At 42.1% G+C, this 72,089-nt stretch overlaps 1 long non-coding RNA gene across 7 annotated transcripts; it reads left to right on the top strand.

Annotated features, from left to right (window-relative positions):
* Positions 1–13,543: 13,543 nt before the first annotated feature.
* LOC140484532 (uncharacterized) lies at positions 13,544–69,386 on the top strand. 7 transcript variants are annotated; one of them, XR_011962230.1, is made up of 10 exons: positions 13,544–13,606; positions 14,245–14,351; positions 17,093–17,159; positions 20,281–20,367; positions 24,097–24,201; positions 29,131–29,284; positions 32,006–32,088; positions 41,550–41,656; positions 61,797–61,866; positions 64,071–69,386. It is a non-coding gene; the product is annotated as an uncharacterized lncRNA (long non-coding RNA). The 7 variants fall into 7 exon arrangements; XR_011962233.1 differs by lacking the exon at positions 32,006–32,088; XR_011962236.1 differs by lacking the exons at positions 29,131–29,284; positions 32,006–32,088.
* The last annotated feature ends 2,703 nt before the right edge of the window (positions 69,387–72,089 follow it).

The following is a 72,089-nucleotide window of genomic DNA, read 5'->3' as shown; positions in this document are numbered from 1 at the left end:
CATGTGGAACCTTGTCAAAGGCTTTACTTTTGTCCATGTGTACCACGTCAAATGCCCTACCCTCAACTACAAGCTTGGTTACCTTCTCAAAAAACTCAATGAGGTTTGTGAGACATGACCTGCCCTTGACAAAACCAAGTTGACTACCTGAAATCAAATTGATGTTTGCCAGGTGATTATAAATCTTATCTCTCATAATCCTTTCCTAAACCTTTCCTACAACAGACGTAAGGCTCACTGGTCTATAATTACCTGGGTCATCTCTACTGCCCTTCTTGAACAAGGACACAACATTTGCAATCTTCCAGTACTCTGGTACCAAATCTGCAGACAATGACAACTCAAATATCCAAGCCAAAGGCTATGCTACCTTCTCCCTAGCATCCCAGAGAATCCTTGGATAAATCTCATCCAGCCCAGGGGACTTGTCTATTTTCACTCCTTCCAGCATTGATAATACCTGTTCATAACTAACCTTGATAATTTCTGGTCTAATATCTCATACCTCAGTCTCCTCCTCTACAATATTCTTTTCCTGAGTGAAAACCGATGAGAAATGTTCATTTAGCATCTCTCTGATCTCCACAGTGTCAACACTCATCTTCCTATTCTGTCTGGGATTGGCCCTATTCCTACCCTAAGCATCTTTTTATTCCTCACATACCTATAGAAAGCTTTAGGGTTCTCCTTTATTCTATTTGTTAAATACTGCTCATGTCGTCTCTTTGCTCTTCCTAACTCTCTCTTTAAATCCTCTTTAGCTGATCTGTAATTCTCCATCGCCTCATCTGAACCATCTTGCCTCATCAACACCTAAGCCTCCTTCTTCTTCGTAACAAGAGATGCAGTTTCTGCAGTAAACCAAGGTTCCCTTACCTTATCACTTCCTCCTGCCTGACAGGGACATACCTATCAAGGACACGCAATATCTGTTCCTTAAACCAGCTCCACATTTCCATTGTCTGGATCCCCTGCATTTTGCTACCCCATTCTGTGCATCTAATTCTTGCCGAATAGCATTATAATTGCCTTGCACCATCAATAACTCTTGACCTGTGGCACGTACTAATTCCTTTCCATCACTAAACTAAACTTAACTGAATTATGGTCACTCTCTCCAAAGTGTTCACCCACAACTAAATCAAACACTTAGTCTGGTTCATTCCAAGGACCAGATCCAATGTGGCCTCCCCTCTTGTCGGCCCTTCGACATACTGTGTCAGGAAGCCCTCCTGTACACATTGGATAAAACTGATCCATCCAACTTATTAGTTATAGCATTTCCAGTCAATTTTGGGGAAGTTAAAGTCCCCCATAATGACCACCCTGTTACTTTCACTCCTATCCAGAATAGTTTTGCAAATCCTCTCTTCCACCTCCCTGGAACTCTGCGGAGGCCTATTTAAAAAAAAACTCCAAGCAGTGTGACCTCTCCTCTTCTGTTTCTAACCTCAGCCCACACTACCTCAGGAGACGAGCCGTCATCAAAAGCTCTCTCATCCACCGTTATACTCTCCTCGACTAACGTGACATGCATTGTCCCATTGCAGAGCTTCAGACTCCATGAGACAGCTATACTCTCTGACAGACAGACTCAGTCTGGTACCTTCTCTGCCCTTAAGACCTTATGCACTGCCTGTGATCCTCCATTTCCCCTTTGCACATTCCCTTTCCAACCCACCCCACCTGCATCACTCCACGAATGGTGCTGTCAAGGGCAGAAGTCTATGGAATACCCTCCCTAACCTTCTCTATCCTTCTTTAAGATGTATTTTAAAATCATTCTCTTTAGTCAATGTTTTCATCATCCATGAAGCACCTTCGGAGATTTGCCATTGTAAAAGATTCCATATAATGCAAGTAGTTGTTGGTATTGCTGTACATTAGGAGAAACAGGAATGATGCATTCAAAATTCTAACAAGAAAGTCACTGACAGGTTAGTGTGCACGCCACCAAATAGTAACATCACATTTGGGATGGGCAATAAACAAAGAAATAACTATTGCCTGTAAAAATGGTACAGTTATTATCATGGGTGATTTTAATCTACATGTAGATTAAATCGAACCAGCTCAGTCAGGGTAGCCTTGAGTTTATTAAGTTTATCCATGATAGTTTTCTTGAACAGTTTGAAATGGAACTCACAAGGGAGCAATCTATCCAGCATCTGGCCCTGTGAAATGAGACAGGAATAATGAATGACCTCAGAGTTAGGGAGCCTCTTGAAAGAAGTGATCACTGTATGGTTGAATTTAGAATACATATGGAGAATGTGAAGATAAAATCTAATACCTGGGTCCTGTGCTTCAACACAGGGAACTACAATAGAATAAGGGAGAACCTGGATACAGTAGACTGGAAACAAAGCTTTTATGGTGGGACATTTGATGAGCAGTGGAAGATTTTCAAAGGTACTTTACAAAGTGCTCAACAATGGCATATTCCAGTGAAAAGGAAGGACTGTAAGAAAAGGCATACTCTGCAATGGGTATCTAAGGAAAGCAATCAAATTGAAAGGGAAGGCATGCAAAGTGGCCAAAAACAGCCTGAAACTAGAACTGGGAAAACTTTAAAAGTCAACAGAAAGCCACAGAAGAGCTATAAAGAAACGTAAGATAGAACATGATAAAAATAAACTAGCACACACTATAAAGACAAATAGCAAAATTTTATATTGAATGAGAAAAGAGTGGCTGAAGTAAATGTTGGTCCCGTGGAAAATGAGAAGGAACATTTAATGATGGGATATCACAGTGGAGGAAATAATATCTTGCCAATAATTAGCAAAGAGACAAAGATAGGTGAGGATTTGGAAATTATCATTATTATGGAACAGCTAATTTTGGACTGTTGGAGTTAATTGAGCTAATGACAGAAAAGTCTTCTGAGCCTGATGGAATGCATCCCAGGGAACTAAAGGAGATGCCAGGAGAAATAGCAAATGCACTGGCAGTAATTTTCCAAAATTCGCTGGACTCTGTGGCAGTCCCAGCAGATTGGAAAGCAGCAAAAGTGATGCCACGTTTTTAAAAAGGAGGTGGACAAAAGGTGGGGAATTATACACAAGTTAGCTTATTCTCTGTAGTGGGAAAGCTGCTTGGATCTATTATCAAGGAAGAAATAGCAGGGAATCTTAATAGAAATTGTCCCATTGGACAACAGAGCATGGGTTCATGTAGGGCAGGTCATGCTTCACACATCTTTTGGAATTCTATGAAGACATTTCGAGCAATGTGGACAACGGGGACCCAGTGGATGTGGTGTACCCGGATTTCCAAAAGGCCTTCAACAAGGTGCTGTGCAAGAGGCTGTTGCATAATATAAAGGTGCATGGTGTTAGGAGTGGAGTATTAGCATGGATAGAAGATTGGTTGACTAACAGGAAGCAAAGTGTGGGGATAAATGAGTACTATTCCGGCTGGCAATCAGTGACTAATAGTGTGCCTCAGGGATCAGTGTTGGGACTGCAATTATTTAGAATGGATACAGATGATTTGGAGTTGGGGACCACATGTAGGGTGTCAAAGTTTGCATATGACACTAAGATGAGTAGCAGAACAAAGTGAGTGGAGGACTGTGAAACTTTGCAGAGGAACAGAGATACATTGAGTGAGTGGGCAATGGTCGGGCATTTGGAATAGAATGTTCATAAATGTAAAGTCCTACTGTTTTGATGGAGTAACATTAAAAAAGAGATTATTACTTGAATTTTAAAAAGTTGTATCATTTGCTATGCAGGGGCACCTGAGTAACCTTCTGCATGAAGGTTGGTCACCAGGTACAACAATCAACTCAGAAAGCAAATGGAATTTTGGCCTTCATTGCTGAAGGGATTGTGTTTAAAAGCAGAGGTTATGTCCCAGCTGTATTGGGTGCTGGTGAGGCCACACCTGGAGTACTGCATGCAGTTTTTGTCTCCTTACTTGCTCAAGGATGTACCGGCACTAGAGGGGGTGCAGAGGAGGTTAACTAGGTTGATTCCGGAGTTGAGGGGGTTAGCTTAACAGAGGCTGAGTAGATTGGGATTATATTCATTGGAAATCAGAAGAATGGGAAACATATAAAATAATGAATGGAATGGATAAAATAGAAGTAGAGGGAATGTTTCCACTGGCAGGTGAAGCTCGGACAAGAGAGCATCACTATAAGACTAGAGGCAGCAAATTTAGGACTGAATTGAGAAGAACTTCTTGACCTCTGTGGAATTCATTGCCCAGGGAAGTAGTTGATGCTAGTTCAGTAAACGTTTTTAAAGCTAAGGTAGCTTTTTAAAAAAGAATTAATTAATTAATTAAGGGATATGGTGAGAACGTTGGTAAATGGTTCTGCGTCCACAAAATGATCAGCCATGATCTTAATGAATGCCAGAGCAAGCTCAAAGGGCAGGACGGCCTTCTCCTGTTCCGAGTTCTTTTGTTGTTATATTTTGCATTCTTCCCACACTCTTGACTTTCAGGTGCTGGTGTTAGATTAGGATGGACAAAATTAAAATTCACAGAACACCAGGTTATAGTCCAACAGGTTTATTTGGAAGGACTAGCTTTGCAGCTTCTTCATCAGGTGGTTGTGTGATTTTTAACTTTGTGTCTCACTCTTGTAACTGATAAACAGCAACAAAAGCCGTGAAGCAGTGCGCATGCTCCAGGCAACAATGGGCCCCTGGTAGTTGATGTCAGCGGAAGACCAATGGAAAGGCAGGGGCACAGCTGGAGGACCTGGCGGGGCATTTGGTGCTCCGACCAATCAGAGTAAATGAGGGGAGGGACGGGACTAGACTATACCACGTGATCATCCTCACGGTGGGCGCGGATGTGCGGGACATGTGGATGGAGAGCTGTTGGTAAGGAAAGAAATAAACAGCAGGAAGCGGGAGGGAAATGGTATTGGTATGGGCTAAGAGGTTTTACAAACATTTGGTGCACATCGGAAAATACAAATTTGAAACTTACAGTCCTGTTTTTGCAGTAAACTGGAAAATAACCTCATTGTGTGATCACCGCCATCTTTATTCGGGGCAAAGATTCACTGGACACGTGCGCGGCTGCCAGCTTTGTTGGGGGCAAAGTTCAGAGTTATGTATGTGCAGCCCTCCCTGGTCGAGATTCATAGGGCAGGATTTACCCAGAGCACATTCAAACCCAGAGAAATTGATGTTTTTTTTTTCTTGGATTTGTTTCTTCATCCATTTAAATGATTTGATTGTGAATAGAGCCGGTACTGTTCGTAAGTTTGCAGATGACACCAAAATTGGAGGTATTGTGGACAGTGATAAAAGTTGTCTCAGAATACAATGGGATATTGATCAGATGGGCCAATGGGCTGCGGAGTGGCAGATAGGGTTTAATTTAGATAAATGTGAGGTGCTGCATTTTAGAAAAGCAAATCAGAGCAGGACTCACACTGAATTGTAAGGTCTTGGAGAGTCTTGCTGAACAAAGTGACCTTGGAATGCAGGTTCATAGTTCCTTGAAAGTAGAGTCACAGGTAGATAGGACAGTGAAGAAATTGTTTGGGATTCTTCCCTTCGTTGGTCAGAGCATTGAGTAAAGGAGCTGTACAGGACATTGGTTAGGCCACTTTTGGAATATTGTGTGGAATTCTGGTCTCCCTCTTATCAGAAAGAGGCACTGAAACATGGAAGGTTTGAGAATTGATTTTTTAAGGATGTTGCCAGGGTTAGAGGATTTGAGTTACAGGGAGAGGCATAATAGGCTGGGGCCATTTTCCCTGGAGTGTCATAGGCTGAGGTGTGATGTTGAAGAGGTGTATAAAATCGTGAGGGGCATGGATCGCATAAATAGACAAGGTGTTTACCCTGGGGAGGTGGAGCCCAGAACTCGAGGATATAGGTTTAGGGTGAGAGGGGAAAATTCAAAAGGAGCCTAAAGGTCAACCAAAATTGTAACATTTAAAAGGCATTTGAATAGGAAGGGTTCAGAAGGATGTCAGTCAAGTGCTGGCAAATGGGAATAGTTTAGGTTAGAATATCTGGTTTGCATAGATGGGTTGGACTGAAGAGTCTGTTTCGGTGCTAGACATCTCTGACTGTGGGATCATAAAAGTGAACACTGCTCTGATTCACCTCTGGGCTCCTTGATGACCACTTGTTCGTTATCTAGCTTCCTCAGTCTCACATGAGTGTATTTTTGCCATGTTTAGTATTTTACTACCACGTTCACAGACCTTTTTGTAAATGGATTGTCCACTGCTGCCCGACTCCTGACCGTATGCTGCTCCATGATCAGGTTATTTTTTCCACAATATCTTTGACCGTCAAGAATTCTTGTTTTCCAATAGTGAGTGGATTTTTCTTCCATTTCTGACAGTCAAATTCTGCACCATTTTCATTCCCTATAATTCATATTGCACTCCCTGAAACATCATGTGTATTTCTCCTTCCACAGATACCAGTGATCATTGGCAAAGCCCTGTTGCCTGTGGAGAGGGTGATGTTTGACTTCCTTGTACAGCTGCAGTTTGAATGGTGAAGGTGCTCCCACAATGTGGTTGGGTAAGAGACATTACAGACTAATCACTCAGCGATAGTGAAAAGTAGAATATACCTGTACAAATCAACATGTTTTTAATTTCACAAAAATATTGAGAACTTTTGACATAAGGCCACAGCTGGAGAATATTATGTCCAGTGACCAAACCCATTGCCAAATAGGCAATTTTTCAGGAATGCCTTAAAGGAAGAAAGCAGATCTTAGAGGGTGGGAATTCCAGACCGTGTTGCCTTGGAATCTATAGAAAGAGTCACACAGCTGAACTCACAAATAAACACATCATTGGGAGTCTAACTAAAATAAGTTATTGAGATATGAAAGGGTGTGTGGTGCAGGAAGATAGGAATGATTACAGCCAGGAATTAAATAAAGTGTGTGAAAGTAAATTGCTGTTGCTTATAAATGGGAGCCTTTTGATGGATCAGCAAGTTCTGGTACAAGTGAGCTTTTGGGCGGTAGAGTTTTCAATATTCTGGAGATTAAAGGGAGGATGATTGTGGGATGCTGGCCAGGACTGGGTTTAGATAATGAAATCTAGAGTTAACAAAATAAATGAATGAGAGTTTCAGTAAATGAGCTGAGACTGTGGTGAGGTCAGGTGATATCACTGAAGTCGAAATAGTGGCCTTGGAGTGGGACTGGGCTGTCATCCTCACCTCACCTCTGGAATTCAGCTGTTTGTCAGTTTGTGAACGGAGGAACGGAGTGGTCCTGGCAGAACCCAAACTGGGTGTCACAGAAGGTTATTGCTGAGCAGCTGCGTGACAGCACTGTTGATGACACCTTCCGTCACTTCACTGCTGAGCGAGTGTCGACTGATGGAGGGAAATTGGCTGGGTTGGCTCTGTCCTGCGTTTTTGTGTTGAACATCCCTGAGAAATGTTCCACAATGTCAGGAGGTGACAGTGCTGGACTTGTCTTGGTGAGCAGCAATTACTGGAGCACAGCCATCAGTATTATTGCCACAATGTTGGTAGGGCTGACAGCCTTTACACTACTTCTCCATTTCTTGATCTGATTTGAAATAAGTTTTCAACCAAGTTGATTCACGTGTGTGATGTCAGGGACCAATGTAGAAGGCTCATCCATTTGGCACTGCTGGCTGAAGATTGTTGCAAATCTGTTGTCTTGTCTGTTGCACGGATCTGTGAGACCCCTCCATCGGTAAGGGTGGGGATATCTGTGATGCTTCCTGCAGTGAGTTGTTTAATTGTCCATCACCATTCCTGTCTCGGTGTGGCAGAACTGCAGAGCTCAGAGCTGATCCATTGGTTGTTGGATCACATAGTTCTATTTGGTTTGCTTGCACTGTTTGGCATGCAGGTTGGGTAGCTTCACCAGGTTGGCACCACATTTTTCGGTATGCCTGGTATTGCTCCTGTGGAACTCTCCATTGAACTAGGGTTGATCCCCTGGCTTGATGTTAATGGTTGAATGGGGATATACCAGGCCATGAAATTTCAGATTGGGCTGGAGTACAGTTCTGCTGCTGCTGTTGGCCCACAGTGAGGCGGAAGTTGCAGGGTCAAGAGGGCTGATTGTGTTGTTGTATTTTCCAGTGCATTAGTAGATGTAATGTGGTCCATCCAGTTTCATTCCTTTGTTGAGACTGTGCAGTGATTAATACAATGAGTGATTTGATGGGCCACCGTCAGGAATGCAACTTTTGAAAAAAGGTTTTGTGATTTACACATGAAAGAAGTGAAACTATCATGGTATTCGAACAGATGAAAGACTCAACAGACAATCAAGGTATTTTTCAATGGATAATTTCAGTTACATCACACAAAATTTTTGCTATAAATTCTGTGCCTTAGAATTGTGCCCTCCACAATCACCTGATGGAGCGGTGCTCCGAAAGCTAGTGTGCTTCCAATTAAACCTGTTGGACTGTAACCTGGTGTTGTGTGATTATTAACTGAGAATATTACAGCACTACTAACAGGGCAGCATGTAAACAGGCTCAGTCCAGTTAATCAATACATTCGGAAGGATTTCCTCCAAGTTTGAAGATGCAATATTCGTCAAAACCGTCAACTTCAACCTGCAAGGTTGTTATTAACAAAAACTTCAGGCTGACACAAATCTCCTCACCCCACTGCAATGTGGTACCCTGGGCCCGGCCCAGGAATTGGAACTGGGACATTTGTGGACTGTGATCTCAAAGGAAGGGAGCAAACACAATTCTGACAGATTAGTCCTCAAAAATGAGTAGCAAGTTTGAGACAAGGCAGGTGGTATACCATCTTGCACTTAGCTTAATTGCATTTCTTATTTACAGTCATTGTTTGCAAAGTATAAAGAACTATGTGTTTGTTTTCCATGGTTGGGGAGTTTTATCCAAATTGATCACAGTTGCTGCCTCTCGCTCCCCAAGTCAAATCATAGGATTGATAACAAAACAATAAACTGCAGGTGCTGGAGATCTGAATCCCAGAAACAAAGTGCTGGAGAAACTCAGCAGTTCTGAAGGCATTGGTGAAGAGAAAAATAATGTTACATTTCAATTTCAGTGACTCTTTGTCTGAACGGACAAATGATCATGAGACTTGGAGCTTCCAATGTTTTATTCCCCTCAGAGATGCTGCTGGACCTGCAGTTCTCCAGCACTGTGCTTTCTATAGTGAACTTTATTTACAAAACCGATCGGAAAAATACTAATCTCTGAAAGTGAAAGGTTCATTGCAAACATGAGCATAGTTTCCACACTTGAGTTACACAAGCACATCTCAGTTTAAAAACAAGATTTAACTCAAAATAATATTCCATCTCAAAATTAGCAAAGTTACACCAGTAATAAAGCTCCTCCACCCAATGAGGCACTTCAGCACAACATCCTGCAGTGTTACACACAGCCACCTTTACCAAAGAATGATCACATGTCATAAAATTGAAGGCCAAGAGCATGTCTCTTCCAAGGAGCTGAAGTCAAACTCAATTTTTGGAAGGATTTTTATTAAACCTGATTTAAATCTCAGAGCATAATATTTGTTTAAAAAAGCAAAGTGTGTGGGAAATATCCCACATCTTGCTAAAGATTCAGTTCGGCCTGATACATAGAGCCAAAGGTCAAGCAAACATCACACTTTCCATTCACTTCTACAAAGGGCTGACATCACATTTCTTCAGGATTTAAAGTATTTTATAAATTGTTTGTGAAATCAATTGTCACATTAAAGAACTGGACAATAAATGCCATTGTATACAATCAGAGTGAAGCCTGTGACAGCAGATTTATCTTTGGAGGGCAGTGTGTGTGCTTTCTAAATTCTGGGAGCACTTTGGGAGACTGCTCCCAGATGGTGATCGTGAGCATATCTGGAATGCACTGTTTAGTTTTGGGGATCCATGGGAATCAATCTGTGGTTTCACTAATACTTGGCTTGTGTTGTTGGTGTACAGTAAGCAATTCATAAAGTTACTTATGTATTGTTGTTGACTACCCGAATGGTATTCAAATTGACCAGATTGCCTTCAACAGTGTGAATGCATCTATTGTAAATATTTGGAATATTCCAGAACTGCCCAGTGCTTGGCAAATTCAGGAGGGACAAAAAATCACATTGAGTAATTTGAAATTAAGAGTCCAAGAGGACGTAACCACTGAAGTATTCAATTCAAATAGTTAAATGGAGTGCTCACATTTAAAATACCTGTTATCCATAGGAATGGATGGACTGACAGAATTGGGATCAAATTCCTAGCTGGGGAGTGTGAAATGTGCTTTGATAAAGTCACCTGCATTTACCAACAATAATTTGGCAAGCTCGGAAATTTAAAAAACAATACGAGCTTCATTGCTGCTCCAGTCGGGTCACAAACTCTGTGAAAAAAATAACAATGTTCAGGTTTATTGCATACACTCTGAAACACGTGTTTCTTCGACAGATCCTGCAAGTTTCCCTAATGTGCATAATCCATCCAAATGATGTTGCTAACTTTGGCCAACTCATTTCTTTCTGAGCCTCTATAACCTGAAGACTGACCAGAAGCAATTACTCCACATACGTGGGAACATTACCGACGAGGATTTTTTCCTTCAGAATTGACTTCCATATAGTCTGTGCCCAGAACAGATAAAAAGCTTGTTACCTTTTATAGAGCAATGATTCAGTGGGAGTAAAACGCCAACCTTTTCTTGCTTAACAATCATGCTGCCTAAGTTTTAAACATGAACACTTCTTAATAGTCCACCAGATCCTAACAAAATATTTTGTGTGAAACAAATCACATGATACATAGTTATTCAGATAATAAAACAAGTTTGTTCATTGAAGAACTCAGAGGAAAAGGTCATGAAACAATGTGATATACCTCAATCATCATTTCAAGTGCATTCTCTGCATAAATCCTCCTTTTCCTCCTCGAAGCATTCAACTTCTTGAATAATTGAGAGAATGAAGTCACAGTTGTACAACACAAAATCAGACCCTTCAGTCCAACTTGCCCATGCTGACCAGATCTCCAAAATTAATCTAGTCCCATTTGCCAGCATTTGATCCATGTCCATCTTTAACCCTTTCTACTGATTATCAGTTTATTTTACTTTAACAGCAGTTGAAATACTGACTTTTTTTTCTCCCAACATTGGTTAAAGAAATCATAAGTTCATTCATCCAAGTTAATTTTGTAATCTTTCACAAAGAAACAAGTGAGAACAACATATAGCTGAGTGCAAAACAAAATACTGCAGCTGTGCGATATCTGGGAACACTGTAAAGGTGAGGCACTGATACTGCACAGGTTTGTCAGCACGGTTTCAATTACTGACAATAATTTACTCATGTCTTAGCCTTCAGACAGTTAACGTACATGTGAGATATCTGAATTTCATGAATTGGTTCGTATTGCACTTTGAGAAGATTAAACCAAGAATAATTTTTGTTGATCAAAGGAAAAAGTGATGACCAAAGAAGTGGACATCAGAGTCGAAAAGTGTCATGCTGGAAAAGCACAGCAACTCAGGCAGCATCCGAGAAGCAGGAGAGTTGATGTTTCGTGCATAAGCCCTTCATCAGGAATCACAGGCTTCAGAAAAATAACTGGCATAGACTTATGCCAATACATATGTAGAAGGGTCAGAGCATGTTACTATCAGATTAGAGACTAATTTCAGATTTGGTACCATTCAGTGCAACATTTCAGTATGATATTTACATATGTACCTAAAAGAGAAGTTGTCTAAACTTACAAGCTCTAGAATGAAGCTGGTGAACAAGAATGGCAAAGTGAAGTCCCATCAGTATCGCCTTGGGCAGTGTCAAGTAAGAATTTGACAACAGAGTTGCCACTTTGCTGCAATTTGGCCAGACTGCAGGTTACACCAAAGATCAGTTCAGTTTTATCTGCAACCTATTGAATGCAAAATCCTCCTTGCACAATAATGAGGCAGCATTTTGGCATGTCATTTTTAAAATATATTATTTTCAAAGTTACTCACAATTAAGAGTGATCGCTTGGTGCTGTCTGCATAACACAGTACGAAAAGGAATTAACAAAAAAAAACATTATAACCCAAATTCAGAGTCACTAATTTATTGATATTGCATGGGTCCAGCATTTATAAGTAATCAATTTTTAAAAATAAATACAGATACATTTATTACCTATATTGGAGTACAGTCAAGTTTCTTACTGAACAGTGACAGGATTGGACAGAGTCCGCATGGATTTAAGAGAGGGGAATTATACTTTGCAAATCTACTGAAAGAATCTACAGAGTCGAATATTAAAGATAGAAATTGCAGGACATTTGGAAAAGCTTATCATTAAACATGGTAGACTGGGTTTTGTGAAAGAGAAACTATATTTGACAAATTTAGCGACAGTTCATTGAGGAGATAACAAGCAGGGCTGATAAAGGGTAATCGAATGATGTTCTGGATTTGGATTTTAAAAGTGTAAATGATAAGGTGCTACATAAAAGTTAATTGCACAATTTAGGAGCTTGTGGTATCGGGGTAATGTATTAGCATGGACTGAGGATTGGTTAACCACACTGGCTGTTGCTGAGTCTTCACTTGGAGTACTGTATACAATGTTAGCTCCCATATTTAATAAAGGATAAACTAACATCGGACACCATTCAAAAAAGATTCACTTAGCTGCTTTGAGGACAAAAGGGTTGACCGATCAAGAATTGATAAGCAGGGGTGATCTAATGGAAACAAGATTCTGAGGAGCTTGACAGGGTAGATGTTGACTAGATCTTCTAGCACCAGTGAAGTCTCAAACCAGGGGACATTACATAAGGGAACATTCATTTTAGAAAAAGGAATGTATTTTTTCTCTCAGTGAATGGCTAGAATTTTCTCGCCCAAACAATTGTGAAAGTTAAATGTGGGAGGGGAATGGTTGGGTTACTCTTCGGAGGGTTGTTCTGGCTTGTTGGACTAAGAGCTTGTTTCCACATAGTAGGGAATCCGTGACTCTGTCTCAAATTATTTTAAAAGAGGGCAGATAGATTTTTGAAATATTGAGCAGTTGAGGGCTATGCGGATCAAGCATAAAAGAGGTGTTGAGGTCTGGGTTGGCCAAGCCATGATCTGATAGAATGGGGAACAAGCTGAAGGCGATGAATGCCCTACTCCTGCTCCGTTTCCTTGAGGCTCCGTTTCATGTGTTTTTGTTTCTAAAGAAGAGCGTGATACAATGTGCTAAAGATCTCAGATGTTGTGAAAAGCAGTGAAAATGGGGTGTTTATGTACTGATTCAGATGGCATTGATTCATCAATCACAGCTATACAGACATGAGTAGGAAGGCAATTCCCTCCATGAATAAAGGAAATCTACTGCAGAGCTCACACAAAGGGATCCTTACCCTCAGTGAACTCTCCCATCACATTACCCAACATATCTGCAAAAGCAGGACACACTGCGCATGCTCTAGCCAACAAAGTGACCCGCGGGTGATTGATGTCAGCACCGGACCAATGAAAGGACGGTGGGCGGATCTGGATGACCTAGCGGGATGTTGGTCCTCCAACCAATCAAAGTGAATGAAGGGCGGTGCTAAACTAAACCATGTGATCACCCTCGCGCGCGGCGCAGAGTCGCTGGAATGAATGCTCGGGAAGTTATGGAGAGAAAGGATACGGTAAGGAAAGAAATAAACAGGGAAATGGGATAAAAACTGTGCTGCTATGAGCGGAGAAGTTTTACAAACAAATTGTGCACGTCGGAAAACACAAATTTGAACGTCCCAGTCCCGTGTTTGCAGTAAATGAGGAATGGCCTCAGTGCGGCTGCAGACCTGAGTAAGCGCCGCCATCTTTATTCGGGACAACGATTCACTGGACACGTGCGGAGCCGCCATCTTTGTAGGGGGCAAGGTGCAGCAAGGCGCATGTGCAGCCTTTCTCGAGTATAGAGTCATTGGGGTCAGAGCAGCCAATACTGCTCTGATTCACCTCTGGGCTCCCTCATAACCACTTTGTCAATATCTAGTTTCCTCAGTCTCGAACCATGGGTGTATTTTTGGTCTGTTTACTCCTGTATTATTACTTTTATAGACCTTTTGTAAATGAGTTTTTCACTGCGGCCCAGCCCCTGACCATGTACTGCTCTATTATCAGATTACTTTTTTCTTGAATATTTTTGACAGTCAAGAATTCTTTTTTCCAACAAGCAAGTGTATTTTCCTTCCATTTCTGAATATCAAATTCTGCACCATTTTCATTCCCTGTAATCCATTTTGCATTCCCTGAAACATCAACTGTGTTTCTCCTTCCACAGAAACCAGTGATTAATGCCAAAGCCCTGTTGCTTGTGGAGAGGGTGATGTTTGACTTTCATGTACAGCTGCAGTTTGTGTGGTGAAGGTGCTCCTACAATGTGGTTGGGTAAGTGGCATTATAGATTATTCATTCAGTAACAGTGATGATTTGAAAATAATGTCCAAATCAACAACAGTTTGTATTTTTATTATCATGCTAATAATTTCACAAAAGTACGATTGAGAACTTTAGACATAAGGTCATAGATGGAGAAATTAGGTCAAGTGACCAAAAGCATTGCCAAAAAGCAGGTTTTGAGGGATGTCTTAAAGGTGGAAAGCAGACCTGTGAGGTTTTGGCTGCAAATTTCAGACCAAGCTGCTTCAGGAACTGTAGAAACAGCCACACAGGTGAAGTAATGAATTATCAAATGGTTGGGAGTCTCGAAGAAAATGGGTTGTCGAGGTCTCAAAGTGTGTGTGGTGCAGGGAGCTAGGGATTATCACAGCCAGGAATTAAATAAAGTGTGAGAATTTTAAATTGAGGGATATTGGCCAGGTGCTGACAGGTGAGACTAGATTGGGTTGGGGTATCTGGTCGGCATGGACGGGTTGGACCGAAGGGTCTGTTTCCTTGCTGTACATCTCTCTGGCTGTATGCTGTTGATTATAATTAGGAGCCTTTTGATGAATCAACAAGCAGAGATTTAGACTTTCTTGAGATTACAGGGAGATTGAATGTGGGAAGCTGGCCCTGAGTGTGTTGGGAAAATGAAATCTGGAGATAATACAAGGTGGATGAGAGTATATGAGCTGATACAAGGGTAGAATCAGCTAGAAATAGTGGTCTTGGAGTGGGACTGGGCTGTCACTCTCACCTCACCTCACCTCTGGGATTCAGCTCGTTGCCTGATTGTGAATCAGGGCAGTAACACAATCAGGAGCTGAGTGGCCCTGGTGGAGCCTAAAATGAGTGTCGCTGAGCTGACTGTTGCTGAGCAGTTGCTGCTTGGTAGCCCTGTCAATGACATCTTCCATCACTTTACTGCTGGTCGAGTGTGCACTGATAGATGGAACTTGCCTGGGTTGGATTGCCCAGTGTTTTTGTGTTGAACATCCCTGGACAATGTTCCACATTGTCGGTAGATGCCAGTGCTGGAACGGTACTTGGATTGGTGGGTGGCAAGTTCTGGAGCACAAGATATCAGTATTATTGCCAGAATATTGGCAGGGCCCGTAGCCTTTGCACTACTTAACCATTTCTTGATGTTATTCAAACTGCATCAAACTGGCTTAAAACTCGCATCTGTGATGTTGGAAACCACTGGAGAAGGCTGAGATGGATCATCCCGCTTTGCACTTCTGGCTGAAGATTGCTGCAAATGCTGTCGTCTTATCTGGTGCATGGGTGTGTGAGGCCCCTCCATCAGTAAGGGTGGGGATTTCTGTGATACTTCCTCCAGTGAGTTGTTTAATTGTCCATCACCGTTCACAACTGGGTGTAGCAGAACTGCAGAGCTCCGACCTGTTCCATTGGATGTAGGATCACTTAGCTCTGTTGCTTGCTGCTGATGTTGTTTGATATGCTGGTAGTTCTGTTTTATGGCTTCACCAGGTTGGCACTTCAGTTTTAAGTCTGCCTGGTGCTGCTCATGGCATGCCCTCCTTCCCTGTCCATTGTGATGGGTGCGAGCAGGATTTACAAACCCATGAGATTACAGATTGTGCTGGAGTACAGTTCTGCTGCTGTTGATGTCCCACAGTGCCTCAGAGAGATCCAGTTTGAGATCCTACATCTTTTCAAAGTCTGTCCCATTTAGAACGGTGATAGTGTCACTCAACACAATGGAGGTTTTTCTCAACTTTAAGGCAAGTCTTTGTCTCCAAAAGGAATGTGTGATGGTCGCTCTTACCGATACTGTCATGGCCAGATGGATCTGCATCTGGTCAATTCATAACAATGAGATCACTCTTGTTTTTCCCTCTTGTTGGTTCCCTCACCACCCGCTGTAGACTCAGTTGAGCAGCTATACCCTTTAGGACCTGACCACCTCAGTCAGTAATTCTATTACAGAGCTAGTCTCAATTGTGGACATTGAAATCCTGTACCCAGAGTACATTTGACACCATTTTATTGCCTCGATGCTTCCTCCAAATGTTATTCAACATGAAGGAGAAGTGATTCATCAGCCAAGCAAGGACAGGACGTGGTAATCAGCAGGAGCCATGAGACTTCCTGGTCTCCGGAGCCAATGCTGTGTACTCCCAGGGCAAATCTTCCCTATCTGTACGCCACTGTGCCACCACCTCTACCTGGTATGTCATATCCAGAGATTTCAGGAGAAAGTGAAGACTGCAGATGCTGGAGATCAGAGTCAAGAGTCTGGTGCTGGAAAAGCACAGCAGGTCACGCTGATGAAGGGCTTAGGCTCGAAACATCGATTCTCCTGCTCCTCGGATGCTGCCTGACCTGTTGTGCTTTTCCAGCACAACACTCTCGATATCTATTGGTGGTGATGGTGGTGTCTGGTCATTGTTTGTAAGGCAAGATTCCGTGAGTTTGACTATGTCAGGCTGTTCCTTGACTAGTCTGTGAGACAGCTCTGCACATTTTGGCACCAAAATCCATATGTTAGTCTGGAGGACGTTGCACCATCGAGAGGGCTGATTCTGTGGTTGTAATTTCTGGTGCCGTGTTAGTTGCCAACTGGTCCATCCAGTTTCATTCCTGTGTTGAGACTTTGCAGTGATTAGTACAGTGAGTAGCTGGCTGGGCTGCTATCAGGTTGGCAGGATTTTTTTCGCCATTGACAATGGTTTCATGGAGATCAGGAGATTCCTAATACGTTGTTTTTTTCTTGAATTCAGATTCCACCATCTGCCAAGGACTTCAGTCGTTTGTTTTAATATTCTGGATAAAAGCTAAATACATCAGGTTTGATCAGTCATTTTAAATATCACTAACCCTGGTTTTGTTTCTTTGTAAAACACTGTCCATCATCCTGTCTCCTCCATCCTCCCCTCCAACAACGAGTGAGGAGCACATGGAGTTTCTCTGTCACTAAGACTGAGATAATCCGATCAGCTGCTTCTCTCCCTCCCACTAGCCCACTGAGCCAAACTGCCTCACGTGGTGTTCCTGGTTTTTGTTCTAAACCTACATCTTTCTCCAGTCTCTTGTCAAGCCTTATCAGAGCTCACCTTGACCCTTTACCCTAATCTCACTAAACTCACTTTCCAACTCTCTTTCCTCCGCTGCCGCCTCATCACTCCCCCTCGCCAATTTATAGATATTGTTCCTTGTTCTGTCTGTTGGTCTTTTCTGGTTATGTCCTTCTCTCCCATTCTGTGAAAACTAATATTTGACCTCACCGTTGTTGGAAAATCCTGCTCCATCTCCACTCTCCCTTTCCTTTCTGAATTCCTTGCATTTGGTGTCCCTCAACGATCTATCCTTGGTCTCTCCTGTATCTCACGTACACAGTGCCAGGAGGTGATATCATCCAAAAACACTGTTAGGTTTGACATGTACACTGACGATGCCCAGCTCTCCCTCCCCATCATCCCTCTCCATTACTCCACTGTTACTCAGTTATCAAACTGCTTATCACATTCTCACTCGTCGATTAGCTGCAATTTCCTCCAATGAAACATTGTCAAGGTTAAACCCATTGCCTTACTGCTGAGCCCCTCCCTCCCACTGGGAACTCTGAGGCAGAACGACACTCAACAATATTGCTGTTATATCTGACCCCAAGGTGACCTTTTGATCAGACATCCACACAATCACAGCACCAGGAAATCCAATCTTTTAAAAGTTGCTTTTCTCCACCTCACCCCAGCTCCATTGCTACTGAAACCCCTTACCCACGTCGGTGTTCCCTTATACTTGAATCCAAAACAGAACTCTTGATTCCGTAACTCAGAATCTGGTTTCAGACTCCCCTCTCAGTATTTACCCTCGGACACATCCTCTCAGTATTTATCCTGTCAAACCCCTTAAGAATCCCATCTGTATCAATGAGATCACCTCTCTTTCTCCAAAATCCAGTGAGTAGAGTTCCAAACTTTTCAGCCTTTATTTAAAAGATAATCCCTCCAAACCAGGGATCATCTCATTGAATCTTCCCTGAAATGCCTCCAATAAAGTGACACATTTCCTTCTCTAAAGGGACCAAAACTGCTCTCATTACTGCAGATATGGTGGTCTCACCAGCACTTCCACACGTTACTCTCAGGTATATACTCCAAACTCTAATACTGAAAACTTTTGAAACAAACATTCGATTCCCCTTCCTGATTCCCTGGTGTAACTGTGTGGTAGCTTTCTGTGTTTACTGAACAATTACCCCAGGTCCCTTTGTGGTGCAGCTTTCTACAGTTTCCACCATTTAAATAGTACTTTGTTCTTTTATTATCTCCTCCAAAATGAGCAACTTCCCATTTTTCCCAAGTTACACCCCATCTGGCAACTTGTTGCCTCCTTCTCCTGTGCATCTCTCTCTTTTCATAATCCTCTTAGACATTTACAGTTATACCTTTTCTAGGAGATATCACCCCCCCCCCCCTCCCCCTTCCCATTCTTCCAAACATTTACTGGGAGCACTGGGCAGTGGGAAGCAGACAGAGTTGCTATCTTTTTAGGGATACGCTTTGGAGTGATTGGGAGGATCGTCCTACCCATTGGTCAGGATGGAGACAACGTGCCCATCGTTAGGCATTAGCCTTTCACACCCGTGTCTTATTGATGAGGCAGAGCGGCAGCACGGAATGAAAGAAAAGAAAGTCATTCTTGTTCCCCATAACTCACTGACCCTTGGATCATTTTCTCCAATGTGTCAAAGAACAGCTGTGTTCAGTCACATGAGATCTCAAGTTGGAATCTCCTAGAAACCCACAGATTTCCCTCTGAGTTGACTGCTGATGTCCTCAAGGGTAATATGTACAGTAATCCTGGGCCACAAGGAGGGGATGATGTGAGTTTCTAACTTGAACTGATAGTGACAGATTTTATAAACTTGTATTACGGGATATTACAGGTGGACATTCAGATGGTAATCTCAGTAAATATTCTGCTAAACTCTGATTGAATTACTCAGTATATCAGGATCTGGATATTCGCATTGTGTGTGTGAGTATTGTGCTCCAGATCAATCCCATTTGCTGCTTAAAAATTCTCCTTTGAATCATCGCATTCTCTCAAAAGGTCTCCCCAAACCTTCAATGTGTCCTGTAATCCTTTTATGATGACCTGATGAGTGTATGGTTTATTATTCGAATGTGTAATCTTTGTATAAGGATGTCTCAGAGAGGGAGCAGAATATTCTTAAAGGGGAGAATAACCATTTTGAGGGGAGGCTGTTGTTTATTGGTATCAATGACATAGGAATAGAAGAGTTCACATTATCGGATCATTGGAATCTCTTGTGGGGTAGAATTGACCTCCATCAGAAGGATGGATTGTACTGGCACTGGAAGGGAACAATTGCTAGTGCTATTAAGGAGGCATTAAACCAGTGAAGGAATGTGGGTAAACCCAGAGAGAGAGTGAGCGAAGAGCTAAGTCTGATGCTTGTACAGTTCAGACATCAAACAGTCAAGGCAGACAAGGGCAAGGAACAGAATGAGCAGTTACACTGCATATGTTTCAATGCAGGGGGCAGAGGAGCTCAGGGTATGGTTTTGAACATCGCACTGGAATATTATAGCAATTACAGAGGCATAACTTAATGATGGATAGGACCAGCAGCTTAATGTTCCAGTGTATAGATGCTATAGCAAAGATAGAAAGGGGGCAACAGAGCAGGGGAAGAGGTATTTTTGATTAGGGATAACATTACAGCTGGGCTTCAAGAGGGTATTCCTGGGAGTACATCCAGGCAGAACTGAGAAATAAGAAAGGGATGATCTCCTTATTGGGATGGTACTATTGACCGCCCTCCCACTTCCCCGATAGTCAGCAGGGAGTTGAGAAGCAAATTTACTGAGAGATCACTTATCTGTAAGAACAGTATGGTTGTGTACAAGACTTGACCTTCTTTGTTATTCATTCACAGGATGAGGGTGTCACTGGCTGGGCCCAAAGGGCAGTAAAGAGTCAACTACATTGCTGTGGGTCTGGAGTCACATGTAGGCCAGACCAGGTAAGGATGGCAGATTCCTTCCCTGAAGGATATTAGCGAATCTGATGGGGTTTTTTTCGCAATAATCAACAATGGATTCATGGTCTTTAATAGATTCTTAATTCCAAATTTTTATTGAACTCACATTCCACTGTCTGCCGTGACGGGATCCAAACCCTGGGCCCCAGAACGTTACCTGGGTGTCTGGATTATCCATCTAATGATAATCTCACTAGGCCATTTGGTAGGGCGAGTGACTGAAGTATCTGTGGGGCAGCACATCAGCACCAAAGATCCCATGGTCTCTGCAGAAGATAGAAAGGGCTGGGGAGGGAGATATATCCCTGGTGGTGGGGTCTGACTGTAGGTAGCAGACATAGCAGAGGTTAATGGAGATTAGTGGGTGGCAGGTGAGGACCGGGGGATTATATTCTTATTGTGGTTGGAGGGGTGGGGGGAAGGCGGAGGTACAAGAAGTGGAGGATATGCGTTGGAGTGCATTGTTGATCAAGTGGGAGGGAAATGCGGTCCTTGAAAGAGGAAACCTTTCTGGGATGTCCTGGAGTGGAATTGCTTCTTCTGGGAGCAGATATGGCAGAGGCGGAGGAATTGGGAGTACAGGATCACGTTTTTACAGGAATGTACTCGAGGGTAATCAGGAGAGCAAAAAGGGGACTTGAAATATCTCCAGGACATAGTTTAAGGAGAATCCAAAGAGATTCTACAAATACTTTAAGCATAAAATAATAACCAGACAGAGAATAGGACCCCTTAAAGATCAACAAGGCCATTTATGGAACAACAGGATGTGGGAGAAATACTATGCTATTCTATTCTAGAGAGTTTGGAGAAATAAATAGTGATAACTTGAAAAGTGTCTATGTTACAGAGGAGGAAGTACTGGATGTCTTAAACAGTAGCAAGGTGGATAAATCCCTGGGACCTGATCAGGTGTATTCCAGAAATTTGTGGAAAGCTAGGAAGGTGTTGGCAGTGCCCCTCCCTAAGGTATTTATATCATTGTTTGTGACAGGTGAGGTGCTGGAAGATGGGTGCCATTATTTTAAAAAGGTGGGAAGGAAAGGCCAGGGAACAAGAGAACAGTCAACCTAACGTCAGTGGTAGGTAAGTTGTTGGAAGGGATTCTGAGGGACAGGATTTACATGTATTTGGAAAGACGAGGATTGATTAGGGATAGTCAACATGGCTTTGTGTGTGGGAAATTCTCTCTCTCTAACTTAATTGAGTTTTTTTGAAGATGTGACAAAGATGATTAATGAAGGCAGACTGTGGACGTTGTCTATATGGACACTGAACGATGTTCCACATAGCAGACTCGTTAGCAAGGTTAGATAACATGGAATGTTGGGAGAACTAGCCATTTGGATACAAAACTGGCTTGAAGGTAGGAGGCAGAGGGTGGTGATGGAGGCTTGCTTTGCGGACTGGAGGCCTGTGAGCGGCATTGTCCTGCAGGAATGGGTATTAGGTCCTTAAATAAATGACTTGGATGTGAATGTATGAGATATGATCAGTGGGTTTACAGAAGACACCAAAATTGGAGGTGTAGTGGACAATGAAGCAGGTTCGTTCAGAATGCAACAGGCTCTTGACCAGATGGGACATTGGAGTGAGGAATGGCAAACTGGGTTCAATTTAGACAAATGTAAGCTGTTGGATTTTGGAAAGGCAAATCAGAGCAGGTCTTGTACACTTCATGGTAAAGTACTTGGGAATGTTGCTGAACATAGAGACCATGGAGTGCAGGTTCATTGTTCCTTGAAAGTAGAGTCGAAGGTAGGCAGACTAGTGAAGGTGGTGTTTGTTATGCTTATATTTATTGGTCAATGCATTGAGTTCAGAAGCTGGGACGTCAAATTCTGGTTGGACAGGACATTGATTAAGCCATTTCAGGAATTATGTTTTAAGTTCGAAATTCCCTGTTCTGGAAAGGATGTTGTGAATCTTGAAAGAGTTCAGACAAGATTTTCAAAGACTTTGCTCGGGTTGGAGGATTTGGGCTACAGGGAGAGGGTGAATAGGCCAGGGTTAATTTCCCTGGAGAGGCAAAGACTGAGAGGTGACTTCATGGAGATCGATAAAGTCATGAAGGGCATGGATAAGGTGAACAGCCAGGGTCATTTCCCCCCAGTTAGTTGGGTTCAAAACAAGATCACATGGACTAAAGTTGAGAGGGCAAGGACTTAAAATGGATCTAAGGGGCAAAGTTTTCAAGCTGTGTGTGGTGTATGTGTGGAATGAGCTGCCGGATGAAGTAGTGGAGGCTGATACAATTACAACATTTGAAAGGCATCCGATTGGGTACGTGAATAGGAAGAGTTTCCAATGATACGGACCAATAGCTGGCAAATGGGACTCCGTTTGTTGAGGATTCCTCGTTGTCATGGACAAATTGGACCAAAGGTCTGTTTCTGTGCTGTACATCTCTATGACACTAATAAATGAAAATAAGATGTGTTCCTCTTTTGTGGAGAGCTAGCAGAAGCACAGATAATTGTCCTTGGAGCTGAGAAGGTTAAGCAGTGATTTTGACCAGGTGCAAATTTGTTTCTAGGATATCTAATCTGCAGAGTGAGGGGAATTGTTAACAATGTCACAATTTTAGTAACTGTTTTCAGGTAATTGGCAAATAATGTGAATATGTGAACATTATTTTATTCAGTAAGTTCTGAGTATCTGGAACAGTCTGAATGGCAGCTGGACACAGACTCAGCAGTTATTCATAAACAGATTTGGAATTTTACTTTTTAAGGGAAGATTTGGGGGTCTATGGGCAAAGGGGAAGGGAATTGGGACAGATTTGCAGCATCTCCAGAGGAAGAGGGTACATCCCAAATGGGCTGAATAGCCCCAGCCCCTGTGCTCTGTGATACTGCCCCCATTGACTGTGAATGTTGAAGCTCATCCCAGGGCAGAGAGAGGGAGGATCCCACCACTCACCTCACAATGGGCCCCGAATGATTGATATCAGCGCAGGCCAATAGGGGGCAGAGGGCAGTACTGGAGGACCAGGTTGTACCAGTTTGTCCTCCAACCAATTGGAGTGAATGAGGGCATCCTCAAGGCTGGAGCTAAAGAAAGGCACATATCGCAGAGATCTGAGAAACTGGAGGACATGAGATAGGGAGCGTTCTGTGGCTGGTGAGGAATTATATAAATCAGGAAGAGTTGTGAGGCTGGATGAAGTGACAGTGATCGGGAGAGTTGTGAGGATGGAGGAATTTAGAGTTAGTGAGGATTAGAGTCCTAACGTTATACAGCAAGGAAACAGGCCCTGTGGGCCAACCAGTCCATGCCAACCATAATTCCAAACTGAACTAATTGTACCTGCCTCCGCTTGGTCCACATCCATCCAAATATTTCCTAGTTATGTACTTATCTGAATGTCTTTTAAATATTGTAATTGTATTCACAGCTACCACTTCCTCTGGAAGTTCATTTCACATGTATAATTTTTTTAAAAACCCTAATGTCTTTTCTGAAATCTTTCTAATTTCTTCTCAAAATGAATGCAGCACAGTTTTGAATCCCCCCCCCTCCCCCCCCAGCAAAACACTTTCTGATTTTGTAAACCTGTAATAAGGTGACCCCTCAACCTCGTGCACGCCAGTGAAAAAAATTCCCAGCCTATCCAGCCTCTCCTTAGAACACAATCCCTCCATTCATGGAAACATGCTGGTAAATCTCTTCTGAACCTGCTCCAATTTAATGATATCCTTCCTATAACAGCACCACCTGAACTGGACAGAGTATTCCAGAAGAGGCCTCCCCAACGTCCTGTACATCCTCAACATAACGTCCCAACTCCTGGACTCAAAGGTCTGAACAATGAAGGTAAGTGTGCTAAGCACTTTCTTAACCACCCTGTCTACATGTAACACAAATTTCAAAGACCTGAAGCCCTCGGTCGCTTTGTTCCCATATCACTACTCAAGGCTCTACTTTTATTGAGTGTAAGTCCTGCCCTCGTTTGTTTTGTCAAGATGTTATATTTTGCATTTATTCCAATCAAAAAAATTTTTTGAGTATAAAGGCAGTAGGAGTATAATTAAAACAGAAATCAGGAGTCAAAAAAGGGCCGTGAGATAGCTTTGGCAAATAGGGTTAAGGATAATCCGAAGGGCTTTTGTAAATACATGGAAAAAAAAAGGCTAACTAGGGAGAAAATAGAGACCCTCAAAGATCAGCAAGGCAGCCATTGTGTGGAGCTGCAGGCGATGGGTGAGATAGGAAACAAGTATTTTGCATTAGTGTTTACTGTGAAGAAGTACATGGGAGATATAGAATGTGGGGAAATAAATGGTGTCATCTTGAAAAATGTCCATATTACAGAGGAGGAGGTGGTGCTGGATCGGTGGCTAAGGAGCTGGTGCAGGGGAAAAGGATTCACGTTTTTTGGATCATTATGATCTCCTCTGGAGTAGAGTTGACCTGCATAAGAAGGATGGATTGTACCTGAATTGGAAGGTGTCTAATATCTAGGCAGGGAGACTGGCTGGTGATACTCGGGAGGCATTAAACCAGTGAGGGAGTGGGTATAAACCCAAGAAGGTAGTGAGAATAGAGGTATGTCTGAGGCTGGTACAGTTCAGAAGTCAAATAGTCAAGGCAGGCAAGGGCAAGGAACAGAATGAAGACGGACTGAGCAGTTGCACTGCATTTACTTCAATAGAAGATGCCTGACAGGGAAAGCAGATGAGCTCAGGGTGTGGTTTTGAACATGGCACTGGGATATTATAGCAATTACAGAGGCATCACTCAGGGATGGATAGGCCTGGCAGCTTAATGTTCCAAGGTATAGATGCTATAGCAAGGATAGGAAGGGGGACAAGAGAGGAGGGGGAGTGGCATTTTTGATTCGAAATAGCATTATGTTTTTGCTTAGGGAGGATATTCCTGGGAGTATGGTCAGTGAAGTTATTTAGGTGGAACTGGGAAATGAGAATGGGATGATCACCTTATTGGGGTTTTCTGCATGGATTTCGTCTGGGCCCTCTGGGTTCCTCCCACAGTCCAAAGATGTGCAGGTTGGGTGGATTATCCAGGCTGAATTGCCCGTAATGTTCAGGGATGTGCAGGCTCTGGGAAATGCAATGTTACAGGGGCAGGTTAAGAGGCTTTCAGGGTCAGTATCAATGTGATGGACTGAATGACCTGTTTCCACACTGTTGGGATTCTCTGATAATTCTATTTTTAAAATATTTACAGAAAATAATAGACCAGATCGAAAAGTTAAGGTTCTGAATTGGACAAAGGCCAATTTTGATGGCACAAGGCAAGAACGTTCATCTGGCCCCTCAAGCCTGCTCTACCATTCAATAAGATCAGGGCTGAGCTTTTCATGGCCTCAGCTCCACATTCCTGCTCTCTCACCATAACCCTTAATTCCTTTCCTGTTCACAAATCTACATTTTGCCTTAAAAGCATTCAAGTTGATAACGTCAAATGCTGCACTCGGCAGGGAATTCCACAGATTCACAACCCTTTAGCTGAAGAAGCTCCTCCTGAACTCAGTCCTAAATCTGCTCCCCCTTATTTTGAGGTAATGCTCTGTAGTTTGAACCGACCCCAGTGGAAATAGCCTCCCTGCTTCTATCTTATCTACTCTCTTCATAATTTTATTTTTTCCTATCCAACCTCCCATTCATCTAAATTACAATGACTATAGAACCAGTTTTCTCAATCTCTCCACATACACCAACCCTCTCAACTCCCAACTCAAACTAGTGAACCTCCTGTGCCAGTGCATCCTTGCTAATGTAATGGGACCAAACCTGGACACAGTACTCCAGGTGTGGCCTCACCAGCATCCTGTACAGCTGCAACATAACCATACCTCTAGCAATGAAGGACAATATTCCCTTCACTGCCATAATTACCTGCTGCACCTGCAAACCAACTTCCTGAGATTCATGCACAAGGCCACCCAGCTCTCTCTGCACAGCAGAATGCTGCAAGATTTCACCATTTCATCATCCAGTTTTCTGTTCGTACGACCAAAATGGATGACCTCACATTTCCCAACATTGAACTCCATCTGCCAGATCATTCACTTAACCTATCTGTATCCCTGTGCAGACTGACAGTGGCCTCTGCAGACATTGCTCTACCTCATCTTTGTATCAAATGTGAACTCTGACACCGGACACTTGGTCCTCAACTCCAAAACATTTGTGTAAATTGCAAACAGTTGTAGTGCCAACACTAATCCAAACACCCATTTATCCCCATTCTTTATTTTTTGCTGGTTAACCGATCCTGTATCTATGATAATACATTACCAATAATGCTGTGCATCTTTACCTTATTCAGCAGCTTTTTGTGTGGCAACTTATCGGATACCTTCTGGAAATCCAGGTACACCACATCCACCGAGTCCACCTTGTCCAACGCACTCGTCGTATCCTCAAATAATTCCAGTAAATGTGTTCTACATGACCTGTCTTTCCTGAATCCATGCTGTGTCTGCTCAATGAGACAATTTCTACCCAGATATCTCACCACTACTTCCTTGAGAGGTTCAAGCATTTTCTCCACTACAGAAGTTAAGCTAACGGGTCCTTTTGAAAAATAGTGGCACCACATTTGCAGCTTCCAGTCTGTCAAAACCATTCCAGAATCCACCAACTTTTAGTGAATTTTCACGAGTCTATTTGTTATTCTCCACCCCCCCCCCCCCAGCCCCCCCAGCCCCCCCCCCCCCCCCCACCCCCCCCCCCCCCAATCTCCTTTATTCCCTGGGATGCAATCCATCAGAGCCTGGATACCCATCTACCTTTAGGCTGTTATCTTTCCCAACATTACCTCTTTACTGGGAATGATTGCTTCTGTATCCTCATCTGCCATTGCCTCCATAGGCCTGCGACAATGAGAGTACACAGACAGTATGTTCCTGTTAAGGCCAAGGCTGGTAGGTGTACAGAATGCCGCCTGTTGAAAGAAATTGAGAGCCTGGTCAAGAAAATGAAGGAGGCGTATGGCAGGTACAGAGAGCTGTGTTTGTGTGAATCCCTAGAGGAGTATAGGGGCAGTAGGAGTATACTCGAGGTAAACCAGGAGGGCAAAAAGGGGACATGAGATAGCTTTAGGAAATAGGTTTAAGGAGAATCAAAGGTGATTGTACAAATACACTAAGGACAAATGAGTAACCAGGCAGATAATAGGTAACCGCAAATCAAGGCTGTCTGTGGAACCGCAGGAGGTGAGAGAGATTCTGTATGAGCGGAGAGGTTTTACAAACAAAATGTGCACATCGGAAAACACAAATTTGAACATCACAGTCTTGTGTTTTCAGTAAACGGGGAATTGCCTCAGTGTGGCTGCAGGCATGGGTGCGCGCCACCATCTTTATTTGGGGCAAGAATTCACTGGAAACATGCGGAGCCACCAGTTTTTTAGGGGGCAAGGTGCAGCCAGGCGCATGTGCAGCCTTTCTCTGGTACAGAGTCATTGGGCAGGATTTACACAGAGCACATTCAATCTCAGAGAAATGGATGTTTATTTCTGGATTTGTTTCGTCATTCATTTAAATGATTTGGTATCGTAAATGAGTTTGCAGGTCATACAAAATTGGAGGTGTTGTGGATAATCAAGAACGTTACCTCAGATTACAATGAGATATTGGTCAGATGGGGTATAATTTAGATAAATGTGAGGTGCTGCATTTTGGAAAACCAAATCAGGGCAGGACTTATACACTGAATGACAAGGCCCTGGAGATGTTTGCGGAACAAAGAGACCTTGGACTGAAGGTTCATAGTCCTTGCAAGTCAAGGATAGGATGCTGAAGAAGGTGTTTAGTATATTTTCCTTTATTGATTCGAGCATTGAGTATAGGATGTGGGAGGTCATGTTACTATACAGGACATTCGTTAGGTCACTTTTGGAATATTGTGTGCAATTCTGGCCTACCTCCTATCAGAAGGGTGCTGTGAAACTTGAAAGGTTTCATAAAAGACTTACAAGGATGTTGTTAGGGTTGGAGGATTTGAGCTACAGGGTGAGGCATAAAAGGCTGGGGCTGTTTTCCCTGGAGTGCCATAGGCTGAGCAGTGATGTTATAGAGATTTATACAATCATGAGGGGCATGAATAGAGTAAATGAACAAGGTGTTTTCCCTGGAGTGGTGGTGTCCAGAATTAGAGGGCATTGCTTTAGGGTGAACGGAGAAAATTTCAAAGGGGCCTAAAGGACAACTCTTTCATGCAGTGGGTGGAATGAGCTGCCAGAGGAAGTGATGGAGGCTAGTACAATTAAAACATGTTAAAGGCATCTAACTAGACATATGATATGTTTAGGAAGCGTTTACAGGGATATAGGCCAAGTGCTGGCAAATGGGAATAGACTAGGTTCGGATACCTGTTTGGCAAGGATGAGTTAGACCGAAGGGTCTGTGTCGGTGCTATACATCTGTGGGATCATAACAGCTTATACTGCTCTGCTTCATCTCTGGGTTCCCTCATGACCACTTTGTCAATATCTAGCTTCCTCAATCTTGAACAATGGGTGTATTTTTGGTCTGTTTGGTTTTTTACTATTATTGTTACAGACATTTTTGTAAGTTAATTTTTCACTGCCGCCCAGCCCCTGACCATGTGCTGCTTATCAATATTTTCCGGAAAATCTTTAATGGTCGAGAATTCCTTTTTCCAATAAGCAAGTGTATCTTCCTTCCATTTCTGACTATCTCATTCTGCACCATTTTCATTCCCTGTAATCCATTTTGCACTCCTTGAAACATCAACTGTGTTTCTCCTTCCACAGATACTAGTGATAAATGCCAAAGCCCTGTTGCCTGGGAGAGGGTGATGTTTGACTTTCTTGTACAGCTGCAGTTTGTGTGGTGAAGGTGCTCCCACAATGTGGTTGGTTAAGAGACATTATAGAGTATTCATTCAGCAACAGTAAAGATCTGAAGGTAATGTCCAAATCAACAACAGTTCATATTTTTATTGTCATGCTTATAATTCCACAAAAATATTATTTCGAATTTTAAACATCAGGCCAGAGATGGTGATATTAGGTCAGGTGACCAAAAGCGTTGTCAAATAAGCAGGTTTTGAGAAATGTCTTAAAGGAGGAAAGCAGACCTGAGAGGTTTTGGCTGTGAATTTCAGAACGTGTTGCTTTGGCAACTGTGAAAGCAGCCACACTGGTGAAGTAATGAATTAACAGATCATTGGGAGTCTCGAACAGAATGGGTTGTCGAGGTCTCAAAGGGTGTGTGACGCAGTGAGCTAGGGATGATCACAACCAGGAATTAAATCAAGGGTGAGAATTTTAAATTGAGGGATGTGGGCCGGATGCTGGCAGGTGAGACTAGATTGGGTTGGAATATCTGGTCGGCATGGACGGGTTGGATTGAAGGGTCTGTTTCCAAGCTATACATCGCTGTAGCTCTATGTTCTTGATTATGAATAGCAGCCTTTTGATGGATCAACAAGTTCTGGTACAAGGGAGTACTTGGGCAATAGAGATTTAGTTTTTCTTGAGATTACAGGGAGGTTGAATGTGGGAAGCTGGCCAGGAGTATATTTGGATAATGAAGTCTGGAGATGACACAAGGTGGATGAGAGTATATGAGCTGAGACAAGGGTGGAATCAGCTTAGTGGCCTTAGAGTGGGACTGGGCTGTCACCCTCACCTCACCTCTGAGATTCAGCTGGTTGTCAGGTTGTGAATCAGGGCGGTAACACAATCAGGAGCTGGGTGGCCCTGGTGGAGCCTAAAATGAGTGTCACTCAGCTGGCTGTTGCTGAGCAGCTGCTGCTTGATAGCCCTGTTGATAACATTTTCCATCACTTTACTGCTGGTCGAGTGTGGACTGATAGATGGAAATTGGCTGGGTTGTATTGCCCTGTGTTTTTGTGTTGAACATCCCTGGGCAATGTTCCACATTGTTGGTCGATGCCAGTGCTGGAGCGGTACTTGGCTTGGTGGGTGGCAAGTTCAGGAGCACAAACCATCAGTGTTATTGCCAGAATATTTGCAGGGCCCATAGCCTTTGCACGACTTAACCATTTCTTGATGTTATTCAAACTCAACCGAACTGGCTTAAACTCACATCTGTGATGTTAGAAACCACTGGAGAAGGCTGAGATGGATCATCCCACTTTGCACTTCTGGATGCAGATTGCTGCAAATGCTGTTGTCTTATCTGGTGCATGGGTGTGTGAGGCCCCTCCATCAGTCAGGGTGGGGATATCTGTGATGCTTCCTTCAGTGAGTTGTTTAATTGTCCATCACCGTTCACAACTGGGTGTGGCAGAACTGCAGAGCTCCGATCGGTTCCACTGGATGTAGGATCACTTAGCTCTGTTGCTTGCTGCTGATGCTGTTTGAAATGCAGATGGTCCTGTTTGGTAGATTCACCAGGTTGGCACTTCATTTTTAAGTCTGCCTGGTGCTGCTCATGGCATGCCCTCCTTTCCTGTCCATTGTGATGGGTGAGAGCGGGATTTGCAAACCCATGAGATTACAGATTGTGCTGGAGTACAGTTCTGCTGCTGTTGATGTCCCACAGTGCCTCAGAGATACCGAGTTTGAGATCCTACATCTCTTCAGAGTCTGTCCCATTTAGAACGGTGATAGTGCCACTCAACGCGATGGAGGTTTTTCTCAACCTTAAGCTAAGACTTGTGTTTCCAAAAGGAATGTGTGATGGTCGCTCGTGCTGATACTGTCATGGACAGATGGATCTGCAGCTGGTCAATTCATAACAATGAGATCACTCTTGTTTTTCCCTCTTGTTGGTTCCCTCACCACCCGCTGTAGACTCAGTTGAGCAGCTATACCCTTTAGGACCTGACCACCTCAGTCAGTAATTCTGTTGCAGAGCTCGTCTCGATAGTGGACATTGAAATCCTGTACCCAGAGTACGTTTGACACCATTTTACTTCCTCAGTGCTTCCTTCAAATGTTGTTCAACATGAAGAAGAACTGATCCATCAGCCAAGGGAGGACAGTACGTGGTAATCAGCAGGAGCCATGAGATTTCCTGGTGTCCGGAGTCCATGCTGAGTACTCCAAGGGCAAATCCTCCCTGTCTTGTGCCATGACCTCTGCCTGGTCTGTCCTGCTGGTGGGGCAGGACATATCCAGAGATTTCAGGAGAAAGTGAAGACTGCAGATGCTGGAGGTCAGAGTCAAGAGTCTGGTGCTGGAAAAGCACAGCAGGTCAGGCTGATAACTGGCTTAGGCTCGAAACATCGATTCTCCTTCTCCTCGGATGTTGCCTGACCTGTTGTGTTTTTCCATCACTACAATCTCAATCTCTTGGCATGGTGATGGTGGTGTCTGGTCATTGTCTGTAAGGGTTGATTTCATGAGTATGAGTATGTCGGGCTGTTCCTTGATTGGTCTGTGAGACAGCTCGGCACAATTTGGCACCAAACTCCAGATGTTAGTCTGGAGGACATTGCACCACTGAGAGGGCTGATTCTGTGGTTGTATTTTCTAGTGCCTTCTTAGATGACGAGTGGTCCATCCAGTTTCATTCCTTTGTTAAGACTTTGCAGTGATTAATACAGTGAGTAGCTGGCTGGGCCACTGTCAGGTTGGGAGGGTTTTTTCTGCCATTGACAATGTTTCCATGGAGATCAGGAGATTCCTAATTCCAGTTATTTTTTCTTGAATTCAGATTCCACCATCTGCCAAGATGGGATTCGAACCAGGACTTCAGTCGTTTGTTTTAATATTTTGGATAAAATTTAAATACATTAGGTTTGTTCACTCACTTTAAATATCACTTACCCAGGTTTGGTTTCTTTGTGAAACACTGTCCATCATCCTGTCTCCTCCATCCTTCTCTCCAACAACAAGAGTTTGGAGCACATGGAGGTTCTCTGTCACTAAGACTGAGATAATCCGATCTGCTGCTTCCCCCCTCACGTGGTGTTCCTGGTTTTTGTCCAAACCTACATTTTTCTCCAATCTCATCTCCTGTCAAGCCTTATCAGAGCTCCTCTTGACCCTTTACCCTAATCTCACTAAACCATAGACTTTCCAACTCTCTTTTCTCCTCCACCTCATCAGTCCCCTTCACCTATTCACAGACATTGTTCCTTGTTCTGTCTTTTCTGGTTATGGTCCTTCTCTCCCATTCTGTGAAAAACTGATATTTGACCTCACGTTTGTTGGAAAATCCTGCTCCATCTCCACACTCCCTTTCCTTTCTGAATTCCATGCATTTGGTGTCCCTCATGGATCTATCCTTGGCCCCTCCTGTATCTTGCCTACATACTGTCAGGAGGTGATATTGTGCAAAAGCACCATGTTGGGTTTAACATGTACACTGATGTTGCCCAACTCTCCCTCCCCATCATCCCTCTCCATTACTCCACTGTTACTCAGTTATCAAATTACTTACCACATTCCCACTACTTGATTAGGTGCAATTTCCTCCAATGAAACATTGTCACAGTTAAACCCATTGCCTTACAAATTCCTTTTCCTAACTGCTGAACCTCTCCCTCTCACTGGGAATTATGCAGCAGAACTAGACTCTTCACAATGTTGCTGTTATATCTGACGCGAAGCTGACCTTCTTATTAGACATCTACACAATCCCAAACACCAGGAATTCCAATCTCTAAACCGTTGCTTATCTCCTCTTCACCCTAGCTCCATTGCTACTAAAAACCCTTACCCATGTCTGTGTTACCTTTAAACTTGACGAATCCAAAGCAGAACCCTTGATTCTGTGACTGGCTCAGAATCTGGTTTCAGACTCCCCTTTCAGTATTTACCCTCAGACACATCAGTATTTATTCTGTCAAACCCCTTAAGAATCTGGTGGTGCGGTGTGATTGTTGCTGGTGGAAATGGCAGAGGATGATGTGTTGTATCTGGGTGGAAGGTAAGGACTTGGGGTGGGGGGGGTGGGGGTGTTCTATCCTTGTTGCAATTGGAGGTGTGGGTTTCAAAGGCAGAGGTGCAGGAAGTGGAGGAGATATAGTGGATGGTATTGACCACATGGGAGGGGAAATTGCACTCCTTGAAATATGGGGCCATTTGGTATGTTCTGGCCTCACTGGAACACTGCAGTAAGCATGAGACAGAGATGTTGGCCAGGGAACAGGCTCGTGTGTTAAAGTGGCAGGCAGCTGGAAGCTCGGGGTCTGTTTTTGCAGCAGAACGTAGATCATCAGTCGCCGTTTCCGCCACCTCCACTGAGATGCTGCCAGACACAGGTTCCTGTCCCCTCCATTAACAGCTATGCACCCCCCCCCCCCCCAAGCCAGATGGTAATCCACTCCTTTGTCTTTCCAAATGTTCGAGTCTCTCTTTGGGTTATGTCCCTGCCTATTATTTACTCTTTAACCCCTATGATCTGCAGGTTAGTTGAATTGGCCAAGCTAAATTTCCCATAATGCTCAGGGATGTGTAGGTTAGTTGCATTAGTCAGGAGAAATGTAGAGTAATAGGGTAGGTGAATGGGTCTGGGTGGGATACCCTTCGGAGGGACGCTGTGGACCTTTTGGGCCAAATGGCCTGTTTCCACAGCGTCAGAATTCTAATTTTCCCAGCTCCATCGGTTCTGAGGAATGGCCACTGGACAGATTTTTGTTCCCAGATGCTGCCAGACCTGCTGAGCTTTCCCAGCACCATCTGCTTGTTGTTCCTGATTGACACCATCCATACACCTTCGGGGTTTGATTCAGACAGGGGGAGGATCCCACCACTGACCTCACAATGGGGTCCAGCTGATTGATGGCAGCTTCGGACCAATAGGAAAAGGTGGTGGGACTGGTGGACCAAGTGCAACTAGTTGGTCATCCAAACAATGGGAGTGAATGAGGGGCGTGGCCAGTGGGATGACATGTCACCAGTAACTCTGCTGATGCAGTGCCACGTAACTCGGCCATCGGTGAATGTGGGAGACACAAACAGGGAAGGGGAGAGTGGCCTTGGAGACGGAGATAATGAGTCACTTTCGACTGGAAAGTTTTAATTACACTCTGTGCGGTTTGAAAGTCTGAACTAGAAACTCTTAATCCCCCGTTTGCAGCAGATGGGAAAGTGGCTGCGGCCCTCAGGCTGTGAAAGGTCCTGGGATATGGCCGCCATTTTTATTGGGGGTAAGGTATAGTGAGGCGCATGTGCATGTCACCTTCCTCGGGTGGTGGGGGGGGGGGCGTGCAACTTGAAAAGAGGCATTTACACATCAAGCACATACCAAGAAAAAAGTGTGTCTTTATATTCTTCCTGCACTGACTGAGTTTTGTTTTGTGAATTCATTTCATAGGATATTAAATGAGAATAATTGGGGCTGGGATCTCAAAAGCAAGTTTTTACAGTCAATGGGGTCATCAGGATCTGAATGTTATTGGCATTTAACTGTGGAAGGAGAAAGGTTTCTCTGCTCTGTTTGTGGGAAGATATCTCCAATATTTTTGTTAAGAAGAAAGATGTACAAATTCATGATTGGGTCACCCTTTGGGTATCTGCTGTGTTCTGGGCCCTACAGCTGAGGAAGGAGATATAAGCCTGAGAGGGAGCACAGATTTATCCAAATTACACCTCGTCTCTTTGTAAGAACTCTCAGATTTAGACCCAATCACCCACTTCATGATGTTAACCTGTAAACTTCATATTTTTAATTACCTGTAAACTTCCCATTAAAAATCCTTTTGGACTAAAATTCCATTACCTTTTCAGGTGGAATGTTCCAGCTTCTGACAACTGTCTGTTCATTCCGAAACTGCTGAGGTCCATGTTGACTCTGGGGTTACAAAGGGCTGAATTGAAAGATGAGGTGCTGTCCCTGAGCTCCCATTGAGATGCATTGGAACAGTACAGGAGGCTGAGGGCAGTGTAGGTGTGAGCAGACAATGAAAATGACAGGGCTGCACTGTGAGGGCTGCTTGGCTCAATGAGAGTGTTTTGGAGTTGGGTGTAAACAGAGTGGGGTGAGACAGGGAGAAGGTGAAGCTGAAACTCAGTTTTAGTTCAGGCCTTTCAGAAATTCACAGTCCCAATGGGAACAGCCAGTTTTTAAGTGATACCTGCGGAGTATTTTTTTAACAGTTTTTAAAGTATTTTTTTCCTGAGGGCAGTTGAGAGTTAACCACATTGCTGTGGGTCTGGAGTCACATGTAGGCCAGACCAGGTGAGAATGACCGTTTCCTTCCCTACAGGACATTAGTAAACCAGATGGGTTACTAACAATCAACAATAGTTTCATGGTCATCATTCGCCTTTTCATTCTAGATTGTATTGAATTCCGATGCTGCCATCAGCCATGTTGGGATTCTATCCCTAATCCTCGGAACACTGTACATATCACTCATCTGGCAGGAATACCATTAAGCCATTGCCTCCCTTTTTAGCAATGTTTAAAATAAAGTTCCATCATTCTACGTGTACAATGTGAGATAAAATACTGCAACGTCCATGTGTCAGCCTCTCCAAAAGGTCAATCAACAGAAATTTGTTTGAGGGCGAAATATTTCACTTATTTTTCGGGGGGGGGGGTGGGTTATTAAACAAAAATGAATCCAAATAAAAACCTTAAGCCACGGCCATGTAATTTCTGAAGCCGGAGGGAGATTACAGAGACAGGGAGGGTGGTGAGGCTGGAGGGGGATTACAGAGACAGGGAGGGTTGTGGGGCCAGAGGGGGATTGTTGTCCAAACATCACTGTGGTGTACATGGACTGCAGCATTTCAGGGAGGCGGTTAACCACCACTTTCTCCAAGACAAGTAAAGGTGGCCAATAAATACTGGTCTGGGCAGCAAGGGCAACCCCCAGTGAATAAAACCAAGCAGTGACCTCTCTGAGCTGACTTGTTGTGAAGTTAAAAACCTCTCTGGAAATGGAGTGGGCAGAGAAGAGAAACAGTGACATTTCACAGCTGCCCTCAGAGAGACCTCACCCTTGGAAGTACTCAGAGCCGGGGATCAGCTCAGTGAGTTTCAGTCTCTTCAAATATCAATCTTAGTCGGTTTTATTTTATTAAATCTACAATCGTGAGTCAGGTGACTATTTCTTTTTAATGTCTTAGGGTCTCTTGATTAAATGTTTAAGATATAAAACGTAAGCATTAAGTTATTCTCGGGCAGTATTTTTCGAGCAGTAAGACTGTGCCTTTGTCTTGGTCTGTCGATTGTTAAGGCGGAGAGATGGCCTGTTGTAGAGTGGCGTGCTGTTCCTGTCAGATGAGGGAGATTAGGGAGAGTTTCAATGATCCTGATAATTGTCTGCAGGAAGTGTGATTGCAAATCCTATTGGAACGTATGGATTGGTGGAGGAGTGATTAAAGGCAGTGAAGAATTGACAGGAGCCGGGGGTGGGGTGGGCGGTGTGATAGGTGGCAGTCTCAGGAATGCAGGATACTGCAGATACAGTCAGGTAGATGGGTTACCTCCAGGAAAGCTAGGAGGGGTAGGTTGGTACTGCAGGAGTCTCCTGTGGCTATCCCCATCTCAGACAAGTATACGGTTTTGGAAAATGTAGGTGGTAATACACTTTCAGGGGAATGTAGCACTGACAGCCAAGTTACTGGTACTGAGACTGGCTTCTAACATAATGTGAAGTATATCCAGTTCCACACGATCGATGGTGAGAGGGGACTCTCTAGTCAGGGGCACAGTCTGCCGTTTCTGCAGCTGACAGTGAGACATCAGAATGGGGTGGTGCCGCCCTGGTGCCAGTGTCAAGGATGTCTCTGAGGGAGCAGAATATTCTCAAAAGGGAAAATAACCAGTGGGAGGTCATTGTACATTGGTACCAATGGCGTAGGAAGGTGAAAGCATGGGGTCCTGACGAGCAGGGAGATTTGCTAGTGCCACTCGGGAGGCATTAAACCAGTGAGGGAGTCGGGGTAATCCTAAAGGGATAGTGAGAAAAGAGGTGAGTCTGAGGCTGGTACTGTTCACAGGTCAGACTGTCAAGGCAGGCAAGAGCAAGTCACAGAATGAGGTGCGATGGACCAGTTACACTGCATTTATTTCAGTGCAAGAGACCTGACAGGTCAGGCAGATGGGCTCAGGGTATGGTTTTGAACAAGGCTGTCTATGGAACCACAGGGGGTGCAAAAGATATGCAAATATTTCACGTCATTTTTATTGGTGAAGTATATGAAGCTCGAGAGTTTGGAGAAATAAACACTGGTAACTTGAAAAGTGTCCATGTTACAGAGGTGGTGGTACTGGATGTCTTAAATCGCATCAAGGTGGATAAAGCCCTGGAACCTGATCAGGTGTATCCTGGAACTTTCTGGAAATCTAGGGAAGTGATTGTTGGGCCTCTCCTGAGGTATTTGTATCATTGATAGCGACAGGTGAGGTGCCATTATTTTTAAAAACGTGGTAAGGAGATGCCATGGAACAAGAGAACAGTGAGCCTGAAGTCAGTGGCAGGCAAGTTGTTGGAAGGGATTCTGAGGGACAGGATATCCATGTGTTTGGAAAGGTAAGGAATGATCAGGGAGAGTCAATGTGGCTTTGTACATGCACAATTGGGTCTCACTAACTTGAGTGAGTGTTTTGAAGTGACAAAGAAAATTGATTAAGCCAGGTAGTGAATGTTGTTTATATGAACATTCAACAAGGTTCCACAAAGCAGACTGGTTCGCAGGGTTAGATAACATGGAATGCAGGGAGAGCAAGCCATTACAAAACTGCCTGGAAGGTAGGAGACAGAGGATGATGATGGAGGGTTGCTTTGCGGACTGGAGGCCTGTGAGCAGCAATGTGCTGCAAGGATGGATATTGGGCCCTTAAATAAATGACTTGAATGTGAATATATGAGGTATGGTCAGTAGGTTTACAGAAGACACCAAAATTGGATGTGTAGAATAAAGAAGGTTAGTTCAGAATACAACAGGATCTTGATCAGATGAGCCATTGGAGCAAGGAATGGCAGACGGAGTTCAATTTAGATAAATGTGAGCTGTTGTATTTTGGAAAGGCAAATCAGGGCAGGACTTATACACTTAATGGTAAAGTCCTGGGGAACATTGCTGAACAAAGAGATCTTTGAGTGCAGGTTCCTAGTTCCTTGAACGTAGAGTCACAGGTAGGTAAGGGAGTGAATGCAGCATTTGGTATGCTCCCCGTTATTGGTCAATGCATTGAATGCAGCTGTTGTAACGTCATATTGTGGCTGGACAGGGCACTGATTGAGGCCCTTCTGGAATTCTGTTTTCAGTTCCAATCTCTCTGTTCTCGGAATAACGTTGAGAAACTTGATAGGGTTCAGAAAACATTTGCAAGGATTTTGCCAGGGTTGGACGGTTTGAACTTATTGGGCAAGGCTGAATAGGCTGTCTATTTTCCCTGGAGAGTTGGAGTCTGAGCGGTGATCTTATAAAATCATGAAGGGCATGGATAAGGTGAGCAGTCAGGGACTTTTTCCCAAGTTCGGTGGGTCCAGAACTAGAGGGTACAGGCTTAAGGTGAGAGGGAAAAGATTTAAAAGGGATCTAAGGGGCATCTTATTCATGTTGAGGGCATTGCAAGTATGGAGTGAACTGCCAGAGGAAGGGGTGGAGTCTAGTACAGCAGCATTTAAAAGGCATTTGATTGGGTACATGAAGAGGAACGATTTAGAGGGATAAGGGTGAACCGCTGGCAAATGGGACTCCATTAATGCTCTCCGTTATTGGTCAATGCATTGAATACAGAAGCTGGGATGTCATATTGTGGCTGGACAGGACATTGGTTAAGCCACTTCTGGAATTCTGTTTTCAGTTTGAATTTTCCTGTTCTGGGAAGGATGTTGTGAAACTTGAAAAGGTTTGGACAAGATTTACAAAAACGTTGCCAAGATTGGAGGATTTGGCCGACAGGGAGAGGCTGAATAGGCTGGGGCTATTTTCTCTGGAGAGTCAAAGACTGAGAGGTGACTTCATGGAGATATATAAAATCACGAGGGGTGTGAATAAGGTGAGCAGCCGGGGTCCTATTTCCTCAGGTTAGGTGGGTCCAAAACTAGAGCACCTGGGTTTAAATTGAGAGGGGAAACATTTAAAAGGGATCTAAAAGGCAACGTTTTCAAGCTGAGTGTGGTGTGTGTATGGGAGGGGTTACCAGATGAAGTCGTGAAGGCTGAAAAATCACAACATTTAAAAGGCTTCCAATTGGGTCCATGAATAGGAAGGGTTTTGATGGATACAGGCCAATAGCTGGTAAATGGGAATCCATTCGTTTAGGATTCCTCGTTGGCATGGACGAATTGGACCGAAGGTCTGTTTCTTTGATCCTAATAAATTAAGATGCATTCCTCTATTTTGTGGCGAGCTAGCTGAAGCAAACATAAATATCCTTGGAGCTGAGAAGGTGAAGCAGTGATTTCGACCTGGTGCAGATTTGGTTCCAAGGTCTTGAATTTGCAGAGAGAGAGAGGAATTGTTAGCACTGTCACAATTTTTAGTAACTACTTTCAAGTAATTGGCAAATAATACAAGGTGAAAATGTGAATACTATTTTCCTCAGTAAGTTCTGAGCATCTGGAACAGTCTGAACGACACAGATTCAGCAGGTATTCTGAAACAGACTTGGAATTTTACTTTTTAAGGTAAGATTTGGGGGGCCGTGGGCACATGGGAGGGGACTTGGGACCGACTTGCAGCATCTCCAGAGGGAGAGAATACAGCCCCAATGGGCTGAATAGCCCCCAGCCCCTGTGCTCTGTGATACAGCCCCATTCACTGTGAATGATGGAGCTCATCCCAGGGCAGAGACAGGGAGGAACCAACCACTCTCAATCGGCGCCAGCTTAATTAACGACAGCTCCAGACCAATAGGAGAGGTTGTGTGGTCCTGCAGCCAATGGGAGTGAATGAGGGGTGTGGCCAGCAAGACAGCACCTGTCCATGAGCTGTGCAGATGCCGTGTCACTGTTTGGGGTTGGGAGAGACAGCAGAGACTGGGACAGAGGCTGTGGGACCTGAATTACAAACTCCCGGTAAATTAAAACCAAAAGAACTGCAGAAGATGTAAATCAGAAACAACAACCAGGAGGTTCTGGAAAAGCTCAGCAGGTCTGGCAGCATCTGTGATGAGAAATCAGATAAAGTTTCAGACCCAGTGTCCCTTCCTCAGGACAGATATTACTGAGAAAACAAGTCAGTTTTAGTGCAGAAGTTAGTGTGGGGGGAGGATAAAAGGAGTAAACGATAGGTGGGGATAGAGTGAGAAGAACGGTTGGGTAAAGGAGTGGATAACAATCTGTCTGGGGGAGGATGATTAGCTGTTAATGGAGACCTTTAGTGGCTAACTATAGGTAGTGTGTAATGGCAGACTGTGAGAACTGGTGTGTGGGGTAGGGGGCTACGACATGAGGTTGTTAACTTATGGTTAGCATCAATGAAGTAAACACAATGACTGCAGATGCTGGAAAGCAAATAGTGGATTAGTGGTGCTGGAAGAGCACAGCAGTTCAGGCAGCATCCAACGAGCAGCGAAATCGACGTTCGCTGCTCGTTGGATGCTGCCTGTTCTGCTGTGCTCTTCCAGCACCACTAATCCAACTCATGGTTAGCCACTAGCTGTCTCCATTGTGAGCTGTTCCCCACCTATATCACTCCACGATTGGAGCTGCCGAGGACACGAACCTTTGGAATATCCTCCCTAACTCCCTCTCTCCGCCTTAAAGATGTATCTAAAAATCGTTCTCTTTAATCAACGTTTCCATCATTCGTGAAGCATTTGAGGAGATTTGTCAATGTGAAAGGCTCCATACAATGCAGGTAGTTGTTGTTATTGTCTGACCTCAGGAGAAACAGGGATGAGCCCTCTCTCTCTCATACCTGATGAACAGCAGTAAAAGCAGGAAGCACTGAGCATGCTCCAGCCCACAGTGGGCTTCGGATTATTGATATCAGCGCAGGACCAATAAGAGTGGGGGAACTGTGGCTAGAGGTGCTCGTTGGTCCTTCAACCAATCAGAATGAATGAGGGGCGGGGCAATACTCAACCACGTGATAAACTTCACTGACAGCACAGTGTTGTTGTGACCAAGGCATTGGAAATGTGTGAAGGTGCAGGGCAGGGGGAAGGAAAAACATATTGACCAGGAAGAGGAGGAAATTTTCATGGTATGGGATGAGAGGTTTTACAGAACTTGGTGCACGTAGTAAAACACAAATTTAAAAATCCCAAATTCTGCACCATTTTCCCTCCCGATAATGCATTTTGCACTCCCTGAAATATCAACTATGTGTTTCTCCGTCCACAGATACCAGTGATCAGTGCTAAAGCCCGATTGCCTGTGGAGAAGGTGATGTTTGACTTCCTTGTACAGCTACAGTTCGTGTGGTGAAGGTGCTCCTACAATGTGTTTGGGTAAGAGCTGTTATAGATTATTCACTCAGCGACAGTGAAGAATTGACAAAATGTGTGCAAATCAACAACAGTTGTTTTTTTTTATCATGTTTATAATTCCACAGACATATGATTGAGAACTTGTGACATAAGGCCACAGCTGGAGATATTAGGTCAGGTGATCAAAAGAATTGCCAAATAAGCAGGTTTTCAGGAATACCTTAAAGGAGGAAAGCAGGTCTGAGGGGGTTAGGGTGGGAATTCCATACCGTGTTGCCTTGGCATCGGTAGAAACAGCTAGACAGGTGAAGCATTGATTAAACATATCGTTGGGAGTCTGAAAGAAAATGAGTTGTCGAGGTCTCACAGATTGTGTGGTTCAGGGAGACAGGGATGTTCACAGCCAGGAATTACATCAAGGGTGAGAATTTTAAATTGTTGCTTGTTAATAGGAGCCTTTTGATGAATCAACAAGTTTTGGTACAAGTGAGCGCTTGGGCAGTAGGGTTTTAGATACTCTTGAGATTACATGGAAGTTGAATGTGGGAGGCTGGCCAGGAGTGTGTTTGGATCATGAAGTCTGGAGATAACACAGGGATGGACGAGTGTTTCAGTAAATGAGCTGAGACTAGGGTGGAGTTGGGTGATGTCACTAATGTAGGAATAGTGCTTTTGGAGTCGGGCTGCTCCTCCTCCTCCTCATCACTCCCCCTCCCCAGTTCACAGATATTGTTCCTTGTTCTATCTGTCTGTCTTTTCGGGTTATGTCCTTCTCTCCCATTCTGCTACAAACTAATATTTGACCCCACCGTTGTTGCAAAAACCTACTCCATCCTGACTCTCCCTTTCCTTTCTGAATTCCTTGTATTTGGTGTCCCTTAAGGATCTCTCCTCGGTCCCTCCTGTTTCTCACCTACATACTGCCAGGAGGTGACATTGTCCAAAAGCACCGTGTTAGGTTTCACATGTACACTGACAATGCCCAGCTATCCCTCGCCATCATCCCTCTCCATTACTCAGTTATCAAACTGCTCATCACACTCCCACTACGCGATTGGCTGCAATTTCCTGCAACGGAACATTGCAATGGTTAAACCCATTGCCTTCAGTTGCTATTACAAATCACTTTCCCTTACTGCTGAGCCCCTCACTCTCCCTGGGAACTGTCTGAGGCAGAACCACACTCTTGACAATATTGCTCTCATATCTGACCCCAAGGTGACCTTCTGATCAGACATCTACACAATCACAAACACCAGGAATTACAATCTCTTAAAATGTTGCTTCTCTCCACCTCACCCCAGCTCCATTGCTTATGAAACCCCTGACCTGTGTCGGTGTTGCCTTAAACTTGACGAATCCAAAACAGAATCCGTGATTCTGTGACTGACCCAGAATCTGGTTCCAGACTCCCTCATGATGAGAAACATCCTCTCAGTATTTACCCTGTCAAACTCCTTAAGAATCCTACATGTTACAATGAGATCCCCTCTCATTCTTCCCAAATCCAGTGAGTAAAGTCCCAACGTCTTCAGCCTTTTCTTAAAAAATAATCCCTGCAAACCAGGGTTCATCCCAGTCAATCTTCTGTGAAATGCCTCTGATGAAATGATGTATTTCCTTAAATAAAGGGACCAAACCTTCTGTCATTACTCCAGATGTGGTCTGACTCGCACTTTATAAAGTTCCTCTCAGGTATATACTCCAAACAACTCCCTTTAAACTTGCACAGATGTTGTTGGAAATGCGCAGAAGATCATGCAGCATCTGTGAAGAAAAATCAGTTAAAGTTTCGGGTCTGGTCACCCTTCCTCAGATACGTTAACTCTAATTTCTTTTCACAGATGTTGCTAGACCTGCTGACCTTTTCCAGAAACTTCTGTTTCTCTTCCTGGTTTACAGCATCTTCAGTTGTTTCGGTTTTCATATCCTTGAAACTTGCCATCTCTCTTATAGAATTTGTCATTTCCACCTTGGAAAAAAGATTCACATTTGTTTGGTCTCCCCTACCCTGAGGAAAAAAGAAACCATGGCTAGTCACCCTATCATTGCTCCTCATAACTTTATAAAATTCAATAAAGCCACCTAAAGTGTCCAGTGCTGCAGGGAAATAGCCTCAGCCGATTCAGCCTCTCCCTATGGTTCACGTGTTCCAATACTTGCAACACCCTAGTAAAACCATTCTGAACTCTTGCAAGTTTCCCAACATCTTTCCTATAACAGGGAGACTGGAATTGAAAGCAGTCTGGGGATTCCAAAAGTGGCCGAGCCAATAAACCGTACAACCGAACCATGATCTCCCAACTCCTATACTCAATGCACTGCCCAATACCAGCTAGCATACCGCACACCACCTTCACTGACCTGTCTACCTTCAACCACACTTTCAAGGAACTATCAACCCACACTGCATGGTCTTTTTGTCTGTCAACACTTCCCAGGAACTTGTCATTCAGAGGTTGAGTCCTATTCTGGTAACATCTTTCTGAAATCAGGGAGACCACAATTGAATGTAATATTCTAAAACTGGCCTCCCCAATGCCCTACTCAGCCACAACGTGCCCTCCTAACCCCTATACTCAGTGACAGAATCCCTACAGTGTGGAAGCAGGCCTTTCGGCCCATGGGACCATACCAACCATCGGAACAGCATTCCACCCTAACTCTGTACCCTACCATTACCCAAAGCTCATCCAGCTAACCTGCGTGTCTTTGGATTGTGGGAGGAAATTAAGAGCACCCAGAGGAAGCCCACGCAGACACACAGGGAGAATGTGCAAACACCGCACAGACAGTGGAATCGAACCAGAGTCCATTTATTGGTCAGCGCATTCCATTCAATGTTAGTGTCCCAAATGCCATGTTCAGCACCTGATCTCTCTGAAACTCTACTTTCCAAGAACTAAGCAGTTGTTCTGAGCTCTTCGGAGGGAATTAAGGTCAGGATGAGAAAACAGGAACTGGGTTGAGTTTTAGATCTACAAAATGACTCTCCATCTTTCCACTCTGTTTCTCCCCCTCCCCCCACTCTGTCTGTTCCCCACGCTCTGTCTCCCCACCCCCCAACAGTCTGTTCTCTTTCTCCCCCCTGTCTGTCTGTCTCTCCCCCTACCTCTGTTGGTCTCTGCCCCCCCCCCCCCTTCCCCCTGTCTGTTCCCCTCCTCTCTAAACCCACTTTCTGTCCCCATCTATCTCTGTGCCACCCCTTTCTATCCCCCCCCTCTCTTTCCCCACCCATTTCTGACCCACCCTTCTCGATCCAACCACCCTCTGTCTGCCGACCCTCCTTCCCAGTCCCCTAGTTCTGTACTCCCTCACTGCAGGGCAAATATCTTGTCTATTTACCCTATCCATGCCCAGCCTGATTTTAAAAATCTCTTTAGGTCACCATTCAGCCTCTGCCGCTCCAGGGAAAACAGCCTATCCAACCCTGGCAACATGCTATAATTCTTTTCTGACCTCTTTAAAGTTTAAGAACATCCACCTGATAGGAAGGAGAACAGAATTAAATGGAATATTGATTCGGCAACTTTTGCAATGTCCTCTACAGTCACAATATGTCATCCTAACCCCTATACTCAATGCTCTGACTGATAAAGACAGGCAGACCAACTGCCGCCTTCACTATCCTATCAACTTGCTACTCTACTGTCAAGGAACTATGAACCTGCACTCCAAGGACTCTTTGTTTAGCAGCACTCACCAGGAACTTACTATTAACTGTATAAGTCCTGCTAAAGTTTGCTTTTTCAAAATGCAGCAGCTCGCATTTTTCTAAACTGAACTCCTCAGCCCATTCACCCATCTGATCCAGATCCTCTTGTACTCTGAGGTAATCTTTTTCCCTGCTACTACATCTCCCATTTTGGTGTCATCTGCAAACTTACTTACAATACCTCTTATGTTCACATCCAAATCATGGATATAAATGGCGAAAAGTAGTGGATCCTGCCCCGATCCTTGTGAGACTCCACTGGTCACAGGCCTCCAGCCTGAAAAGCCCCCTCTCCCTTCTACCTTCGGGCCAGTTCTGTACTCCATGTGATCTAACCTTGCTGACCAGTCTCCCATGAGGAACCTTGTCAAACACGTTACTGAAGTCCATGTAGATCATGTCCATGCTCTGACCTCAGCAATCCTCTTTGTTACTTCTTCAAAAAAACTGAGTCAAATTCATGAGATATGATTTCCCATGCACAAAGCTGATATTGGTATCCAGGATTTAACTCTGTACATTGGGGTCTGCGTTGCCCAGTTATAGGTGTTAATATTCTGGATGAAGTTCAAGGACGCCAGCATTTTCTCAGTGAGTCTGTATTGAGTCTTGTTCATGTCACCAACACAGGGGAGTTCCTTTTGAAAGGCAGTCCCTGTATCCCTTGCCCACCAGGAAATAGTGTACGTGTCCTTACCTCTGGATCAGGAGGATCAGGCTCAGAGTTGAGTAACAGCATCTTTGAAGAGGCTGATTAGTAAACCTGCCCAAGCCACCAGGCCATACTGTCTCCCAGCTGTCCCTGCCTGAGCCTCCAAACAGACCCTTCCTGTAGTTTCTCTCCTGTCAGACTCTCCCATTGCTCAGTTTGTCCAGGATCCCCTCCTGCTGCTGCACTGCTCCTGTCCCTCACTGACCTGTCCATCCCCCAGTGTTCACCACATTCATTCATTGTTTACAATCTCGTTGTCCCAGTCCTCCAGCCCCGCCCCCTCCACCCTATAGAGACAGCTCAGTGGTTGGCACTGCTGCCTCACAGCACCAGGTACCCGGGTTCGATTCCGGCCACGGGCGACTGTCTGTGTGGGGTTTGTGCATCCTCCCACAATCTAAAGATGTGCAGGGCAGGTGAATTGGCCATTCGAAATTGCCCATAGTATTGATTAAATTAGTTAGGGGGCATAGGTCTGTGTAAGTTACTGTTTGCAGGGTCGGTATAGACTTGTTTGGCCGAAGGGCCTGTTTCCATACTGTAGGGATTCTGATATATTGGGCAGCAGCTGCTGTCAATCACCTGGACTCCTGTATGATCGGGAGCTCGTGCTGTAGGAGGGGAGACAAGTGCATGGGTGCAGTGCTGGCAATTGTGGGATTATGCACAGTATAGGTCAGTGCCTGGGAAGGAGGCTGTGGGTGTGAGGGATTAATCTATCATTAGCAGCTTCATCCCTCTAGGAGCAGGACCCAGGGGAATGGCCCTTCTCTTGCTACCCTGATATGTGATCAGACTATCAGTGGGGCAGCGTTTTGCAGAAAGTTATTAGAACTCTTTTGTGAAGATTCAGGGTTGTTATGGAAAGGGACAAGGATGGGCCTGCAATTAGAATTCTAATTTGGCTCATTTTAGTAAGATGGGTCTTGGCCAGAGTGTGCAGGAAGCTGTGTATGCAGGATGGTTCTCATCAGGAGCTAGGAAACTGGATTCGAAGAGAGAGTGTGTGAGAACTGGGTGTGGAGGAAAGGAGTGGGGGGATTGGTTTGGATTTCAGTTCACAGAAGAGAGAAATTGTGAGACTGAGGTTTAAAGCTTTGGGGGAAACAAGAAAACTACAGTTTAATACTACAATTGTCTTATGAATTTCCATCCTGTATTAACAGTGGTAACTTGTGTGCTCTGTTGTATGGTACTGAAAGGGTGGATTTGCGGATGAGAAATACAAATTGAACTTCATGGTCAAATCTGATAGTTACTTGATCCGTGCCGATCTGAATATCATTGGCCTTTTCATCTGGATGGAAAGGTGTGCATTCTGTCCGTGGGCAAATATTTCAAATCTCAATGTGACTGGAAAAGTACTGAGACACAGCCAAGTCCATGTCAGCGTGGTGAGTATGGAGAGAGAGTTCATTTGTTTTTGAAAGTCTGAAAAATCATGGCACATTTCCCAGGAACAATGAAGCCACAACTTTGCTTTGTAAAAGGACAAGTCTTTAATTAACCATGCAACCAGAAAGACACAAGGATACCTGCACCATGGGGAACACTATGAAAACGGGATTGTTGTAAAGGGGTTCATTCTCGATCATGGATTGTAATCCATTGGCATTGTCCCGTCGGTTCCAGCCCCGCAGGGAAACACTGGAAATATGATGGATGTAATGGAGGTTTCAGTTATTAAACTGTAAAAAGTGCAGAACAATTTACAAGGATGTTACCAGGGCTCAGGGGTCTGAGTTATAGGGAGAGGTTGGACAAGGGAGGATTTTATGTTTGGAGCAGAGGAAACTGAGGGGATTCTTTTCTAGAAGTGTATAAGACCATGAGAGGCATGGATAAGGTGAATGCACTCAGTCTTTTTCCCAGGAACTCAAGGATTGGACGGCTTGATTGGATCAGTTGAAGGTTAGAGGAGAAAGAATAAAAGGGAAGCTGAGGGGCAACTGTTTTACACAGAGGGTGGTATGTATATGGAATGAGCTGCCAGTGGAAATGGTTCAGGCAGGAACACTCACAACAGGTAAAAGACATTTGGACAAATACATGGATAGGAAAGGGTCAGAAGCAAATGGGCCAAGTGCAGGGAAATGGAGTTAGCGTGGATGGACTTTCTGGTCAGCATGGGCCAAAGGGCCTGTCTCTGCTGTCAGACTCTATGATTCTAAGTGCATTTGCTATTTCTCCCACTAACTCTGTTGGTATCCTGGGATGTATCCCATCAGGGCAATGAGACTTGTCTACCTTTAGCTACATTAGCATATCCAGTTCTAACTCTTTCACGATAATGGTTATTATCTAGGTCCTCACCTTCCTCAGTCTCCTTATCAATTACTGGCATGTTCTTCGTATCCTCCACTGTGAAGACTGACTGCTGTGTGCTCATATTCCTGAACCCTGCTGGATAGGAATAACTAGGCACAGAACTCAGAGAGGTCTTCTTTGAGACTTTATTGATGAGACATGGCAGTTACCTGGATAGTGTACAAGCAAAACACCTTCAGGCAGCATCAAGTAACTCCCCACCTGTCCAATGTACAGCTCCCACTCTTATACCTTTGTGGTTTGGGACTTTGAATAGAGACTGTCTCTCAGTATTATCTCCATGGCAACGGCAGTTAGAAAGTCTAGTTCAGTTCAGCACTTTGTGGTTAAACCACACACCCCTCCCCCACGCCCCTGTGGCTCCCTCAAGTATGTGATAGGCACTTCAGTTTCAGTGGGGCTGTCTGTCAGGATTCTGATGTGGAGGAGCCGGTGGACAAAGTTTAAAAACCACACAACACCAGGTTATAGTCCAACAGGTTTATTTGGAAGTACAAGCTTTTGGAGTGTGCTGTGATTTTTAACTTGCTTAGGATTATCTCTATGGTAACAGTTAAGTGCTTCAACAATTAGAGGCCATATGTTCCCCAAACATCAAGTTCCCCTCTAGCAGTATAAACTGTTATTCCAGCCCTGGGGATAGCTATTAATCACTTTTCTCCCCCAATCCCATCTCGCTTTCTGTTGATCTTTAAAGTTTTTCTAATCTCCATGGTCATTGCCAATCTGTATGCATTCTATTTCAGTTTGATAGACTCCCTTATTTCCTGAGCCACCCATGGCAGATTATTCCTTTTTTCCTAAAGTCCTTCCTTTTCCCTGATATATACTTTTGCTGAGCACTTCAAAAAATTTCTTTGATATTCCCGCACTGTCCGTCAACTTTCGCACCATAAAGTCTTTGTTTCCAGTCTACATTAGCCAACTCCTGCCTCATCCTATTGTCGTCTCCTTTTGTTTAAGCACTGGATCTTGGGATTGGATTTAATCTTCCAACTTTTCATCTTTGTTCTAAATTCAACCAGACTTATCAGAATTCTTTTATCAGATTACGTGGTGAGGCGATGTTTCCTGGGTGTTTTGGTTTTCATTGTCAGTGACCTTGGCTTTGTAATAAAGTACAGGATGGATATTCACACTGCGAATGTACGACGCAATCTAAAACCATAAATCACTGTCTCCCCTCAGTTTAAAATTGCAAAATCATTATCTCCTACACGCTTCCTCACTATCTAAGATTGGAATGCTAATCCACCTGACTATCTGTCATTTTCCGAAAATCTCCTTTGGTGAAGGTGGTGATTTTTGGATTCAGCTTTCCAGTTATTACCGCCTCTCCAAGAACACCCTGCTTTATCCTCAATCATAGAATAGCCTTTATCCACAATCATAGAATAGAATCTCAACAGTGTGGCAGGAGAGCATTGGCCCATCAAACCCCACCAACCATCCAAAGAGCATCCCACCTGGAGCACTCCATCCTTTTAACACTGCATTTCCCATGGCTGATCCACTGAATCTGCACAATCATGGAGACTGTGGACAAGTCCACACGACCCGCCGAAGCGCAACCCACCCATACCCCTACATTTACCCCTTACCTAACACTACGGGCACACACAGAAACACAAAAGGTAGCATGTGTACCTGAGATGAATGAACCTGGACTTAGGAAAATGTGACAACAATCACAACTAGTTAGAATTACAGAATCCCTTAGGCGCACAAAGAGACTATTCGGTCCATCGAGTCTGCAATGACCTGCTGTCCCACCCTACCTCCATAACCCCACATTTAGCATGGCTAACACAACCCACCTTACCTACACACTACAGGCCATGTTAGCACAGCCAATCCATCAAACCTGCACATCTGTGGGAGGGTCACATATTATGTCTAAGTGCTCAGGATTGTGGATGAAGGCTCACAAATACTTGACTCTGACGCAAATCCTCTTTTATTTACAAAATAAAATCTGGGGGAAATTGCAGCCAGACAGATTTCCAATTATCTCATGAGGAAGAGAATTCACAACTTGTGCCCCTGACCCAGGATGCGCAGTGAAGTCACAGAGGTCTGGGAACCATCAGAAATGTAACAAGTTGTGTGCAAGGTGGGGGTGAGACAAGGACAAAAAGACAGTCTGTCACACGGGGGAAGGCAGGAGAAATTAAATTGCAGAAATGGTAGTCCCTCAAGGCCATGGGGAATGGATTTAGGGCTGGGAAAGAAACCAGGAAACAAGGTGAGCAGCTCTGAAAGAAATACATTGAAAAAACAGATTATAACAACATAGAGGGCAGAGTACACAGTCTGAAATTGCTGCTCTCATTGGTGAGTACATAACGCTGTAAAGCCTGGGTCATTCTATTACAGCCAACACATGCAGGATAGGCCAAGTGTCCTCGATCTGTGCTGAACTTTCTGATAAATTTATTCTGACATTTGGAATTCAGGTCGGATGATGTTCATAAATTCTCAAATTGGACTTGACTTTAATATTCTGGAGAAATGTTAAATCAATCACAATGATCCCATTCTGCAGACTTTAGTCCGCAGCCCTGCATGTTCCAGCATCTCAGTTACATCCATGTCCTTTTATTCTAATGTGATGCTGGTTACTGCCTCTGCCAGTCCATCAATGAGTTCCTGCTCCCCACCATCTCTGAGTGAAATGAATTCTCCCCTCCCCTTCTTTCTGGGAATTAGTTTCAATCTAAATCCTCCAGTTTCTGACCTCTCAGTTAATGAATAGCTCCTTCCTATCCACTCGATCTGGATTCCTCAGCATTTTATCTCTTCAATTAAATCTCAGCTCATCCTCCTCAGAAATCATCCCCAGACTATCCAATCTCTCCGCAGAGCAGATATTTTCCAATTGTAGAAACATTCTGATCAATCTCCTCTGTACCCTCTCTGGTGTGATCACATCAACCCTGGAATAAGGGGATCAGAAATGTGGGCAGTACTTTAACCGCAGTCAATTTCAGGGTTACCCTTAATTCTGTTTGCTAAAAACTGCTCGTGTCCTCCCTTTGCTTTTCTTAACTCTCTCTTTAAATCCTTCCTAGCTGATCTGTAACTCTCTATTGCTTCATCTGTACCATTTTGCCTCATCAACACATAAGCCTCTTTCTTCTTTTTAACAAGAGATACAATTTCTGTAGTAAACCATGGTTTACAAACTCTGTGCCAGTTGGGTCACCCCACAGACATTGACTTTCCAAAGAGAACAATCCAAGATTTTCTAACCTCTCCCAATCCAGGCAACATCCTGGTAAACCTGTTTCCACCTTCCCAAAAGCCTTCACCTTCTTCCTATAATGTGGTGATCAAAACGGCACACAATCCCCGAAAGGTGGCCTGATCATAGTTTTATTATCACTCCCCTGACTAAAGAAGGCAAGCCTGCCATTCACCTCCTTCACCACTTTCAGGGATCTTTCAGCTTGCAACTGAAGATCCCTCTGTATATCAGTGTTGCTCAGGACCCTTCCGTTTATTGTACAAATTCCTCTTGCTTTGTGTCTTCCAAAATGCATCACCTCACACTTGTCTGAATTAAAATATATCTGCAATTTCCCCACAAAACTTTCTGACTCATCTCTTTCTTGCTGTATCCTTTGACATCATTCTTCACGATTCACAACTTCAACAGTTTGTGCCATCTACAAACTTGCTAATTAAAACGTTTACATTTTCAAACTTTTCATTTATATATATTACAAGCAACAGATGTCCCAGCTCTGACCCTTGTGGAACAGAGGCACTGGTCACAGACCTCCAGCCAGCAACATACCCCTACACAACTGTTACTGGAAGAAATATCAAAGAGGAGCCTTGAGTTCTGTGCTGAGCACCACGACCAATGTTTATTCAGAGCTCCTTACTAATACAGGATGGGAAAGGTCCCTCTCTGGCTCCCCCAGATAAGTCCAGCATTTTGATGTGTTTACTTCATATGATCCAGTAATATTTTCCCCCTGACCTGAACTCCAGAGTTTGGAATGTCAGCTCAGATATTTCCATGTTTCCTTTCCCAGTCTCTGATTCTCTCAGCTCATGCGGCTGCTTTGCCAGTTCTTTTACAAATGGTTTAACCCTATCCTTGTCATTGCACATCACCAGCCCTCCCACTACCACACATCTCCGGTCCTCCCACTACCATACCCTGTGGTATCTGCATAGTCCATCCAGTCACTAATTCAAAGGGGGACTGTCCCGTCCCCTTTGCTGGGGTTGTCCTCAGTTTTATTAGGCTGCTAAATAGTACTCTAACCCATCGCTGTCCTGTCTCTGAGAGAGCCTTAGTCAGACTAGCTTTCAGTGTCTGCGTCATTCCTTCTACTGTCCCAGAGCTCTGGGGGTGGTATGGGGGATGGGATTTCTGTTCAGTACCAAACAGGGCACATAGCTAAAGAGCTATGTTCCCTGTAACATTTGTCCCTTGGTCAGAATCTGCAGGGGAATGCTTCCACCCATTGAGTAAACCTATTTACTAAAACCCAGCAGGACTTCCTTCCCTGGGATTGGGTGTGTGTGTAAAATCCATCTGTAATTGTTCCCATGGGCCCCTGGGTCCCTGCTGCTGCCTCCATTTTATTGCTTTCCCTGGCTCACACTGTGAACAGACTACACACCTTCGACAAAACCTTGCTGTATTTCTCCCTGTTCCAGGCAAGGATTGTAGTGGATCATCTGATATTGCATTTTATCCTCCCCAATATGGGCCAGCCCATGATATGTTTTTAATAATGTTTGTCTTATACAGTGTAGTGGCACTGCTGGATCATCCAGACTCTGACGTGTCCTATTACTGCCCCACCCTTTTCCCATTCCTGTTTCTGCTGTTGTGGGACTGTTTCTGGGAATATCTTTAAACCTTCCTCTCTCACTTCTGTAGCTACGGCCATTGCCATCTCCTCAAATGTCTGCACTATTTCAGTCAGTATTTCACATATAAGATTATTAAAGGATTGGACACTCTGGAGGCAGGAAGCAAGTTTCTGCTGATGGGTGAGTCCTGAACCAGAGGACAAATTTTAAAAATAAGGGGTAGGCCACTTAGAACAGAGTTGTGGAGAAACTTCTTCACCCAGATATGGTGGGTATATGGAATGCTCTGCCCCAGAAGGCTGTGGAGGCCAAGTCTCTGGGTACTTTCAAGAAAGAATTGGATAGAGTGATTAAGGATAGTGGAATCAAGGGTTATGGGGATAAGGCAGGAGCAGGATACTAATTGAGGATTATCAGCCATCATCATAATGAATGGTGGTGCTGTCTCGAAGGGCAGAAGGGCCTACTCCTGCACCTATTGTCTATTGTCTATTCACCTGCCTTATCCACAAACTTACTGCCCCATTGGTGTGGAGTTTTGACTACCTTGTGAGCTCTAATTCTCATTATTGCTGCTTCACTGGGAAAGTTAGCTGCTTCCACTAACTCTCTGACCTGTCCTTCATGCTCTACGTGCCCACAGACAGGGTGATTTACCCTCACCGAGCCCAGGCTATCACTTGGTCATGAACTATACCAAAGGCATGCTGTCTCTCTGTGTATATGCTGACTGCCTGACACCTGGCTAATGTCCGCGCTTCTGTCAGGGCTCGTGATGGTTCTGCCATTTCTGGGTAATTCTCCAAAAAAGTCCTCCAATAATTAAACAATCCTAAAGTTTGCCTTATCCCCTTCACAGTGTGCGGGTGGATAGTTTTGAAATCATGGTCTTTCGTTTCACTGGGATTGTCCCCCTCCGTTCCTGATTTGATCTTCCTGATGTGATGTCCCAGGTACATCTCTCCCTACCTTCCCACGCTCTGTGGGTTAATTTTAAGCCCGGCCTGCCTGACCTGACCCAATACTCTATGTAATATCCGGATATGTTCTTTCTCACCAACTGAGGCAATGAGGTGTTGGTAAGATTAAATCGATGCACTCCATCAGCCATATATCGGTGGGATATACTGGAATATTATGAGGTCCCTGAGGTAACTGGATCCAGGTCTACTGCTTTCCTCAGACAGTAAATACTAGCTTATTCTGACCGTTCTAGGTCCACAGTAACCCATTCACAATATCAAGGGCTGAGACTGTATCCTGTTGCAATTTTAATCCATTAAATAAAGTGGTGTGGTTCACTACTGTAGGATACTCTTTAGTGGCAGATTTACTGAGGGAGGTCTAATCAATAGTGAGGTGGGATGAGCTGTCCGGCTTATGTGAGTTAGTCTGGGATACTGTTGGTCTGACTATTCCCTGCTTCTCTCAATCTGTTACTGTCACAATTATTGCCTTCTCAGCCCCAGCTTTAATGGGATCCAGTTTGGGTGGGGAGTGAGAGGGCCCTCGATCTTTACAGGATCTACAGATAATAACCCACATTCCTGTTTGAGTTACCCGCCCTGCTGTTTGGGTCCTAGCTATAACTCCCCAGATTCTGTGACTGTTCCAGTCTCCCTGCAAGGTAACTACTCTGGAGATGTCGCCTCTCCTTTGCTTCCTGTCCTGGGCCTGGCCAGATTGTACCCATATTAGAGTTTGTGCCTCTACATCAATAGTTGCTCTGAACTGTTCTAAAATGGCAACTTCCAGAATGGTCCCTTCCTCAGTTTCACACTCCCATATCTGAATATATTTTGCCATATCGATGATCTGCATTGGGACAGATTTATTTCATCCAGCTTCCTTGATTCCCTCTCCAACTGCTCTCATTTTAGTAATTGAGGGGTGAGGGGCAAATCCGTTTCGGTAACTGATATAGATGCTCCTTTTATTAATATTTGTTCTGCTGGTTCCCAAACACAGCGTCAATGAATATTCATGTGCCTACATGAACACAGGCACACACACAATGTGAACATCTATCTCCCTCTCTCTGCCTACGTTCCTTGTCTATGTGCCCTTTCCTGCTTCCCTTGTAACATTGTGGGTCTGGTTACCCTCCCTGTACTGCAGTACCCTCCCTGTACTGTACTACCCTCCCTGTGTTTCTGAGTTTGTCTCAGCTCTCATGGCCCAATTCAGAATGTGATTAGAATGATCTCCCACTGGCAGTCCCACGTTTATAATTACAGTTAAATAGGGTCCCATGTCATCTGTTAAATACATCAAACCTATTTCATCATCACAGGTTGGGGTTTGGTAATCCCCCGTGGTCCTTACACACCTCAGGCTTCCTCTCTGTATGATCCTCGATATTACCCTTGGTTCCCTGAGACACCAAGGTTATTTTAGCCCATTCAGTCTGTCCCCTCCCCAGTGTATCCCTGTAATATCTGTGAATGCCTGGAGGCACTCATCGGCTGTGCACTGGGGGGGGCTCAAACCCTCACCCACTCATTGCAGAGACAGGTTCTGCTGTACACGTCCGGGCATCTTGGCATAAAGGATTTTGGCCTAACACCATCATCGGTGAGACTGTACCTCAACTAATTCATCCATATTGTCCCAATAAGGTCCGTTATTACCATTTCTCTATCAGGCTGGGTGTTAACACACCAACATCTGTTATTCAGCAGGTGAACGGTTCATGTTTGGTTTCTGTCAGTTCCCTTTGTTGCTCCCTACTGTCTGTCCAAGTTGACCTTTGATGCCCAGTGGTGCCACAGACACGGCCTTCTGGGCCTTATAGGGCGGTGGGTCATCCCACCCATTGTCGTCCCTCTGTCCATACGTGGATGCTTTGTCATCTAACCCGTTCCAGTCAGTGTCACCATCCTCACTGCCTTCTGAGGACAGCGGGGCACTCGGTACCTCCCCCACTGTAACTACCACCTGGCCCTTTGGCTTTAAGGCCTCACGTCAGAGAGCCACCACCTTCACTTGTTCCTGTTTCCCATAATAATTCAACACATCCTGTCATTCCTGGAATAACACAGAGCAAAATGTGAATTTGGTTTTACTTGAAATATTAATAATTTGACATTCACTTTACATATCTTGAAAGGTGAAAATTCTACTCTGATTATTTAAGTGAATTTAACATGATCATACAGTGAAAATAACCCTCATAATCAACGATAATGAATGAACTGAATAATATGTGATTATTTGTACAAGTTCTTGCATTGAAAATTCAATTTTATTTAATGTTTGTCACCCATTACACCATGGGCATTGTTATTAGGGAATAAAGTAATGGAAGGATATCAGAGAAAATAAATAGACTTGAATTTTAGCTTCACTGGAATAATGAACCAAAACAATATTTGGAAATATGGGTAAACTACATAACAAAGTTTCCAGTGTCATTATTGACGTGAAAACTATTTTAGTTTGCTAGTTGTTTTGCACTAAGAATAATTGGAACTGAATTGTGATTATGAATTGACCATTTAAAATATATTTTAAAGAGAATAGTCATATATATTTTTTGGAGGAAATTAGGAAAGTAAATAAATATGTATACATTGGTATTAATAGTTTTAAAATGTTTAGAAGTTGACTGGGATTATTTGATTGAGAGAGGCTGCATGATTATTAAGACTAATTCACCTTTTTCATTGCATTGTTGGTTTCACTAGAATCTGTTGTGGTCTAAGCTCTTGTTGTGTGCAATGGACTGTCACTCATAACTTAATTAACCTGCGAGTCCCTGATCAGGTTTCCTTTGTCTGTAAGACAGTCTGTAAGTTTGGGGCACACCTGCTTTTCTGAGGGGAAACAGAGATTCTTTTCAAAGGAAATAAGTGGCAGTTCTCACTGAGAATGTTTTCTACCACACACCATAAACAGGGAAGGGTTTTTCTGAAGAATTTCATTGTCTATCTATAAACTGATGGTACCTGTGTTTGTCAGTTTGTGGAGGATTCAGCACATTTGTTCTGAGCTGTTTTTATACAAGCAGTTGGCTCATTCTGTCTTTGCCAAAAATGTTGTTTACTTTCCCCTTTTACTGTGATTCTGCAGGTTAGAATATTCTGAGAGTCAATAATGTCCAATAACTGAACATTGAATGATTTTGACTCTAACAGAGCAGTGGCCTTGTTTTCAGCTCATTATTCACTTTCCATTTCCTGGTTGTGTTGAATGTTACAGAAACAGGCTCTGAGCAATGTTTCCATTCACTTGTGTTGGAGTCACTGTCAGCCACGTGGTCAGTCAGTTTCAGGCTGATGGATCAGTTTCTCTGTCCTATTAGATGGTGGTCACTTGCTCAGTTTCCGATGGCTCACCTGAGCGTCAGTCCATCAGCTGCTGAAACCCTGCATCCAGCATTTGTTCCCTCTCACAGTGACGACTCCAATACAGTCCCAGCTTGTCTCCCACATTCACCTCCATACACTCATGATCACCTCAGATTCTACTGTCTGTGTCCTTTCAGCAAGTTGTGTAAGACACCGACTTCAGTTTTAACCTGATCTATATTATGTTCAGAAAGATCATTTCAAAATGTGGTTCACTGCTTCTTCAGGACCTTCCTGAAGAAGGGCTTATGCCCGAAACGTCAATTCACCTGGTCCTTTGATACTGCCTGACCTGTGCTTTTCCAGCAACACATTTTCAGTTGTAATTGTAGTAACCAGTTAATTACAAGTTACTGACAAAATATTTTAAGAGAAGCTGCTATTGGTGGAAATGCTGCTGGTTGGTATAAAAGAGGGCTTGGGTCAATACTGTACTCGGTTTTGATGAGAATGTTGAGTAATGTAAGATTCTTTTATCTTTGTTAATAAGAAGAGGCAGAGATTGTAGCTAGGACATCCACAAACATCTACCCTCACCACCACTGATGTTCAGTAGCAGCAGTGCCAATCAAGCGGGCTGCTTTATTCCGATGGTATCAAGTTTCTTGAGTGTTGTTAGGGCTGCACTCATCCAGGCAAGTGGGAGTATTCCATCACACTCCTGACTTGTGCCTAGTAGCGTTTGGACAGGATTTCAGGAGCCAGGAGTTGAATTACTCTTGTAGCCACTGTGTTTATGTGGTGAGACCAATTCCGTTCCTGATCAATGATTATTCACAGGATAATGTTGATAGTGGGTGTTCAGTCATGGTAACACCATCGAATGTCAAGGGATGGTGGTTAGGTTATGTCTTATATGTGATAGCCTGCATTTGTGTGGCATGTATGTTACTTGCCTCCTGTAAGCCCAAGCCTGGATATTGTCCAGATCTTGTTGTACTTGGACTTGGACTGCTTCAGTACCTGAGAAGTAAATTATTTATTAACACTAAATAGTCACGAGATTATGCAAATTCCTTTTTCTATCAAATGTCACGGACTGTATCTTATGGTCACTCTCCTATTCACTTTCATTATCTTTTTATTTTCTTCTTAATTCAGACACAAATGTTTGAACATCGATCAGTATAAAATTACATAAATTAAAATCACATAGCATGTTTCGACAAGTAAACTAATTGAATGAAATACATTACTTCTGTATTGTCTGCATTTTGACAAAAAATAATTCTCTTCAATAACTATTGAATGGCTCATTTATTGTCCTCAATCCATCAATCTAAGTATTATATTTCAGTCTTCAGTTTACCGATCTTAATGTACGTCTAATCAACATCAGAGCAAAGTGATTTTAAAATATTGAGTCAATTTATTTGTTCAGAATACAACATTTATTAGGAATTCACTATCCTTATAATAATTGCAGAATAATTTGTTGGTCTTTCTAATGTGTTTCGTCAGATCCATATATTATTTTAATCCATATTTTAATTTAATCCATTGAAACAATGCGATTGTTTTCAGGTTAACTATCCCACAATGGAACCAATCATTTTGCATGCAAAACGCTTTGTAAACTGACTTTTGCTGTTTTGAATAATCACAGTAATCTCAGCCTTATGAATTCAGAAAACTGGAACGACTTTTCACTGCAATAATTCCTGTTCATGTCTGCACATTGCACAGTCATGTAGCAAAATTAAATTTCTCCTTCTTACAAGTGTACTGATAGATTTTCGAAAATCTAAGTGTTGCTCTATCTAATTATTGTTCAGTTCAGTAGGGGGTATAAATGTGTAATAATGGCTCAGTACATGAAGTAATGTGAAGATATTGCAATGTACAAACTCACAATGATTGTGAATATCAATTTTTATTTTAACCATGGAAACACAGTTGAATTGATTAAATTATATTTCACTTCAATGCTCACATTCATTGTATTTCTAATCACAATAAGAGCAAACTATTTCATGTGACAAAATTATTTAAAATTCATCTCACTTTTTTATGGATACAAAATAGAATTAACACCCGTTTGTTCTTTCCTTGACCAATCACAGTGAAGTTTGAATTGTAGAATGCTAGACTGATACAGCACGGAAACAGGCCATTCAGCCTAACTTGGCATTCCGGCCAAGTTTCCTAAACTAAACTAGTCCCATTTCCCTGTGTTTCTCCCATACCCCTTTGGACGTTTTCTATCCAATAAACTGTCCAAAAGTCTTTTAGATGTTGTAATTGTACCAGCCACTGCCCTTCCTCTCACAGCTCATCCCAATATGTGAAAAACAGTGTGGAAAAGTTGCCCCTCAGACCCCTTTTAAATCTTTCCTCCTCACCTTAAAAATTATTTACACCGTAGAATCTTTAAGACTGCAAAGTTATTAAAAGTTGAGAGGTATTTAGAAGCAGCATAATACTTTATTCATACTTTATCGGTGTTCAAACATTTGTGTCTGAATTAAGAAGAAAATAAAAAGATAATGAAAGTGAATATGAGAGTGACCACAAGATACAGTCCATGACATTTGATAGAAAAAGGAATTTGCATAATCTCGTGACTATTTAGTGTTAATAAATAATTTACTTCTCAGGTACTAAAGCAGTCCAAGCCCAATTCATACTTTAATCAGTGATGTGAAGCAAATAAATTCAAGATGTTGTGATCATTATAATGAACAACAGTTACAAGTTGAGACAATGTTGGTTGAAAAGCAATTCAGTCGACACTTAGATATTTTCTAATCAACTCTGAGGTGTTTTGACACATCTCTGTTGAAGGTGGGAATTGAACCCATGGCTCCTGGTCTACTAGTACACACATTACCATAATATTCCCATGCAGGAAGGGCAGGACTATAATCACATACTTACTGTGTTTATTCACAGGGAAAACTGCTCAGATATTTATTGTTATAATTGGACTAGGATTGTATTAGACAGTTCCATTGTGTAATGGATAAAAAGAATTAGTAATTTCTAATAATGATGGAACGAAGCAACAATGGTCTTAAATAAACATAAATCTCATGATAATCAAGTAAGTCAATTTGTTTGAAGCAGTTATTCATGTGCATAAGTTAAAATTAACCTGCTTTTTAATGCACATGAATTGGAAATAAAGCATTAGTCATTCAATGTGACTACTCAGCGATGGACAACTTCCCTCATTTTCAAAAAAATGTGATTTCTAAGAATTCAAGATTTATTGTAAAAGCATAGAACAAACATTTGTTAATTCTGGTTTATTTACACAAGGAACATGTGTAATTTAAATAATGCTTAACATGAAAAGTACTTAGCTCTTATTGTAATAATCAGAACTGTAACAATGTTAGAATTGAAGTGAAATACAATCAGTACAAGATTGTAAACAAAACTGTGGATGCTGGAAATCACAAACAAACTCAGTAATTGCTGGAAAATAACTCAGCAGGTCTGGCAGCATCTGTGGAGAGAGTTGGGCCCAGTGACCTTTCTTCAGACTGCACTTTTTCTTACAACCAATTCAATCCAGCTAAGATTCCACACTTAAAATTATTTTTGCTAAGATTAAGAGATTGTAGAGTGCAATATTGTTTGTATCAGTTGATGTACTGAGACATAGTTCCACATATACAGCTGGAGATATTGGATTTCAACAATGATTACCGGTTAGATTTTGGTAATAATTAGTTTTAAAATGGCTGATAACAAATTTAAGAATGATGAGAAAACCCCTATTGCAATGTAATTGTGCAATATGTTGGAAAAAAATTAAATATTTATGTGAAAAATAGTTAGCAATTTCTTAATTGATAAGACTGATTAATGATCCTTCCATTAATACGAGAATTCAAATAAAAGAGAATGAGAGAGTTAAAATGAGTGTTGGGTGAGAGAACTTTGGTTGATTGCAGGTGTGTTGACCTGAAAAGAATGTCAATATTTCATTATGATACTGGCCTTAATAAATAATGGATTGAACGAAAATGTAAATCTCATGATGGTGTGATAATTGAAATGACAATTAAATAATATTTAATGTGAGAATGCAACACTTAAGATGATACAATATTTTCAAAGCAGTTTGTACTGGATAATGAATTAAAATATTGGGTTAATTTTTTAAAAAATCTCACTTTAGAAGATTATTCATCAGAATTATTCTGTCATTGAAAAAAACCTCATTTCTTCAAGAATTCTGCATTTACCTCATTTTCTGTCTTTTATCCACAGGGATCTGTACTGGAACCCTTCTGTTTGCGATGCAATTATATAGAAGTGACATGGATTAAAATCTAATTGGGTGAGTTAATAAGTTTGCAGATGATATCACGTTCAGTGCAGTTGGGGACAGTGTAGAGTGTTGTCAAATAATGCAGCAGGAAAAAGAGAAATTGCAGATATGGGCAGAGTAATTAAAGGTGAAGTTTAATCCATACAAGTGTGAGGTGTTTCACTTTGGAAGCTCAAATGTTAGAAAAAAGTAGATAGTTAATGGCAGGACCCTAACAGCTTTATTATTCAAAGGGATCTTGACGTTCAAGACCATGGCTCCCTGAAAGTGACCATGCAAGTAATTAGGTGGTTAGGAAGGCAAATGGCATGCTTGCCTTTATTGGTCAGGGAACTGGTTACAAGAGTCAGGAAGTCATGTTGTAACATTTTAACACTTTGGTTAAGGCATACTTAAAGTATTGTATTCACTTTTGTTCGCCATGTTCCAGGAAGGGTATGGATGCTTTGGAGAGGGTACAGAGGGCATTTACCAGGATGCTGCCTGGATTTGGAGAGGCGAGAAAAATTCAGATTGCTTTTTTGTGAAGTGGCGGAGACTGGGGGAAGACTTGATGGAAGTCTGTACAATCATTAGATACGTAGATAGGGTTGACGGTCAGAAAGTTTTTCCCAGAGTTGAAGCGTCAAAAACTACGTGACATGTGTTTAAGGTTAGGAGGGAAAGTTCAAGGGGCATGTAAGGGGCAATTTGTTTTGTACACAGGGAGTGATTGCTGTCTGGAATGGACTTCCAGGGTTGGTGGTGGAAGCAGATACATTAAGGCTCTTTAATGTTCATTTCGATAATTTGGAAGGATATGAACCAAGGGTAGGCAGAAGGGATGAGTTTCTTTTGCATTATGTTCAGCACAACATTATGGGCCAAATGGCCCATTCCTGTGCTGTACAGATCTTTGAGAGAAAGCTAATGTCTATCTCATATGACATTTAATCTAATCAATATTTAGCCACTGGTGTCAGAAATAGGAAGGAAATAAGTAGATAACGAACTTGACTATAATCTAAAAATATAGTCAATTAAATTTACAGAGGTAATTTTTTTATATTTGTTCTGAATTATCAGATTAGCAACTTTGATGGAGATGTGTTTAAATTGTTTGCAGTTATTGATGTTCTGACCCAAAATTACCCTTGTTAAACTGAAGATTGGACCAGAAACCTGTTAGAAAACTTGAAAATATTCAGTAAGGTGCGATGCACATCATAATTTCTTACTGCCTATACTACAATAACAAAATCTTTCAGGTCTACACCAAAAAGCATTGATTTGCAGCCAATGCTCATTATAAATATCTGAATGCTACTCGTTTCAACAATCAAAGTAATCTCAGCCTCATTTATAAAGAGATATCTTAGACATTTCACTAATAATTACTGTTTATGTTGACACATTGCTCGTTCAAACATTAATGAGATTTCTCATTAATATTCAGTTCAATGATAGCATATTAATAATTTAGTTATTAATATCTAATAATTGATCAATCCAGAAAGGGATATAACAGTGGAATTATGGCTCAGTACATTAACTGATGGAAAGATATTGTTGTGTTCACTCTCCCAATTATTGTGAATATCGATGTGTATTTTGATTTGATTTGATTTTTCTTCAACATGAAGTTTTATTGTATTTCTGATCACAGTAATAGTTAAATTTTTTAAAGCTAAAAAAATTCAAATTTGTGACTTTTTTGTCAACAAGAAAAAAGAATTTACATGCGTATGTTCTTTTCTTTATCAGAGTAAATTTTGAATTGTTGGAAGTTATACATATGTGTAAGGAAGGGGAGCTGCCTGCAGCTGAATAGTCACATTGAATGATTTTTTTATTGCGATTACATCCTGCTGCTAATCATTCTAGTTATCTTTTCATTTCAGGAAAAACTGCTTTAAACATATTCCACAGTTGTATTTTGCATGAATTTACAATAAGCGCATGGTATGTGTATTTATCTTTCTTTCATTTCCATGATTTTAATTTTTAAGTAAGAGCATATGTGCTTAGTACCATATCACAGCAAACCCGTTTGGAAATATTGAATCACTTAATGTGTCAGTGTTCTAAAATAGATTACCAATTCATTGTTAGTCCAACAATCTCACAGTAATTTAATTTAGGTTTTGTAACAAATATCGTGAGATTCACATTTCAATTTAAATCATTATTTCATAGTGCCAATTTTACTAAGAAAAAATTATCTTTTATTCCAGGTCAACACAACCACAAACCAAGCAATGATCCCTCATCCAACACTGACAGGAAATATCTGATATCTTCTCATTTGAATGTTCACAGAAATCATTGGATTCATATCCAGCCTTACAAATGAAGATACATCTGATTGTTTTCGACTCCAATTCTACATGTTGCGGATTGTAATATGACATTTCTAATCATTTTAAGTTTACAGTGACTAGTTTTAACACTAATTGTTACTTATATCTAATATGTAATCATTGATCAAATCAGTATAGTCGGCTTTAAGTGTGGAATTAAGTCTCAGTGACGTAAGCATATTGCATGGTACAGTTTCCTAATGGTAGCGAATGTTGATTTTTATTTTAATGCTGAAATCCTTATTGATTTGCTGCTGTAGGGAAGCCCTGAGCAGCCTGCCTTGGAATTAAAACACAAAATGGTGGAGGGGAGATAAATAAGACCAACAGTGTGTTTCAGTCTTAAGTTAAAAAAAGAACATTTTGTACAATCCTACTCCAAGTCCATAAGCATGCAATTCCAGACAGTCATATTCCAGATAGTGATAAGAGAATGCAGGCACACAGAAAAATGACCAACCCTGACTTTCATTAATGAAAGAATAATTGTCCCAGTGAATGAATAAACACCAACTGCAGGATAGAGCCCAGCTAACTTCCACAGCGGCTGTCAGGGAAACAGGCAGGGTTTGATTGTCAGAAATAGTTACTATTTTAAAATTGCTCAGAACATTTAAAACTTTTCTAATTACATATTCTTGAGAATTGTAAATAAGGCATAGTGAGAGGCCCAAAGGACTGCAGAAATTAATTTTGTAATGTGAGGAAATAAAATGCACAGAGATCCCAAGGCCTGGAGATTATAGCACCTGTAAAACACCATGAACCAATAGGAAATTCGGGCTATCCATATTGATGTTCATCCAAGATTAGGTGTTCTACAGGATTGGGTGTCTGTATCATGATGGAACGACTGTAACCACATTGCATGTGGACATTGTAATACAGAAGGTGTGTAAAAATACTGCTTTTTACTGTACACATTAGTGTGTCATGGACCTCCCTTCCTAGATTGGCCTCGGGGGGATGATCCCTGCATTAACTGATTGCAGCATGAGTAAACATCTTCCACTTGCCTGAGTTCGGCCTATCTCCTCAGTCTTCATTCCCTGTCAGGGGAAATCACTCCTACAGCTATGGTGACATTTAAATTCAATACAAACACTTATTATCTGTGAAATTATTCCTTGCAGAGCGATATCATTTTCATGTTAATTTTTTAAATTTTTGTTTTCAAGAAAACAATGGAGGAACATCCATTTGTTATTTAGTTCAACTTATACTAAATTTTAAATTATTGACAGGACTACACATGGGGGTGGCGGGGGGAAGGACGATTCTTCAGCTCAAATGTCACATTAAGTGACAATTTCCATTTTTCAAATCATGTGACCTCCAAAATGATATTTATTTTAATTTCATTTTGAGGTAGTTTTATTTTCTTCCAACATTAGTTGTCAATGAACAATAATCACACAATTATTAGTTTTTTTTGCTACAAAATGACTCCCTGTACCAAATGTCATTGACTCTATGTTTAGTGCATAATAATACCCACTTTCCCATCCTCATTATTTTCTTCCTAGTTCTGACATTTATCTAAACATTTATCATGATAAAAGTTACATTAATAAAATAGACATGAACCAACCAAAAAAAAGTTGAACGATGTTCAATTGTTGCTGAGATTTTTTAATTATTAAAGCCACGTTTTATATTTTAATTTTCAGTTTATTTATCTTAATGAATAGACAATCGACATCAGAGCAAAGTGCATTCAAAATATTAAGTCAATTTATCTATCAGGATTTTAGAAACAATTATCAATTACAATAATTACGCAATACTTTAACTTAGGCTTTATAACAAGTACAATGTGCTTTTAATACCTTCCATATTTCTTAGTGTGAGTGCTACAACATTAAAACTTGTTTGATAAGGCCAATACGCCCACAAAAGACCAATAATTGCCATTGCAACATCATTTGTAAGTATCTGACTTTTGCTCATTTGAAAGATCACAGTCTTCTCAGCCATTGAAATTCAGAGAACACCAGTTAATTTACACTGCAATATTTCTCTTCATTTCTGAACATTACTCAGTGGAATAGTAAGAGGAGATACCTCATTATTCTTAAATTCATTAATAAAATATTTCAAATCGATTTGTTGCCAAAACCTAATAATTGTTCAATTCGGTAAGGGGTGTACATGTGGAACTATGTTTTCATATAATAACTAATGCAAGGACATTGCAATGCACAATCACTCAATCATTCTAAATATTGCTTTTCATTTTAAACTTGGAAACACTTTTGAATTGATTTGATTAGAAATCACTTCAATGTTAACATTTATTGTGTTTTTACTCACAATAACAATTGAATATTTTTCACGTGCAAAATCATTGAAATCCCCATGAATTTTTTGAAGCACACAAAAAAGGGTTGGCATCTCTCTTCTTTCATTAAACAACCACAGGAAATGGTGACTTAGAAATCGTGTATTTTAGAAAGAATGAAAGTTGTCTTCAGCTGAATAGGCACATTGATTGACCAATTCATCATTTTGTTCCAATTTACGTGTAGATCAAAAGCATTGTAATTTGCATTTCTGAAAATGTGGAACTTATGAACATATAGAATAATTATATTCATTTTTATTTATAATGCACAGTAATCACACAAGTCTGTCAAGTTGTCGTTCCACAAGTGATCATAAAAATCATGTTAAATTAAGACATTTGTTAACTCCCATCATTGTTGTAAATTACTACTGAATTTTCAGAAGATTGTACACAGTATCCAACCATTTAATTCCAATCCAATTATCGCAATAAACATCTGATTAGTTTTCAGCCCTGCCCAGCCTGGTTGGGAATGTTATGAAGGAATCTAGTGCAACTCTGGTCGTGTATCTGTTACCAGACCAGAGTTGTCTGGTCGTGTCTCTGTTACCAGACCAATTTCAATTCCCACCTTGCACAGAGCTGTGCCAGAGCAGCTCTGAATGTTGAGAAGAAAATATCTAAGAATCGAATGAATTGCCTTTCAATTCAACATGAGATATGTTTTCATTTGTTGTTCATTCCAATAATCACAGTATCTGCTATATATATTCTTCAGTCCGCTAATAACAGAATGTATCTAATTACACTCAATCAATATTCTTTGCAAAATATTTGATAATGTTGCATTCACAAAGATGAAATATGCAAAGTAAAGATAGAACTTGATGCTTCAAAGGTATAAATATTAGAAAAAAATTAAGTTATTCTTCAGTTAAATAAACAAATGCCACTTCCTACTATATATCAATTTTTAGTTATTGATCTGTTTATGAGTTGTCTGAAATTTGTTTTTAGTTTTCCATTCATCTATTTATATTGAATGTACGATTGAAATGTTCTGAAAATATCCGAGTGCATTCATTTGAAAATTGAATTTGCATATTTCTCTCTAATCCAGTTTATTGCATGATGACTTAACAGTGTTTTGTTCAGCAAACCTCCTGAATTCCGAAAAATTGTCTAATCTTAAATAAGATCTTTCACACCCAGTTATCAGTCTGTTCCTAATTCATGTAAATATCTAAATTTATTGAAATCAATGTTCACACAAAACAGTGCACATAAAGCGACACAAAGATATTCATCATCAGCTGATTACTATTCAGTGGAATAACCTGAGTAAGTATCTTATTGTTCCTAGGACAAATGACAACAATAAACATTTATTTACTATTCTATGCAGTTAATGCAATTGAGGTGCTATATTTCAGCTCAGTCTTTAATGTTGATTTATATTGTTTAAACCAATAATTCTACTTTATCACAGATATTGACTATACTACAATAATGTTGTAAAGCAAATCTTTGTTAATCTAACAATCTTTAAGCTCCTTTTTTGTTGTGTGTGTACAAGAGACAATTCAAATTATAACCATTTTTATTACAAATTGAACAAATACTGCATTTTAAATTTGTGAACTTCCCACATTTTTGCAAAAGGGTTAGCCTTCACTGTATATGTCACATTTAAAAACCTGCTATTTCAAATAATGAGTGCTACAAAATGATTATTGTTTTCATTTCATTGTGAGAAAAGAACTGCTTTGACCATGTTGATTTTTTTGGCATTTCTATTCCAACATTATTCATCATTGTACAAAAATGACAATATTATTAAAATCACATATACGCTACATGTCATTGACTACATTGTTCAGTTTCAAGCTCACTTTCATGACTTACGAATTCTCTTCCTAATTCTGACACAAATCTTTCAACATTGATCATAATATTGATCATTTAATTGATGTAACATATCTCTACAAGGAATCCGTCTAATGGAAATTCACAATTCTTGTATTACGTACATTTTTTACTTAAAAAAAGAATTTTGCTCAATAATCACTGAATGGCTCATTTTTCTTCAATCCATAAAGCTAGGTACAATGTTTTATGCCTCAATTTACTGATCTTAATAAATATCCAATCAACATCACAGCAAAATGCTTTTGAAATATTGATTCATTTTAATTCTTCAAAATACAGCATTCATTATCAAGTCATTGCCATTACAATAATGGCACAATTATTTTTAAATAAGTCTTTTGAACACATACAATGAGATTCACATTTAGATTTAATCCATTATTTCTGAGTACTAATAGTACAGTATGAAAATGCCTTTATTTTTCAGGTCACCTACCCCACAAAGGAACCAATGACTTCCCATCCAACGTCATTGCAAGTATCTGATGTTAGCTCATTTGAATGATCACGGTCATCTCAGTCTTAAAATTCAGGAAAATGTAATTACTTTTAACTGAATTAATTCCAGTTCATTTCCAGACATTGCTCAATCACTTGCAAAAAGAGATTATTCATTATTCTTTAATGCATTGACAGACTTTGATAATTCAATTGTTGCTGATTTAGAATAAAAATAATAATTATTCAATCTAGTAGGTCGCGCAAATGTGGATTTACGGCACAGTATATGAACCACTGCAAATGTATTGCAGTGCACAATCTCTCAATCATTGTAAATATCAATTTTTATTTTATCTGTTGAAACATAGTTGAATTCAATTGATTATATTTGACTTCAATGCTCACATTTATTGTGTTTGTAATCATAATACAGCTTACGGATGTTTCATGCAACAAAATCAAATGAAAAAGAATTAACATCTCTATTCTTTCATTCAACAATGGCAATAAATTTTCATTTTTTAAATTTTGAACATTTTGGAAAGAAGGGATGTTGTCTTCAGTTGAATTCTTGCAATGACTCAACTAATTCACAGTGTCCGCTACTTATTCTCTTTGGGTTCCTATGAAAAGAAGTTAACTAGTTATTCTGGTTGTAATTTCCTGGAAAATATTTGACAAATGTTGTGGTTTTAAAGCTGACAAGACTAAGTGCTCGTAAGTCATCAGTTATTTTGTTAGAAACAGCTTGATTCAAACATTTCGAACACAGACACACACATACACACACACACACACACACGCACACACACATTGTTATTCTGCTGTGTAACAAGAGGGAAAACAAGTCGCTTTCTTCGGCATTAAGTAAATATATGCCACTTCCAATTATTCATTAGTCAGCTAATTACCTACATTTGTCATTAAAAATTGCAATTCGTCGAAACATTGTTATGAACTTTGATCAAATTAAACTTTTAATTATTGTTTATTCATGAATTGGCGGGATTTTGTATTTTTTATTTTCATTACACCTATTCGTATTGAATGCAAGATTGACATTCTTTGACAATGCCGGAGAGTGTTCATTTGAAACTTGTTTTTGACGTATCTTTCACTGATTTTACTTATTGCAAAAGATTACATGGTACCTCAGTGGTTAGCAATACTGGCTCACAGCGCCAGGGACATTGGTTTGATTCTCTCCTCGGGGGACTGTGGGGACTTTGCACGGTCTCCCCAAGTCTATGTGACTTTGCTGTGGTGTCCTCCCACAATCCAAACATGTGCAGGTTAGGTGAGCTGGCCATGCTAAAATGCACATTGTGTTCAGGGATATGTGTATTAGTCAGCAGTAAATATGAAGAAATATGATTGGAAAAAGTGTTTGGGTGGGTTACTCTTTGGAGGGTCATTTTATTCAAACAAATGGCCTGTTATCGCACTGAGGTAACAGGGATGCTTTCGTGGCATCGCTAGTATTAAGGTGCAGCCCGAGATATAAGCCATGTTGGAACTGAAACGGAGGAATCTCCAGAGAGGCTGCAGAATGACATCGCATCCATTTGAGTTTCTTTAAATCACTGACGAGCAGGAAAATGTAAACGGCGAGGGCGAGTGGGGAAGTGAGGAAGTTGCAGCTGTGGTGAAAGTCCAACGGTCCTTCTGAGAGTGTAATTTCTTTCATTGCTGTTGCTGATTGAATGAGCCACTAACGTGCGAACTGCTCCAAAATATGATTCAGAACCTCTGGTGCCAATTCTCGCAAGTTGAATAACGACAGACACCTTCCAAATGAGGTCTTTCACAGACGACTTTGGGGTACATTTGACAGACAGACTAGTTGAGGAATCCGTGGTGCATTGTGACACCAGCGCATCAGCTTCTTCCCTGTCTTTGAACCGGGCCGCCTGCGCAAGGAATGCAAATGCGGTAATGCTTTTCTTGGACGGATCAGAAGGGGGTAACTACACTCTCAAACAGAATGGCATATGATCAGAACCAGGTTGGAGAAAAACTTTACAATGCTTTGCACTGTTAGTAAATGGAAAATGGAATTGCATTGCATTGCACTACGAGAGAAGATTTATTCAAGCAAACTCGAAAGCAGGTTTGCACATGGGAAAGCAAGCAAGAAAGCTCCGTTCTTGTCTGTCAAAGGCTGCAGTTGAAGAGCAAAGCAGTTTCTGCCCAGTTTCGGACTGGGGACCTTTCGCGTGTAAGGCGAACGTGATGACCACTACACTACAGAAACCAGCCTCGGTCGCCCCCCGCCCTGCGGCTCAGTGGCATACAGCACTGAAAGTTGAAGCCATTCTACCTTTCACCTTTCTGTTTCCATGAGCTCGTTGTTTAATGGGACTTGTTTAATTTTGGCTATGTGGTGAGCATGGACGAGATACACCGAAGTATCTGTTTCCACGCGGTGTACCCCAATAACGTTGTGTTGCTTACACCTGCTTTAAAGAATTTCGTGTTTGCGGAGCTTACCGTCGCAGTCTGTGGCAAAATCATTTAGTCTGTTCGACTGCTCACGGGAAAGGTAGTATTGTGAAACACTGCAGAAACGAATGACACCCTTAATTTTGCTCCGACTGACCATACTCCGTGAAAGTTTCCCAGATTCTCAGTTAAGGATTTTTGCAGCTGGAAGTTACCTCAGAAACCCTGTTAATTCGTAATGGATTGAGCGAATCGCAAAACAGAAAGCATTTAACACGGAACACAAACAAAACTGGAAAACCAAATGCATTTTCAGACACAGCGAGCATGAATGCTAAATGTGAGACAGTCCGGGGGCATGAGCCATAAAGTAATCACACAACTAACAACAGGGCAATTCCAAACTACTCTTTCAAACATACTGGAGCCTGAGTGCACCACCACTTCCCAGACTATGCTGCAAAGAGACAAAGAAAGAACATAATAAGAATGGGCCATAAAAAGTGAATTTCACCAATCACAGTCTCGATTAGATTACCTTTCCCTTCCGATGACTCCAGGACGGAAATGAAGGAAGTGGGAGAAATTCAATAACATATGACATCGAAATAGATTGGAACGATTTTCTCATTGGCCAGAAAACCAAATAACGACGAGTCGAGTCACCGTAGGACTCTGTTTCGCAACAGCGATGAAATAACAGTCTCCATTCGGTTCCAGTAAAAGCTCAACTTGCCTGGAACTGAAAGCAACAGTAGAGCTGCTTGCGATTTTCCTTGCGGGAGGCGAACACG

Source organism: Chiloscyllium punctatum, chromosome 13 (assembly GCF_047496795.1).
Source record: "Chiloscyllium punctatum isolate Juve2018m chromosome 13, sChiPun1.3, whole genome shotgun sequence".
Taxonomy (NCBI): Eukaryota; Metazoa; Chordata; class Chondrichthyes; order Orectolobiformes; family Hemiscylliidae; genus Chiloscyllium; species Chiloscyllium punctatum.
This window is presented reverse-complemented; position numbering and strand designations above follow the sequence as displayed.